The sequence below is a fragment of the Falco biarmicus genome, chromosome 2 (genome assembly GCF_023638135.1).
Source record: "Falco biarmicus isolate bFalBia1 chromosome 2, bFalBia1.pri, whole genome shotgun sequence".
NCBI classification, from domain to species: Eukaryota; Metazoa; Chordata; class Aves; order Falconiformes; family Falconidae; genus Falco; species Falco biarmicus.
Window position 1 is genome coordinate 31,110,731 of NC_079289.1, and position 62,010 is coordinate 31,172,740.

General features: G+C 39.0%; 1 protein-coding gene across 22 annotated transcripts; it reads left to right on the forward strand.

Annotated features, from left to right (window-relative positions):
* Positions 1 to 25,436: 25,436 nt before the first annotated feature.
* LOC130144957 (RCC1 and BTB domain-containing protein 2) lies at positions 25,437 to 59,927 on the forward strand. 22 transcript variants are annotated; one of them, XM_056329260.1, is made up of 15 exons: positions 25,437 to 25,580; positions 29,212 to 29,276; positions 30,910 to 31,003; positions 35,251 to 35,314; positions 38,081 to 38,239; positions 38,696 to 38,846; positions 41,023 to 41,189; positions 41,905 to 42,063; positions 43,608 to 43,715; positions 45,696 to 45,838; positions 47,584 to 47,774; positions 51,815 to 51,941; positions 54,997 to 55,133; positions 55,758 to 55,888; positions 59,458 to 59,927. In XM_056329260.1, exons 2-15 carry the CDS (start codon positions 29,258 to 29,260, stop codon positions 59,596 to 59,598), a joined length of 1,791 nt encoding a protein of 596 aa, XP_056185235.1. In that variant the 5' UTR covers positions 25,437 to 25,580; positions 29,212 to 29,257; the 3' UTR covers positions 59,599 to 59,927. The 22 variants fall into 22 exon arrangements, with proteins under 22 accessions (XP_056185235.1, XP_056185238.1, XP_056185243.1 ...); XM_056329268.1 differs by having other exon boundaries at positions 25,502 to 25,580; positions 29,212 to 29,327; positions 30,827 to 31,003; XM_056329265.1 differs by having other exon boundaries at positions 25,502 to 25,580; positions 29,212 to 29,327.
* The last annotated feature ends 2,083 nt before the right edge of the window (positions 59,928 to 62,010 follow it).

The window sequence follows — 62,010 nt, forward strand, 5'->3', positions numbered from 1 at the left end:
ACACATTTCAATGAAGAGTGCTCTCCACTTTTCCAAGCCTTGATGATACTAAAAATACTTAAAAGTGGTTTTATCCTGGTTTTATTCATATTTTTCATATGACCTAGTCCCTGAATGAGGTCCCCTGATGATCAGGACCGACTTAGGCAGCTGCTGCTCACCCTTTCCCTGTCTCTGGGAGGGCCACAGCAAGGCACTGAGGGTGACTGACAGAAGCGCCCTGAATTACAGTGGGGTGTGTGACTGTAGCTTGTTGCGGGGTATGCTTCGAGGAGGGAAAATGATGAGGGTTTTTTTCCTTTGCCACATGCAGTAGACATGTAGTGCACATGAGAAACCATTTCCAGATGGGAGAGCAAAAGTGGGAGACTGCATTGATCTGGCTGGCATGTTGAGAAGTAACTCTTCACAATACCTTTATTGTACTGTGGGGTTCATGAACATTTTGGACATTATGAAACCTTGTATTTTGACACAACAGTCACCACTCAGGTGTATATTGGACACTTGGAGTCTCTACCCGTCACTTAGGAGGGAGATGTTGCATGACATTAGTGCAACAAGGAGATACAACAGCTGCAGCTTGTCCTGTCTGCTAATAGAGTGATACAGGAGAAAGATCAGACCAGATGAGCCACAGCATAGCTCAAACTAGCCTGATCATTAGGAACCAGAGGATCAGCTATCTGGGATATCCCAGATATTAGCTGGGAATCCCCATCTGTAACTGCCATGGCTTGAAACTATCTACCTGAGCTGTGTTTCTATACACACATCTCTAATTCTGCAGTCCTCTCTTCTCCTTCAGGTGTTGTTTTGCTAAAGACTATAACTGACTGCTCTTCTCAGCTCCACCTTCAATACAGAAACCATCCTGTCTTTCCACTGTAAAGAACTACGTGAGGGCATGAGACTTCAGCAGATGCCCTCTCTCAGGAAAGGATCTCAATTAAGGTTAATCTCCATGTTATGTTCACTTGGGTTCAAATGACTCTTGGTTTGATTCTGTTTCTTTTGTGTGCTTGTGTCAATAAATATCATACCTTTGGTAGAAAGTCTTTAGTGTGTTTCCACGGAACTAGACAGGACATCATTTTTGAGCTCAAAATCTGCCTGCGCATCCATGCTGCTGTAAGAGTATTTGTTCCACCAAAATTAACTCAAAAATGGAAAAAGAAAACATAGGACGTTAAAGTTCTAAAATCTACAGTTCCAGTCCAGAACATCCAGACATGATGTCCTAAACAGGGAGTTTAAAATGCCTATTTAACTGAGGGCTTATGTGTGATTTGCACGCCTGATTCATTCATGGGGAGAGTGAGCAAATCCCAGGGCAGAAGCCTTGAACAAGGTCATATAGGGTCATATAGGTTCATTGAGTCAACTGGTAAAAACACCAGGGCTAGTTTTACTGGTGATATGGGTGAAGCTGAGTGAAAGTGTGAAAGACTCATCTGCCTCTGTGGTTGCCACATCACCAGCTTGATAAGGCTGTGTCAGTTGGTCATCACTGTGGCGCAGTGCTGCTTGAGAGGGCAAGGCGGCTGACAGCTTACTGCAGATGTTTCTAAGGGAAGTATTGATGAGCTACCTTTGGAACAGAAGAAGGCATCTTCCAGATAAAAGGCAAGAAAGTTTTGTGATGTAGTGATTTCTCGGTGTGGATGGATTTAGAGAGAGATCACAACGTTTGACACTGAGTGATACAGAAGCTGTGATAATGCATTTGAGAGTTGGGGTGGCTGCTGCACCGGCTGCTCTGATGAAATACGTGTAAGGTCACTGGGACCTTCCAAGATTTTGGTATAGCAATGCTATAATGACACAGATATAAATGAACTGATGCTTGACCAGTGGGACACGTAAACAAAATGTACTGTAAACTAGACTATTTGGGATTTAAAAGGCAAAGACAGAGGCATGCTTTTGGAAATGCACCCCAAGCTCATTGCCTCCACATCTATTCTTTCTCTTCTTCTGGCCAGAAAAGCAGGTTGTGAGCATGAAAAACATAATAAACTAATATGGAGTTGCTCTTTGTGGTATTATATATATATATGTATATTTCAGCAATTGTAAACATTAACTCTTCCTCTTGATTTCTGTCTAACTAAGCTTATGACTTCAGTGTTATCTTCTTAGGGTGAGTGATCCAAATCATTCCTAGCTAAAATAAAATAACAGTGTTTATTGGCACTATGTCCAAACTCAGTCTAATCAGATGGAAATCTGTGTGTTTGATTTCAAGAGCAGTGGGTTTAAATTAAAATCCAAAAGCATACTCCAAACTTTCTGACCTCTGAATTTTCAGAACATTCAGACTTGAGTCAAAATGTTGATATGGAGAACCTAGAATGTAGAAAAGCTGGCAGTCATATTTGATTCTACCTCTGAACTTTGAAGCCTGGAATATTTTTCTCCCTGTGGTAAGTGTAAGTAATAGCACTCATGGCATGACACAAAGACCATAGGGCCAATATTTTAATGAAGTCAGGCTTTTCTTTGGAGGGGAAACCTACAAGCAAAGCCAAAATGCTACAAGAAAACTACTGCAAGTGCAACGTGATTTATCTGAATCAGAGTCCCACCACGGTGCTGGAGCCGACCTATGTTTTGCTGGATGCGCTACCTTTCAGTTTAGCTTCAAACAGAAGCCAAGATGGTTACTCACTGCCAAGACACCTTCCTTAAGGAGATTCCTGTAAGGAGCTATTTTTGGGAGACCCTTCCACTGCACTGAGGTAGCTGAGCAAGGGAAGGTCCCTGATATGTCTCAGGGGAATGAAAGCCCAGGCTGAGGTAGCTGGGGAATTGAAGGGCATCAAGAGGAAGGGAGACATGGAACAGAAGCACCTGGACTAATAGAAAATGTGAGCCAGACTGATGAACGAGGCAAGAGAAGGAGAAGATGGCTGTGCAGTTCAGCTGACTGAATGCTGCTGAGAGAAGGAGACTGCACCCTTTCCAGGAGAGAGCATCCTGAGCGGTCCTGGCTGGTTGCCTGCACTGGACCACTCACAGGGGCTCATGAAGTGCACTTTTTCTGGGCTTGTCTGGAGTACTGCAAGCTGATCTGGAGATCATGTATCTACACAGAGCTACAGCCAATAGCAATGACAGTTCCCTCTTAATCCATGTATAATGCAAAGTACACCAAAATCAAAATTGGCAGATTTTTTTTTAATGTTACTCAGGGTCTCAGCTTTCAACAAACAAAATAGAGTTGTGTTATCCCCTCATTTCAGAGGATCTTGGAAAAAAGTTATGATTTTCAAAGCATTCAGACACTGAAGTAACATGCATCATGGCAAATCACATATGGAAATTACACATTGTTTTGAGAAGAGGAGCAGAACAAGGCTTATGGATCTGCTTTATTCCACCTAAATAAATACTCACTTAAAGTGCACGATATAGGCACTTATTCACCTTAGGCTCCCCACTGCAGCAAAAAGAGAGAAAGAAACACTTCCAGAACTGGAAAACCCTGAGGAATGCTAATGTCTCTCCACTGACCCCAGAGGGATCTTTGGACAGCTGTCCCCTAATTCCAGGGCCAGTAAACTAGGCCAAAGGCTGAAGGCTGAAGCAGGTTAAAACAAAACTTCTGAGGAGCAGCTCTTGAACAGCCATCACTCTTCCTTTTTGTGCAGATTAAAGGCAGAAATTCTTTGGAGCAAAAATAGCCAGGGAACAGATAGCTAAAGACTGTACATTAACGTGCCTGTACAAAGGGGAAAAATTAAGGTTGTCAGTGTAAATTTTTTCTGGCATTTCCTAGCTTTTGAGAGCTTGATTCTAAAACCTTCATGCTCTTTTAGCACAGCTTGGTGTGCAAGATGCGCAGATACCTCTCATTTATTCAGGGTATCTCCATTGCTAGACCTAAATACATCAGTCTTACCTTCTTGGCCAAAATGGTCATCAAAGACTGGTAATGGACTTTGCCTTTTTTCTTTTTGTTACTTTTCCATGTTCAGTTTGGGCTGGATACAGGATTTCCTTAAACTTCAGAAATGCTTAATGAACCTGTGAGTTAGGCTTTAGATCATGCAATCTCTTATTTAAAACGCAGTATGCTTTATACATATATATATATATATATTCCAGTTTTCCTTCAGGTTGTGTGAAAGGAAGGGACATGGCTTTGACAGCCCCTTCCCCCCTGTTCTGCACCGGTGTTAAAGGCAACCCAGACACTCCCTGTGTACAACTGAAAAAGAGGTCACACATGAGCCCCCTAATTCAAGTATAGGCTGTTTCCAGAAAGGATGTAAAGTACATCTCTAAAATGTGGTGTTGAGCACCTTCAAAGAGAGCTTTCCCAAGAATCACAGAAAGTTCAGTTTGCAGCAGCACCTCACAGCAAAATGCCTTTAGCCAGAGCCGTCGATGAGGTACCACTTCTCATCCTCCCCCTTTTCTGAAGCTCTGGGTGGAAAAGCCACATCACAGCGTATCTGGAACATACAGAATTCTATATGGAAGTATTATTTATAGAATATAATTATTCACTGTCTTTGGCATGGATTGCACACAGCATCATTCCTTCTATAGTCCTCTCTACTAAGGGATTAGCTGCTGCAATGATTTACACATGAGTATGAATATTTGAATTAAACCTTTGAGTTACTAATGTTATTTTAGGAAAACAGCCATGTTATACTAAGCTATTCTGGTCAAGTTTCACTGGAATAAAAGATACTTTACAAACGATGATTTTGTTCCCATTTCCAACATCTCCCATCATATATAAGTGAAGAGGGTTACAAGTTATGGCTATTGACACCTGACAACACCCAGAGATGGTAGAGCAAACCGGGCCATCTTTCACAAAGCAAACACGACATGCACGGTGTCATACAACCTGTCTTAGGCTCTGTCTTGTGCTCTTTCAGGAACACAATGTGAATTATCAGATTACATTCTCTGTCACCACTACTGTGCCTCTTCTGCAAACTATAGGTAATTAATTAAAGGCAATCTATAATACAATCTCAAATTAATTATACACTTGAAGCTTTGGTAAAATTAAGGCTGCCTCCTTCCTTTACTTTATTTTCCAAATCTACATCCATCCATGGTCTGTCAAAATTTGTCTCCACAGTCTAATTACTGGCTAGTTTGTGGCCAGAAGTCAAACTTTGAAACCATTTTGCTCCAACTCAGTAATTTCTTCCTTTGCAGTACCTCTAAGTGTGGGCACTGCTCTTTTGTTTTCAGTCATTTCAGAATGAATGTATTACATCCATGATTTGATTCCATTTATATAGCATTGGTTAGGGTCACAGGAAATGTTCAATGTGCCTTTTAATTCAAACTGGTAAGTCCCATCTAAACAGTACCTTGATGTGAATTCCAAGAAAACTGGAAGACACTATTATAGTAATATCAAAATTTATAATTTTGTAGTAAGGTGGCACTATTACTGAAATAGAATTCCTGCTAGTGCCAAATTGTATATAGCTTACAATCTGTGTCGTTTTACTTTATGATATACTTTATAGTAAAAGAAGGTAAGCAGGCATGCCTAAGGCTGCGTATCTGACTTTCTTCAGACATTAAAAAGGAATCATGCCCCAGCACCACTGTCCCTCTCTAGTGACTCTATGTCACAGCTAGCTCAGACATAGACATTGACTACCCAAAAGGTTTAGCATAAAGAGCCACTATATCAAAAGCTTATACCTAAATGACAATAAGGGCTTTGATTGTGCCTATATAACCTGCTGAGAGCACAGGTGGAGCGTGGGTCAAAGGGACAGGAATTGGTTGCTGTCAACAGGGCTGCTCCTGACTGCAGCGACACAATGAGCTCCCTCTTTTCTCCTAGGTGCCACAGCTGCTTAGATGTGTGAACCCATGAGATGTGCCTTTCCACCCCTTCCTGCCTGTTTGTTCACCAGCACAAACAGCTTTATCACTCACACATCATGGTATGAAATACAGAAAAGCCAGAAAGGCTATTACAGCCATGGTCTTATTTTTCTTTATGTTGGTTCATGGTCTTGCAGGAAGAAACCATTACGTCTCCTGGATTACCTGGAGGAGTTTAACACTAAAAAATTATCTTCGTGTTCTTATACCCTATATTGATAAATTCAAACCAGGTATTGATTTCAGAGCTTCTGAGAATCACCACCAGTTTAAAACCTTTTCTTCAAAGAGCAAGCATATCTGGTCTGATTTTTAGGGCCAATTAAAAATTGAAAGAGGAAAACTCTCAGCAGCAGCCAAAATAAATCTTTCCTCTGCGATCACTCTTGCCTGCAGCTAGTCAGTATTTGTTCTTAATCATATTTTCACACATTGCAGTATCTTGTCCTTTGGAGAAACATATGGAAACAATGTCCAGTAATACTTTCCAACAACCCATATTTTTCCTGCATTATGGCACATACAGCTTAATAGATGCATCTCTGGCAGGGAAAGGGTCTGTCAGTGAAATTGCTCACAGTAATCGCATGCCCTGCAAGTCTGGTTATAGCTGCTGCTGTTTGACTTGCGGGGGGCTTTGGAGCTGACCTGTGTTGATAAAGGAAGACAACAGAGGCAGAAGGTGGACAGCCACACGGCAGATTCCTAACACCGCATCTGCTTTTCGACCTTCAGTCATCCGATCAGAAATCAATCCTAATGGCACTGTTAAACTGGCTTAACGACTACTTTTTGTCCTTGGGATGGAAAAAAGCATAAAGAGTCCTGGGTGTTTTTAGCATATATCCTTTATATTTGAAGTGACTAAGCATCTTGGGCATAAATGCCATCTAAAACAACCTCTATAATTATTTTTCACTGGCAGGGGGCCTGTGAGACCAGAGATGATGAAATAGCTTGTATCTGATGTATTTTGCTATGAACAAATAAATTAATAAATGTGTGATTCTCTTGCTCACCAAACCTGACATCCCTAAGAGAACACAGGTTCACAACAAAATTGAAACAACTTCCTAATTCCTTGGTTCACTCTCAACACATCTAAAATTAGCCTGTAAACTGCTTTAATTTTCAGTAAGAAGCCAATGTCAGCTGTACATTGCAGGAGGGGGACACAATTCCGCCGCTCCCTGAAAATAAAACTGCCAGCACAAAGAGGTATTGAATTAGGAAGTTTTCTCCAAAATCTTTCCACAATTCTAAACAGACTAATCCACACTAACTCTTTCTTCTAATTTTGCCTTAGGCTCTCTTCTAACCCACAAGATGGAAGTTTTGAGGTCTGAAACCCATTCAGCAAGAGGAACACAGCAAATTGTCTGCCATGGTTCACTGCAGTTTGGGTTTCCATCAGTCCAAACACAACTATCTGCCTTACAATTTGTGGTTCAAAACATAAAAGACTGTGACGGCTGAAGTAATTATAATATACATGAAACTGTCTGAAAAAAATAGCTAAACTCCATTTATGGAAAAAACCCCATGTTTTTGTGTTTAAAAATATTGTACGTACATATAGAAAAGAACAATAGGGAAAAGGCAGTTAACCTTCAAAGTTCAGCAGCACTTTATTGAAAGATTGTGTTGATGCTACTCAGCAAATAATTCGGTCCACCCCAATACCAGAAAATGTAGACAGTGAGGAACTCCAACAACATAGGAACAGAGAGAAATAGCACTAGGATTATTATTAGCATGACCAGAAAAGAGAGAGTTAGTCAGTAACAAGAATCGATACTAATAATTAGACCTTCAGGTTTAAGGATTCAGAAAGCAATCTGCATTTTAAGTAACCCAGTACATAATGAAACTAATAATATCCAATGTCTTTTTTATTTTTGATGTCACTAAAGAGAAATCAAGATTATTTTACTTATGTTGTTTAATATCTTAATTGTAATTTTAATGTCCAGAAAAATTGTTGATTTACATTTAAATGTAAGTGCTCAAAGACTGTGTTCAGCTTTTCCAGATAGAGCCAGAGATCAGACATTTCTAATTCTTTGTACAAATCGGAGTAAAAAAAGAACTGAGTGTGAATGAAAGTCATTTGCTCTGATGAAAATCAGCTGAAAACATCACGTATCATGGGTAGTTCACAACAGTATTATGGTATTTCTACATACACCTCCAAATGGACAACCTCAAGTTATAATCATCAAAAAATTACCCAGTAGCTCAGTACATTTCAGCAGGTTATCCTGCTGTTGCTTTGTAAGCAGCCATGTGCCCATGAAGCCCAATAGTCAGCGATGGATTTGCTCCATCAAACAAGGATTTCTGTGCCAGTCACCATCCTAAATTCCTACCATAATCAACAGAGAGAAAGGGACATCACCAGGATTTGTTTCATCTTGTCCTACAGCAAAAATCTAAAATAAAATAAATCACTCCTCAAAACGATGATTATTCTCCACTGTTTATAAAGGATACATGGATGATTGTATATGTCTACCCTGTAGATACCTAAAGGTAGGAAAGATGCTCCCACCCATGATGCCTGCTTGTGTGGGGACTGGATCTGGCCTCACTGAGGAACACAGACGTTTCTCTCAGCTCACATCACTATAAGTTCCAGTCCCTTTTCACAGCATGAAAGACAGATTTTTTTAGATTCATTAAAAAGGGAAGATATCTGTATTTCTGTGAAGCCCCTTGCTTTTGGGAATCGAGCCAGACTCCTCTTGGTATCCCACATTATGAAAAGACTCACTTTTAGCCTGGCGCTCTTCGCATAGCTTTACTTCTACCCATATTTTTTTTGGCTTATGTAATTTTCACCTGTCTCTGAAACATTTTCCCCTAGAGTAGATGCAAAGCATGCATCTGCTGGGAAGATTAAAGTATGATTTGAACAGTACTTTTTCGTTCATAATTTTATTCTTAATTATCTTGCTTCATAGAACTCCATCCTATCAAGGTTCCTGTTACTCAAGAAGAGTAATGAGCAAACTGAGGCTTCAAATATAATTTAAAACTTCCTTAATTTAGACTGTGACTCTAAAAGTTCAGCTGCATCCTGGGTTTATTATCTCCAAGGGCAAACTAATATTAGTTTGGTTTTCTGCTTCACTGTAACTGATTTTTTCCAGTTAACTTACTGGTTTGATCAGTCATTTGGATACAAAGAACCAGGAGGAAGGAGGAAAACAATGTCAGAGTTTTCTTCTCAGAGGTTGGATAGAGTATAGAAGAGAACTGGGTTAGATAGGATTGTAACTATAGCTCCTCAGAAAGAAAGAAATTCACTGAGAAGGAGTAAAAGCCAAAGAAAGACCTTCTGAAGAACAATTCTCTACATATGAAGCCCCTGCAGGGGACAAAAATGCACAAAAGAAATACTTTTGGTAAACTGGAGCTGGGAGAAACTCCTCTAGAAATTTTGAATAGTTCCACCCCAGTGTTCACAATATGAAGCTTGCACCCAGAAGCCCAGATGGCTTCCAGATGAATAAATATCTATTTTGACCACACCCCATTTAGCCCTGTTTTGCTTGGTTTTCTGTTCACTGAACTGTGCTAATCTGTACCCTTATCCCCGCTGCATGCTCTGTCACTTGTCAGGCAATACGCTTAGAAGTCACAGGCCTTGCTTCAGTCCCCTGGCAGCAAGTCAACCAGTCAGCTGGCAAAGCTGGATAATTACTGCTTAGCCCTAAAGAGCTTAACATTTGTTTGCATAGACTTGAGTCCTGGCAACACCAAGGCACTGAACCAGAGGGCAAAGTTCCTTTTCCCTCAACACTTTCCATAAGGGAAAGGACACAAGGGACTTTAAGACAGATACAAAATGGTAGTTACCAAGAAGGATTACTGGGGACTGAGAGATGTGGACTATCCTCTATGGTTAACTTGCTGTCATTATAGTGTAGAAGAGGCAGATGGGCTTCATTATTCCTTCTTTTACACTTTTATGGAAAACTGTACATGTCTCCACTGGTCTAAAGGTTTTTTGGGGATAACCTTTGCAGAGGTGCTTAGAAGAAGACCTGAAAAGTAGACTGTGGTAGAGCTGAGAAAAAAAGCAGCAAGGAGACATCAGTTTACATGTTCCAAGTAAAGCTGAAGTTTTCTGTTTATTCAGTGCAACTTGCTTATGACAACTTCTGGCTTTTGAGTTTCTCCTGATTGTTATTGCTGATTTTCATGGCTGAAGCACCCTGGCTGGCTCTGTCTGGAAGGAATAACACTAGTCAGGGTGATAAGGAAGGTGCTTAAATAAGATTGAGCCACATTAAGCGCTGTTGCTCTACTGACCTGACTGCAGCCTTTCCATGACATCAGTGTTCAGTGTGTAGGATGCTAAACTGGAGCAAGGATGGCAGCTGCCGAACGGCCACCCTACATGTCACACTCATGCATGAAGTAAGGTGATCCTATGACCACAGAAGGGAAGTCTTGAAGGACTTCCTTGGTCACTAAATCTTGAAAATGCTGGCAATCAGGTTATACAATCCTGTTGGTGGTCTGAAAGTCGAAGTATCAAAAGAAGCTTCAGTATTCAACCTAAGTACCCTCATTCTTCAGTTATGTTGCTTGTACTCCCATTTAACTCCAGTAGCACATTTGCATTGCACCCTGGTAAGCACTGGGGTGATTTAAAGCTGCATTAAACATGATGGGTGCAGAAAGACAGAAGTAGCAGGACGTTTTAGAGCCCAGTGTGAGCATCATCAAAATAGCGAGGGGAGCTGCATCCTACCCCATTAGTCAGCACTGCTCTGCAAGAGCAAACATAAACCCAACTTGGAGCTGGATTTACTATCTGTTCATAATAACCTGTGAAAGTCTTCAGAGGCAGCCTAAATGGTCCAGGGAAAACCACACCTACCTTCTCACGGTGTTCTCAAGGTGTTTATCAGTCCTATGAACCAGCCCTGCTATGCCTGACCTCTCCAAACCATCTCAGTTAGATGTTTACTAAGCAAACATCACATGGCAGAGAGACAAACCAGTCCATGGTCCTTCCTGGAGGAACGCTGACTCTGCTGTCAGCCAGGGCAGATGGGAAGCATAAGCAGCCTTACACTGGGATGGGAGAAATGTGAATGTTCAGGGAGAGATTTCAGAAATGCTTTAAGCTTCAGGATTGCAGCAGAAACTTAAGAGATCTTTAGTGGGTTTTTTAAGGTTTTGAGAGACTGTGGTTTGGTGTGCACCTCTGAACCTTGAGACTCAGGTACCATAAATACATCTTTTATACAAACTTATTCTTCAAGTATATTCTACCTATGTCCCCTGAAATGTCAGTGGGGTCACAACTGTGAGGCGATCAGAACCTGCTATCTGGCAACTCAGCATCTCATAGGTTGGACTGATGACTTAGAGACACTTTGTACTTAGCATGTTTATATGACTGTAATGTGCACAATCCTTGTTCTGTGAAATTCCAGTGCAAGCTTTATTACAGTGACAATACCAATGGCTGCTTGCAACATTACTGTGTTTCTCCATTAACAGCATGCTCCTTTTTTCTGTTTCAGGTGGGGGCTTTTTTTAGAAAGGTGTGTGAGAGGCAGTTGTTGCATTTTTATGGATAAGCAGTACATAAATCAGTCTTCCAAAACATAACAAGACATCTTTTGAAAATGTGCTAAGGGTGGTTCTATTTTCTAATTACTGATGTGCTCCCTTAAATCTGTCTAGAAAAATAGATGACATCTTAATAATTTTTTTTTTGTTTACTAAGCAAAGCCTGCAACACTGGTATAATCCTGTTTTATTCTCTTGGCTACTTAAACTATAGCAGGAAGAAACATAAAACTATAGTGCTTCCATTAATGATGCATGGGAAAGAGTAACAAGCACTTAACTTTGAGAACCTCAGAGGACTAATGTACTGAAACCGGGGCCTGGGTGGAATGTAGGTTCCTGCTTCCCCATTGTTACGAAAACTGCCAGAAAGCCACTGCCCAGCCTCAGACATGAGCATCCTGAGGGAATGAGCTCAGCTGGATAACGCCCTGTTGAAAGGCCTGGGTTCTCATTAGTTTTTTCATCCTGACCAGCATTCATAGGGATACAGACAGACTGGTGTGCTCTGCACACTTGCAGATGGTCATTTTGGGGGTTCTTTGGGTTTGCTTGGTCCACCTCATCTCAAAAGGGAAGTAGCAATGGACACCAAAGATGGACAAAGTCTGGTGCTCTGACATTGGTCTCCAGCCTATGCTGCCCTATACTGCTCACAAGCAGACCATCTCTCAGGTGCTAGCACACAGTTAGCTAGCTGGGATCGGCTTTGCCCTAGGTGCCAGTGCACTGAGAGCCATTGGACCCACAGGCATACAGATCTGGAAATGGCATTTGGATACAGGTTGGGAAATGCAGTCAAGCCCTTGAGAAACTAGACCTTTGTGCACATTGAGAAGTTATTGAGATGCAAAAAACATCTTCCTACTTGCCTGGGGATAAGGAGGGAACTGCTGGGCTGGTCATGAGAGAGTTTCTCTAGCTGAATACGCAAAGAAGCCCCAGCAATTTCTGGCTACTGGCCACTGTCCAAGTGAGCCTTTCCATCTCCTACAAGGATGGAGGCCAGAAGAGCATGGTGGCTGTGACTAGAGCACAGCAGCTGGAGTGGGGCACAGCTCTATTGCTTATCCCCTTTCTTCCAAAGGAGAACTTTGCATTTCTTTTCCACTTGATCCTGCTGCAGCTCATCCACCCAGACCCTGGGACTTGGCAGGAAGGAGCAAATCAAGATGTGCTCCAGCTGCGCCCTGATGTTCCTGGAGGGACGGGGTTAAGTAACTTCAGGGCTAACACAATGCCATGGTGGTGCACCCCAGCTGCCTGGCAGCTGGAGTCCTACCATCTGGTTGCACATGCTAGCTTTTATATACATATTTTTAAGTTGTTCCATTCCCCGCGCTCCCCAGTCTGTCCCTCTTAAAATTATTTAATGACCTGTGGGCTAAAAGGTTGTTCTGTCATTAAAGTCCTCCTTCACATGAACAGAATACCTTTAGTGATGATACACCTGACTTGCAGGTAAGAAAGGTTTGGGCATGGAGCAGTGACACAAGTTTGCCCTTTAAAAACTGAGTCAGCGGAATGCACATCTATGAAGTGAACTTCTGAATCTCATAGACTCAGAATGTGGCGTATGAGGCACAGACTTTGCAAGGGTTGTGAAGCAAAGACATTTATTGTTAGTTAGTTACAGCTTGTATAAGATCATACGCTGTACGGCACTGCTAAAAGCTTTATTATTGGTCCAACTCTACTGCCCATGTGGCCAGCCACTGCTCACTATAGGCTACTCTCTGCTGTTCATGTTCAGCAGGTGAGCTCACATTCCTCCTTTGTTTCTGTCTCACCCGGGTTTCTTCTCCTACTCCCTCAAAGTTATTTACCTCTTTGCTGCAGGATCACAGCTGCACATCGTCAAAGCAAGGCCACAGCTGCGCATTATCAATGTCAAACAATCCACTGTCTCCGTTTCCTACACCAGAAGATCTTACGGATTTCTGTGCTAAGTTAATTGGATCCGTTACCCAAAACTATCCTACTTTGCTAGCCATCTTTACAAATTAATATGTAGAACCAACATCCACATAACCAAGCAGTGTGCTAGATGTTGATAACTCTCTTCCGAAGTTAGAAAAAGGGGAAGACTGAACAGTCTGTATTTAAGACACTGAACTCTTCCACAGGAGGCCTTTTTTTATTCTTGGTCATATCTCAAATCCTTTGTGATTTTGCCCAGTGCATTTGTAGTTTAGTCCCTGCATCAGTTTTGAAAAAGAAGGGAGAGGAAATATTTCTTAGTGAGGATGTCTAACATTGTAGGATCTAAATGTTTTAGATAACAAGAACTACTAATGCACTGATGGAGAATACTTAACTGTGTGTGATTAGACTTCTGCCAGAGGATCCCAATTCAGATACATTTCTTGAACAGTCAGGACCAGTTGGGACCCTTCTGCCTTTATCTCAAAACCATTAAAGAGAGACCACCACTAGCCATCAATAAAGCTGAGATGTACACAAAGCTGTGTGACCTCTGGTACTGAAAGAAGTGGAATTGACTGTCATTAGGAAGTGACCTGTATTCCCTAAACATTGGTTTTGGAGAGTTTCATGCCCCAGACTTTAAGTTTATACCGTACAGCATGCTTGTGCATGATGCTGAGACCAAGAGGAAGTAGCAAAGAGGAGCCACATCTGAAATAATAGTAACTGTGTCTTGGTGCTTAATTACAGGTCTGGGGTAGGCACTCTGCTGAAGAATGTGATTTACATATCAAAAGTGCTTCCTGGACTTCTTCATCTGTTCCTTTTAAGAAATAGGTTTTGTATTACAGCAGAAGGATTAGAGCCCTGCTTTGGGCACTTAACAACTAGACTGTAGGCAAGATTCGATTGAAGCAATTTCACCCCATCTGTGAGAATTTCAAGGAAGACACACAACACTTGAGAGGAAGGGGGCTGGGTGAAAGAGAAGGACAAAAATACTGTAGAACATGTGTATAAAATACGTAGCAGTAATGAAAGAGAAAAAAACATAACCCTGAAAGACAAACAAGTTAAAAGAAGACTTTTAAAAAATTGATGGAATTAACTTTTCATGCAAATCAAGAATTTCAGAGGAACTATTCTGTTCCGTTGCTGAATTCTAAGGCACAATTCATATCTACAACTTCAATAAATTAATTTTACTTAAAGGGTTTTGACTTTAGGACAAAATGAGCATTTTGGCAAAACTTCTTTATTCTTCCAGTTTCTCTCCCAATAGCAAATGCTCCCCTGAATGGCAGGGCTTCGCTCATGCTTTTTGGAGTAATTTTCATTTTTCCATTGGAAGAGAAACTGACAGGGTAATTGATGAACCATCGCACACCTTGACTTGCAGTTACAGAAACATGAAAATGCTGTGAAGTACAGTGTGAACTATTCCCCAGTGTATAAAAAAGAACATTGAAAACCTTGTGGTGGTCCAGACACCCTTGTCACTGGAAAAGATTGAGCGCTTCAGGAATATTCTAAATGAAGCTGAGAAAACAGATTGTCTGCGGCTGGTCTGAGGAACTCTGGTTTATAGTTCCAGCTTTTTCTCCCGAGCAACTTGTTTATTTTTTTTTCCCAGGTATTGTGAGAACTAATGGTTACACAACACTTTGGGGAAAACAACATGAGTTTAAAAGCAAATAATGAATTCTATTTCTATATCACATTTCCTCCAAGAAGTGCTAAATACTGTATAAAGATATGGACTCGACAGCCATCTGCTGACATTGAACTATTTGAATTAACTAAACGTTTTAAAGTATGCACAGAAGGTGCATAACAAGGCACATGGTTAAGGTATACAAAATTAGAAAGGTAATACAGCAGGCAAATTTTCTTCGCCTCTTCATGTGTTCTCAAAATGCAGGTTAATAAGGCTATGAAGAAGATGAATGAAAACAACTTTAAGGTTGATAATAAAGACAGATAATTTAGGGATGTTCACTTCCTCAAGTAGACCCAGACTTGTTGCTTAATTGATCTACCTTCATTTCAAATTCTTGTTTTACTTTTTGAAGTTGTTTAATAAAGATGACCATCTATTTCGCTCATGTATGGCACATCTTTAGAGCTGATATACCCTAAATCAGTGCAGCGTATTCAGTGTACAACTATATATGGTACACATACTCTATAATGTGTACATAGTATAATACTATAACATTTCTGATGGCAATATAATAATTTACATTTGTACAGACTATATGATATCCTTCATTTTTTTAAGCTATTCATTTCTATATGTTTCGTTACAGTATATATAAAACATGTTCAATGTTGGATTCAGTGTGGGTTTGGTATGTCTGGCTGCCCAGCTAGTCTTGCATCACATTTCCTATACTAGTCCAAAATCTTCAGTTCCTTTGACTTTAATATAGTCCTCACATCAACAAACAGCAACGTTTCCGTTAAAAACAAAACACAAAAAAACCCCAATCCCAGAAAGCATTGAGCATTTCCTCACAGGAAGTAAGAAGTGCATGTCAGTGTTATCTCAAAAGCTAGACGCATAATTAAACATCCTCTATATAAGGACACAGAATGGTAAAAGGGCCAGAAGGGGTCAGGCCAAAGTTTTACCAAATTCTCCTGAACACTAACAAAATCTGTTCCCTGGCAGAGAGTGTTAGAAAATAACAGGGTAAGTAAATATGAAACTTCCTTTAAATATTATCCTAGCCTTCAAACGTTCATAGCTCAGAGACTTCTGCAGCTGGAGACTCTTGAGCAATCTCAGTTGATCACTCTCCTTTGACTTGTTCATGCAAACTTTTAGCACTTACAGAATCTTGTAACGGGAAATTCTGTGGGTTGAACTGCAAGGGGAAAACCTCTTTTTATTTGAACTCTTAGGACTAATGCTGTGAATTAAATTAAAAAAAAACCCACAGTTTTATTTCTTCTGACAATTAGTTTTACATGTTCACATTTTGGTAGTGATTGTAAACAATATAACATTGCTCTTGGCTTCTGATAAAATGGGATGCTTCTATCATACATACCATTCTTTTTAACATGTATTTAAAAAGCAATTGCTTGGTTTTGTTTAGCTTTCCAACAGCCCACAGAGTGACTTGCAAATTACTGCCAGTGAAAAAAAATGCATACTGGTTTTAAGACATTTGTGTCAAGCAATATAAATCCCACAAAACCTGAGATATCAATGTCATTATCTAAGGTTGCTTTATATGTTCCTTGCCAGAAAGCTAAGACCAATGATAAAGCATTTGGCTAAAATTAGCACTTACTTTGTCTTTCAGTAACACAGTTACAGAACTAAAGGCGATTTAGTGAAAATTTTACACCTCATCACATATATGCCACCATAATTTTTACATTTTAAGTTTAGAAACTTAAAACTGCTTTATTCATTAGGGCAAAGGAAATGTCTCTGAGGTGTCTGCCCTATAGAAAGCAGATGATGATAATGGATATGATACACTATCCATAGATAGCTTTCATACTGCCTCTCTTATTATTTATTGATAATGTCCAATAACGGAAAATTGATCTATTTTATCCTTGCCATTACTAGATTCAGTGTAACCAATTTTGTTTTGTTTTGGAATTATAAATCAAGTATGCAAGTGGATTTTTCTTTTCCACAAACATTTTCACACACATCCTCAGTGAGTGACACAGATGATTACATCAATGTCACCTTCTTTCAGATGTCTGAATAGCTTGTATAGTCACCACTGGGTTGCATGACTTGGATCAACTTTTTGCAAGAATACTTTATTCACTCTCTTCCAGCCTAATTTAAAACAAAACAAAACCAAACAAAAAACTTTCACTCTGTTTCAGATTCTGTTTCCTTGGATATTTTTCTGAGGATATGACCAGGATGTGCATGCAAAATATACCTATGCACAATACACCAATAATCATTTTTTTTCCCTCAATTCATCCCTATGCATGTAGGTCTTTGCCTAAAGCCTTGACCTCCAGATTCTTCTTTCCTTGGACTGTTCCAACAAAAATAAAACTTAAGACAAAGCCTTAAACCCCACAAACTCATCATACCTGGACATACAGCCTGAACACTTGACCTCTGAACATCCAGACTGCCTGTTAGCTGACTTCCCAGCAGACTTGGCTTGTGGTAGCTAGGGCAGTTCAGGGATAGTGCACACCAAGCACTGTTTCCGTTAGGCTCTATGGACAACACTGCTCCAAGTCTGCTCCCTACAGACTCCCTCAGTGCTATCTCAGCAGGCTTTGCACCCTCAAATACTACACACTTTCAGCAACATGCCTTAATTTTACTTTTCTTGAAAAACTGCAGGGAAGAAGACTGTGGAGCTGAAACTTTTAAACAAAAGGTAATAAACAGTCACTTTCAAACACAATGAACTGAAAAAAACCCCACAGACATCAATAAGTATTACGTCTGAAGGCCAAAGGATGTTAAACAGCACAGATGAGCTCCAGGGTCAAGAGCTATGCAATGTCGTTGGCCAAGGTCTGACCTTATGGAAAACACAGCCCTACATAATCTGGAAATGAGTCAGGGTATGCCTCTAGGCTTCAGGGCCAGAGGCTGCATCCTGGCCACCTACTCTTTAGTAGAGGTATAGTCAAATATGTCCTCGATCTTTGTGTGAATGAGAATTAGAATCAGCTGTGCATAAGTTTTACTTACTGCCTGTCTCTTATCACCAAAGTAGGTAACTCCAAAAATGGCAAAAGTGGTTCTGTTGACTGAAAGCATGACATTTTGCTAGAGTAAAATTCTTGAATATAGTCTCATTTTAATATTACTTTGCAAGAACAATGCTTTGAAGCTCTTTAGAAATTGCCAAATTTCTTCTAGGTCAATTCAAGTCCAAGTTTGCATCGAACAATTAATTAGACCCACCATGAAGTCCCACCTTCTCATCTAAAGCTATTTTAGAACCTTATTGAAATCACTGAGACAACTGCAAATAGTGCTTTATTTGAAATATGGAGGAACTTGCACCTTTCTGGGAATTCCCAGTTCTCAGTGCTTCATGTGTATTGCTATTTCATTTATTGCTCCAGACGAAGTTTAAATGAAGGGAAATGGACAATATAAAATCTTGCATCACATTATAGCTAAATGTCTGACTCACTGAAACCTTTGTTTAACAGGATGAGCACACTTAGCCAGATCACATGTGCATGTTAATTATAGCAAGAAAGACAACAAAATGTCAATAGCTAAAACAAATCCTACCAACAGGAAATGGTTATCAAGCTATGATAAAATGTTTATCAGGAAATGTTGTTATGCTATCCAAAACATTTCCTGCCTGTAACATTTTTTGTGGGAAAAAGAATGTCTGTGGTGCTAGAAATAGCATCTTTGCAAGGAATAACAGCACTTATAGAAAATGGTCATAGTCACAGTTCTAGTTTCTGACCTGTTTTGTTCTTTGTACACAGTATGAATTAACTTAAAAAGAAAACTGCTTTCAGAAGTTACATGGGCATTCATTAAAGTTTGAACTTCAAAATGAACAAATAATTTAATGCAAAATTTTCATATGTATTGTCTAAGCAATGTAATAATTCAGGAAGTGAAGCCCTGCTCCTTCTCTCACTGAGATTGATAATGAAACATTATTTCTGTTAGTATATCTCGAAAAGATCAAAAAGGATTAGACTGATAAACAGTACTATTGAAGATGTCAAAAGAGCTTTACTGAAGGGGAAGAGGAGCCAGGGATTATCTATTGAAATGTTTACTCAAAACAAAAAACATGAAGAATTCTATTTCCATAACCATGACCTTTCAAAACCAGGAAAATCCTGATTTGTTGTAAGCATAATGGGTATTATCAGAAAATTGCAACAAAACTGACATTTTGATGTAAACAAAGATCTGACAGGATCAACCTATAAGACATTACTGAGTATGGAAGCAAAATACGCTTCTACACTTGTTGCTCTATCAGCTGTGTGAAGACTAACTTGTAGTCTGTCGTTACATTCTTAAAAAACTCCATTTAAAAAAAAAAAGTCAACTTCAATGGATTTTTAAAGGGAATTCAGCCACTAAAACTGTGTATTTTGAAAAATTAGGATATTGTGAAGTCAACTTTTTATTAATCAATAATACATGAAAGACACTTTGCTTTGATTAGAAACTGCTGTTTGTTCCTATTTTAACTACAGAGTGTAATGGAAATAATGATAGAATCCTAAAAGTGGAAAGGACCTCAACATGTCATCTAATCAACTTCCATGACCTGAATTAGGATCAACAAAATATGTATTTTATATTAAATATATATTTATATATATTAAAAATATGTATATGTATTACTGATATACAAACTCAGATTATGGAAACTACAACCTCACTGAGAAATCTATTCCCAACTTCCTTACTATTTCTGTGAGAGCAGTTTTCCTTATTGCCAAAGCTGAATCTCTTTTACTTCCATCTTTCTCCTGATCATGTACCTCTTTGCAATAGCATTTTTCATCCTCTGCAGTGTTCTTTCCCCTCAGTCCTTTCCTCTTCACTCTAAGGAGCCCTATTCCTTTAGTCCTTCCTCAGCTCTGTTTTGTTTATTAAGTTTTACTTTCCTTGAACTACTTACAACTTTCTTGAAACACAACTTTCCACAGCTGTTCCACAGCTCTCCGGGGCTCACATACCCGGGGGTAATATTTCTTTGAAATGTTCTCAAAACCAAGAAAAGGGCAATGTTTCTTTTCTATCTTAAGATACTCTTACTAAACATCCCGGTATGATGTTTATCACTTTTGCGATGACATGATGCTGCTGGGATAGCTAAAATTAGACTGCCTTCCAGTACACTGCCAGTCCTTCCCAGCTTCATATAATCAAAAAATGTAATGACTATCATCCAGGTCATTAATGCAAATACTGTAAAGGACTGGACCCATGACAGACTTTACAGTGTTTTATTAAATACATTCAAGTAGAGAACCATTGCTAACTACAGTGAAAAAAGTTACCACCACATATGGCAATGAATTTTTCCTTTCTGTTATTTGAGTAAGATCCACAGCTATGAGTGTCTATAATGAAAGACATTCTCGTGTGAAATGTCCTACATATTATCAGAAGCTATGGAAATACCTCCTCTCCTCTGTATTTGACTGGTGCAGCCATCAAATCACATACATCTGTCACTTAGAAGGTTAAAATCAAATATAACCAAAGAAAGGTTAGCACTACTAATTTTACACTACTAATGTTCTTGCTAATTTTATTTATGTTTCTGGTAGTGGGCTATTAATAAAGCATAGATTAACAAGGCAAGTAGCAAGGAACAAAGCAGGGCAGCACCAAGATAATGTAATTAGAATTTTAGGGATTGCTTGGATCTTGGTCAGCTGGAGAAGAAAAACATATTAAAAGGCAAAACTGTCAAGATAAAGCTACTTAACCACAGTAATCCGTTTTGTTACAGTGAAATGACTTGAGGTATTGATCCATAGCGACTATAAGGTACTTCATGCCCAAGTCTTCCGTTGATATGAGGCAGGGATGTGGTCAGAACACAAAACCAGACTTCACGAGTTTGAAAATTCATGAATCCACCAGTATAAGTGAGGGTCCTTAGCCTTTATCTGCTAAGATGCTTTCTACTAGCAGGAATGTACCAACCTCAAAGCACATCAAAATGTTTCATTGCTTTTTTGGACCTTTGTCCAACAGAAGATGACAACTCTTTTAAAGTATCTGCTTCTTGGCAACTTCCCACTCCTTTAACTTGCTGTGTCTGCTTCAGTTCTAACAACTTTGTATAAACCCAACCCTAAATCTCTTAAACTTCCTCCCATCTCACGTCTGTTGACAGAACTTATCAGCGTACAGTTGCCTTCCACTTAAATTATTTTGCTTCCACAAAGGTCACAATGGTCGTCTTGTGCTGTCTAATAACTCTGCAGACAACAGCAGTTTCCCCTGGTGTTCATAACTGAAATGTCATCACCCAAAATCACAACACAAGTAATGGAAACCCTGCTCCTGAGGTCAGAAGCTGGTTTTATTTTGACCTGAAAGGACTCCTAGCTTTCTCACTTTCTTCCTGCTGACAGACTCGCTAAGAAACAACACAACAAGAAGTTTACACAGCACCTTTATTTTATGACCAAATTTAGCAAAGTAAGTCTGTACCTCTGCCACCTCTATCCAGTACAGTAGTTGAGCTCAGGTACAGAAATTGTAATTACTGAATGAGAACTACAAAAGCCCATATTTTTGTAGCAAGCCCCGAAATGATATGCCAGTCCAAAGCTTTCTTGTCATCCAGGAAGTACAGACACCCTTCCCAATGCTTCAGATTCTGCAGGGAGATCTATGAATGAATGTGAGTTCAGTCTGTCTGTAACCACATTTGACAGAGCTGGATGGGTGCCAGGGGCAGCATTCAAGACAATATGCTTTGGCACGCTCCATCCAGAATTTTGAGCATCAAACTGCTATGAGTTCAACATGCTGGGGGCAGGTGACAACTCTAGATGGTACTGTGGGAAGACAGTCTGCATGTGGGAAGAGATGATACTTCCAAAAATACAGAGCTACCACTTAGATGTTGCAGATGATAATTTTCTTCAATGTTTTTGAACAAAAAATATTAGTACCTCCAAATATCTCCACTTTTACCAACTGAGTCTCTAAAAAAACCTGATCCGCTCTCTGCTTACTCTCTATGGCTTCCTTAGGTCCTTAGTAATAATCCCTCCATCCTTCTCCTTGTGGTATCATGATTATACCAAGGTGTAGCAGACTGACTACTATAAGCCAAGGGTTTGGAAGCAAAATCTCTCCCTGCGTGAACTACTTGGTCTAAGCCCTTCCTTTTCTTTGTAGTCCTGGAGAACATGGCCATGCTCTATGCTGCTTCTGGTTTTGTAGTCACAGAAGAGCATGATCTCCGAAAGCCCACATGGGAGTCTGCAGACCGCTGCACCATGGCACTCACGACAGCTCAGGCTGGCCTACAGACCTGCCCAGTGACTCCTGGTGGGCTTGGAGAATGCACATGCTGTGAAGGCAAGCAAAACTGCTTGGAGAACTTGCATCCTGAAACACCACTGGTGTTCTGAGCTGGTGCTTAGATATTAAAAAAATAAGCAACTTCATATGGAAGACACAGTACTGAAGAGAAGCAACTGAAACCTTGTGTGGAGTACCTTGGTGCTTGGACTGGTAAGCCAGTTCACTGATTTACAACCATTTGATTCCTGCTATATTCTTATTTATGTCTACTTATATTTTTGCAGTGTACAAAATAAACCTGCCAGATTAAAGCAAAATAAACATTAGCTAATCAGAAAAGAAAATTTGGTCAACTTCAATCAAGTTATTCTGAAGACCAAAGGGAACTGCAGAAATTCAAGCGAAAAGTAAATTAAGAGGAGATACGAAGCTCAAACTGCAGCGGCCAACAATACATTGCTAGTGGGAAAAAAGGAAAATACAATCCTGGTGTGTACTCACAAGAGTGTTTGTAAGATGAGAGAGGCACATATTCCCTTCCATTCAGTGTTGTTGAGTTACAAATCTGGCATTACATTTAGGAAAGAAGAAAAACAAACTGGAGACAGCTCAGATGAAAGAAATCAAATAAGACAGGTGTGGAACAGCTCATATGTAAGGAAAGGCAGAAATAACTAGGTCAGATTTTTACTTGAAGGCATAAAAAATAGAGACCATTTTCCATCTTAACTGTCAGAAATTTGAGCTCCATTTCTGATTTGAATTCCTGTGGCTTTAATTTCTCTATACTGCTTCTTGTTATGGCTTTTTCCTTTAAATTAAAATGCTGCTCAATACCTAATATTTACTCATTGTAAGGAACTTATAAACTGTAATCACCTTTAAGCTGTTTTTAATAAACTAAACAAATAATCTCTTTACCTATCACTTATTTTCAAACCATTCATCATCTTTATGCAGCCTTACCCCATTTTCAACTTCTCTATCAAAATGAATAGTAGCATTATATCCAGTGTCCCACTAGCTGGCTTAAAATACTTATTACTGGAGGCAAATTACCTGTAAACTACTGTTGAGTCCTCTCTTTGTACATTCAGGAATGACATTAGCTTTTTTCACTTCTACATCCTCTGGCATTACACTTTCAGTTGTTGTTCACTGATCTCAGTCCTTTATCTAAATGTTCCAGAACACAGTTTCTCTGCTTGTAGGTCTACATCCATCGCTTCTAGATTTAAGGACTTCATTGTATTGAACTGTACTTTGTTTCAGTGGGTCAAATACACCATCTGTTCCACTGACTCTAAGTGTGACCTTCAGTCTAACGCAGTACACGCACTTCCTTGAGTTAAACAGAGCATAACTTCTATAAAAACGTCCAATTCTGTTTTAAAATGTGCACTGAAGAATCAATAAACAGCTCACAGCCCAAGATGAAACTTTTTTTAGGGGACAATTACTCTTTGCTTTACTGCCAGTCTGAAAATGGACAGCTTCAGCTTTCACTGGGTCTTGTTACCACTATCTGCTTGACCGAAAATTTTGGGTGTATTATTAACATTTACACATGCATCTGAGATCCAGCAAGTTTTTTCCCCCTGTATTGTGTTCAAGAAAACAGAAAACTGAGAAAGAAACATGGAAACAGACAGTAAGTTGCTTTGTGTTATAAAGTGATCACTTTATTCTGCATAAAGAGAAAACAAAACTACTGGGCACCACATATAATCCTTACTGAGCCCAGTGCCCTAAAAAAAAATTCATCATCTTCTGTCCCACACTCTATACAAATCATTATGGATACCTCTTTTGAATGAAGAAACCACTCCTAGCAAAAAAATACTCTCCATTTTATCTTGGAAAGAACCAAAGTGACTGAGCCAACAAAAAAGAAAATGTACACCCTTTGCAGATTACAATGCATTCAGATGCATGCACCGGAAGTTGAATGCATTTTGAAGTGCAAAAAATACTGGACAAACTTAAAAGGAGATAGTGACTCCACCGACCACCACAGTCAGTGGCAGAGAACATGCATGCATCAGGGACATCAGGAAAGAGCATTGGTAGTTGGTATAGCGATACAGGCACTTCATGCATTAAAGAACAGGATGCAAGGCACATGTAGCCTATCGCATGACTGTCATATAACACAGCAAGTATGGAGACCATGTTGTCTATACTCCTTCGGTAACTTAAGGACAAGTTCTTGCTACTTTAGGTACTTACACAAGCCTCATTTTTGGACATTCAAAGTCTCATTTTTGGACATCCAAAGTTGTGTATCTAAGTATATCAATCTTTAAAATATCAAAGCATCCTTATGAGGCTGTCATTCCTACAAGAAAAACTGAGAGCTCCCCTAGGTGATAAAGGAATTCAATTTTCAATAGAAAGTTAGATCCCTAGCCCCAGAGCAAACTCTTTCTTTCTGCATACAGTTCCCACAGCAATAGCCTGTGTCACTGGGTACCAAAGCAAAGGTCACTGAACACACAGAGCAAGATTTCAGGGTATTATCACACCCGAGGTAAGAGCCATAACCGAGTGAAACAGCCAGGTTGTTGGTTTTAGGTAAACTTTTCAAGGCTATCCTCTTTGGCTTATCCACTTAGTTTTAAACATACATCTCAGCAGAAATAGAAAAATACCTATATCCTCTCACTTCCTTTGGGGGGTGGGAATATTGCACGTCGGAAGAGCAGAGCAATACTGACACTCCCCTGACAGCCGCCTGCGACCACGCGCCTCTCGCTGTGCTGCGGCCCCAGGTGCTGAGGCCCAGGCCGCAGCCGCGGCTCGGTGTAACGCGGCGGGGGCTCCCAGCGCTCCCCAGGGCAGCCCCAGGCCCAGGCGGGGAAGGCCCTGCCGGAGCAGGCACGCAGGGCTTCCCGTGGCCCCTGCGCCTCAGCTCAGCAGCAGGGAAGCGCTCTCCGGCAGACAGCAAGCGGCTGGCGCTCAGGGCCAGCCCTCGCGGGGCAGCCTGCCCAGCCGCCCTACCTACGCCGCGCCCGGCGGGCCGCTTCCCAAGCTGCCGCTGCAGTAGGTGGATCCCTGGGAGGCGCTAACCCCCTTCCCTCCTCCCTCCCTCCCTCCCTCCCTTCCCGCCCGAGGAGGCGCCTATGCGCGGCGACGCCTTCCCTTGTCTCACTGGGGGGAGGACGAGCCGCGGCCCGCGGGGAAGGTAAGCTGCCGAGGAAGGGGATCGCTGCTGCCGCCGCCCCCCGCCCTGCGCGCTGGCGGAGCCCTGCCCGCCGCCCCGCTGAGGAGAGCGGCGGCCGGACCGTCGCGCGGGGTCTGGCCCCCGTTCCCGCCCCGCGCCAGCCGCTGACGGGGAAGGGGCGGGGAGCGCGGGCGGTGCTTCCCAGCCGGCGCCCGGCAGCGTTGGCTGCGGCCCTGCGGCGGGGCGGGGCGGGCCGGGCCGCCGGCGGCCTGCCGGGTGTGCCGGGCCCGGGGCCTGCGGCAGCCTGCGCGGGGGGGGCCTGCGCTGTGGGGGCGAGGCCGAGGAGGCCGCCCGGCCTTAGGCTGCTCTTCGGTCACCCCGCCCGGGGCCATAGGCGGGGAAGGGCGCTGTCGCCTGCTCTGCTCGTGCTGCGTTCGCCTGGGGCGTCTTCCTCTGGCACCTGGTGTATAAATGGCTGATAACGCGGGGGTTGCAGCTTCTGGCGGCGAGTTAAATTTGCGTCGCATGGGAGAGCCCTGTCGGCAGGTGTGCGGGCCAGGCAGTGCCTTCGGTGTGCTCGGCCGGGTGGCCAGTTACGGCTTTAAGGATGAGAAAGAGTACTTGGGACACCAAGGGTTGTTCATGCGTGGGAGATGGGAAGGTTGCATTGTATTTCCTCATGGAGACGAAATTTCTAGCATTGGTGATGAAAAGAGAGGGCACAGTCAGCAAAGAGTTTACTGGAGATTATGAGTGGAGCAAGGTGTGCAGGCGGTGGTGGCCGTGCATCCTCAGCAGTGGTGGCTGTGCACCATCGGGAGCCGTGTGGGCTGCGCTTATGTTGAAGGATGTGAAAGTAGACGTGGTGTGAGGGAAACATGTAGAAATCATGACCCTGCTGGATGTGGGGTAGGAGAGCTAATACTGTCCAGGCATGAGAAATAAATGTGACAGAATGACACAGGATGTGAATGGTGTGATGGACTGTAAAGTAACAGGAAGAGATTGTGTGAATAAAAAACCCCTGAAGCATATCGTTGCTTAGAGAAAGCAAAATTTGAAGAGCTTTTGATGGTGTCTGCCGTAGACCACAAGAGTTGTATTTGGATAAGGATATTGCTTACTTAGAGGTACTCTCAGGGATTATGTCACAGGTGGATTTCTTTCTTAGATACAGGTAACAGCATCATTTGGGAAGGGCATAAAGAGATTGAGTTCTTACATGCAACTGCTGTAAGCTTGCCAAGTAAGCACTGAATTGCTTCAGACTTGTTTTCAGTCGATACTGTGAAAAATTCTGAGGAGAGCCGGTTTATTCGTCAGCTTGTGATCTTGGATCTCATTTTTAATTAGATTAAAGAAATAGGAATAAATTAGAGGACTAAACAGAGACAGGTTTGAAATTCCCAGTTTTAGAAGGGTTAACTTTGAAAAATCAAGAGGATTAATCAGCGATGTTAGTTGTACTGGAGTCCTGAGGGCCTTGGAAGCAGAGAAGGTATGACGCTGTTTTATGCCAAAGGTAGAATCTATTTGGAATTTATATCAAAAAAAATGAGAAAGGTCTTTTGAAAAGAACTTTTACCCATCTCAAAAAGGATTCTGGGAATAAAGACTAGGAAAAGGATGGGTAAGCAAAGAAAAATATGAGAGAAAATGCAGCTGTAAACCAAAAATTGACAAAAAACATTTCTGGGTTAGTTATAGGCAGCTGTTTTTTAAAGCTTCTTTAATCATGTAAGTGAAAACAAGAATAGTGGTAAGACCACTGAGTGGTAAAGCTGAGGTAAAATAACCGTGATGCATATGGTCTGTTGCAGTTTGGTGGAAGCTACTGCAGCAGGTAGATTTAATACTAGATGCTTAAACTTGCACCACAAAGAATAACATTTTGTCTCTTAATTAATTTTTAAGAATTGGGAAACCTCTATGTGTTATGTCTAATCCAATGGTCTTGCCACTTAACATTGGTCAGTTCCAGTATCGGAAGGCTGTTAAATACATACCCAAATGGGCAGTTGTGCAGTCATTTAGTCACAGAGGAAATGGGTGAACTTTTCTTTCATATACACATTCTATTTGCTGTTGTAGTTCTCTCTTCTGTATCTTTCTATGCAGACAGCTATAACTATAAAAATTTAAACTATCAGAATTCTCAGCTCCAGGTATGTAATACCTGTTATGTGTGTATATCTTCATATTAGGTATGTGTTTATGTATATGCATTTGATGTATATACGTAGGTGAATTCTGACTTTGTGTCAGGGAAAGATTGCACCATCCTCCACCTGCCCAGGTGCTGCATTTTGGGTTCATGGTAAGTGCTCTCGCATGTGCCCAGTGTTCTAGGGAAGCATAAACTACAGCCAGATTCATGCTGGAACCGTGCTAGACGTTGTCTTGAAAAAACTCTTCTCTTGGTGACCCAACGTGTAGCCCTTTTAGCTGTAGGCAGGAGCCCTTATCATGGACAAAGGCCCCAATGTGCAGAAAGACCATGCTAAATGGAAGCAGGCAAGGAATGTAGAAAAGAAAGCCATGTGGTTTAGTAATGTCTGAGGGGGTTATTAGGATTTAGAATGTTTTAGAGGTTACATTTTATAAATTAAAGCTTTTAGTCTAAATGAGGCTACAATGACCTTCCTTGGACATCTAAGACAGTGTTAGAAGTGTAGAACCTTGAATATTTCTTCTTTAACAGCTAGAGCAGATTGTGAGGTCAAAGATCCATCAGCTAGACAGCTCAGTGTTTGGCTGGATCGGGTAACTGCAGACTGCTAACAATTTAGGCTAGGTGAGATCTCTTGAGAGGGGGCTTAACAAAATGCGTGCATTCTCATGCTGTTTTTCTCTTAAATGCAATATAGTAACTATGATTACATGGTAACAGAAGGGGTCTTTCCAGACATGCTCTTCCTGTGGCATTGAACTGATGTCCAGTCAGGCTCCCAAATGCAGGTGCAATGACACCTAATATGCAAAGCTTGTACATGGTTTATCCTGAACAATTTCATGGCCTGTTAGTGTTTCTTAAATTCTTAAAGCTTTAATATTTTCTGTACTAAGATTCTTTAAGTTTATACAAATGTAATAGTTATTACTTTCACATATTTATTGCATTATTTTGAATTATTTTGCTCTGTTACATTAACACTTTTTAAAAGCTCTTCTAAAAGGAAATCTTTGGAATACTTTTATTTCCCTAAAGCTGATTCCTTGAACTCTCATGTCAGAAGGTCAAAATGAAGAACAAGTACAAGTTTCAATTCTGCCAAATCATTTATATGGTAAATTAAATTTTATGTAGCATTTAAAATAAAGAAGAGCTAACGATTGTTCCAGTTGTGGTTTAGTATGTTTATGTGTATATATGGATTACAGGAACTGAAGTGTGTTTAGAGTTTGGCTAACAATTCAGCAAAGAGACAGCTTTTCAAGGTAATTTTCTGAAAATCTTGGATCAGCCACATTAAAAAATGTGAACAAATGTTTTTTGTCAGCATCTCAGGTTAGATTTAGATCACATTAGGTTAGATGTAGATAGAAGAATGACATTCTGTTCCCAAGAGACTGTCTAACAAAATGTTTGATTATTTTAACACACTTAAAGGTCTGGTGATAATGCTCATTATATTTTTTTCTTTTACTGCAGAAGTAAACTACTAATTATGTGAAAATGACTCCAGCGGCCTCCTATAATGCTTTTCAGCATTGAAGGTAGTTCTTGCATTGTTGCCATGATCCGAAACACTTGATTGCCTTCAAAAGGTATTTTTGCACTTGTAGAAAGAGGTATAAATATTTTTAAGTGAAAATATTTTTTGATTGACACCTCTTTATCAGGCTTTTTTAGCTGTTGACCTTGACATTTCAGTAGGTCTATTAGAGGCATAATTTTAGTGTAAACTTCATTACTATTTTCTGGTCTTTGTATTTCTGGCTTTCATTAGTTGTTTGTTATGTAGTTTCTCTTCCTTATTAGTTGTTGGTCACATTATTCAAAATCTTTGTGTTTTTTCAGTCAAGTAGTTGGATAGCCAAAGCTTTGACATTATTTTTTCAGGGTGACTGAAGGGCTTGTAGAATGAGAAAAGAATTTGAGATCTTTTTTTTTCTGCTGCTTTGAACATTTTTCCTCTGGTGGGTGACGATGCATTTTTTTTTTCAGTCACTTCTATTCTTGTTGCTTGCTGGTGAACAATACGCCATTCTACATCAATGATGATGATAGACAGCAGTTCTAAGGGGGACAAAACTAATTGGGATAAGAATTGGAGAAATAAAGAAACTTAATATGAGTAGTGTGTTATACTCATAGGACTTTTAGAACATCAACTATGATTTTTTTAAAATCAAATTAGTCAAATTTGTCTTGCTAACCCAAAACCCCAAGGTTGGTTTTTCTGGAGGTGAGGGAAGGGTGTCCCAGAAATCTACATATGATTTTTTCAAAGCATTTTTATCACTTAGGGCAGAAATTTCGCACCAGACCCTAACACTTACCTTTAAACCGTTGGAGAGTTGAAAAATCATGCCCTCTGTTTTCTTTCCTGTCTTCTCACTTCTTCCAAAATGTTTTTCCCTGATTGTATTTGCTCTTTATTGCAGACATGTTGAATCTGTATTGAAGGATGGTGCTAAGCAAGGGTAACGACACAGTGTTCTCACTGTCTTCCTTGCTTTTCTTGTGCCCATGTTTTCTTTTGTGTGTTGTTTGCATCTTATCCTTCACTGCTTTCATTTTTGGCAGCCAATTTCCTTTTGAGGCTGATGATGTTACTGAAATAAAGGCCTTTGCGAATAGGTTTCAAGCATGCAGCTCAACTACAGCATCCTGCCTATAGATGAACCTCTGAAAACTTCAGCTGAGGTCCATCCCTGGAGCCAACAAATGAAACTGGATATCATGCAAAAGAGAGGTGGCATCTGACAGGATGTTTTCACTCAAGTTTTGTCTCTGGATATTGAGACAATAAAGCTGTTTTATCTCAGATAATTTCAATTAGAAATTTCTGTAGCAGTTACCTACCTTGCAAGGTCAAGGATTCACTCTTTCAGACTGTAAATACTCCAGCCTGTCAGAGTTTCTTGGATCTAGCCTCTAAACTGCATGTAGATTTGCTCTTGCAATTAGTAGGCAGCCAGTGGAACTTGCATCAGAAGAAAAGTCACAGTCTGGTGTGAGAAAGCAAGAAGGGAGGGAGAGGAGACTATGCTTTAGATGGAGTTTTAACAGTTTTTCAACCAACCATTTACTGTTTCTCGAGGTCTGCAATTTCTTGGTAATGGAAAATGCTGCATCAATGGAAGAATGAATGACAAGAGCTGAATTCTGTCAATTTATTTTCAGCACTGGATGGAATAGTGACATTTCACTGTACAAGAAGAAGGAAGATAATTATGAAAATAGTCTTCCTAGAAAGGGAGTGTGACCTGTTCAATAGGTATTAACTGTTAACAGTATTACTGGTCTGTCCTCTCCTGCTAGATCACTTGGACAAGTTGGCATCATTTCATTACTACTCTGCTAGGGAACTGCCGAGAAATCAAGAATATCGGAGAAGGTTAGGTTCCTTTTTTCCGTGATTTTTTTCCTCCTAACCTTTCCTAAGCCTGTGGTTAGACTCCTTGGGGAAGAAGCTCCAGACAGACCTTTGATTCAGCAGATGAGATTCATAAATGCTCAAATTAAGTGGGAGGAAATACCAAGTGGAGTTCTGGTTTTTGTTTGCTTGCCAAGTTCCTAGAGAGAGAGTGTCTAGGAGAATGTTTATATTTGAATGAGTCAGTGAACCTCTTTAAATATTTAGGATTAAATGGTTTTATACTGCTAATAGAACTTGGCTATTAAAACTAGTATTTGTGTTCCTTAATCTTATCTGTACGGCAGAAGCATACGTATATGCCTTACCCAGAGACATGTCATGGCTGGACTGAAACCAGGGTCAGAACTTTCAAATTCCAAGACCTAAACTCAGACTGCCAGAGTATGCTGTCCAGATTCTTAATTGTACTTGGATTTCAGACAAGAGATTTGTGAAGGTTTAATATAAATATTTTTGTATTAAAATGCTGTGCACTTCCTCAAGAAATGGATATTTACAACAATGAAGTTTTCTCCTTTTGATCTGTACTTTAGAATTTTTTTGGAAACACAGCTAGTGAAAATATATATGAAGTTTTAATACATTAGAAATATTTCATGCTTACCTTTTTTACTTTCTAAAGTAAGAATTACACTTTTTTAAGAAAAATGTGGCTAGCAATTCTTAGCAATTATACACATATTATAAAATTTAGTAGATGAACCTCAATAACTTGTCTGAAATAGCTAGGGTATGTTTTTCTTCTCTACCTGAAGTACTCAAATATACAGGGTTTTATCTTTTTAATTTTTGATTAAAATACTGTTTTTTCTTTGCTTTACTCTGTGTGTACAATTTTTATTTTTATGGAGGCAAAATTCCTATGAGTAGGCAGGTATGAACCATCACTAGTATTTTAAAGGTATACGGATAAGAATTATTTGTAGGCTTAATGATTTTATTTTTTGTGTGTCTGTCTGTATTTTCAGGATCCCAGGGTGAATATTTACTCTTAAATCAATTACAGGTTTTTAGAAAGAACACCTTTGCAGATGCAGATATGTGGCAATCAGTATGTACTTCTATTAGAATACGCGAGTTTGCATGGAAGAATAAATTGGTGTCATTTGAGCCATCCTATGTACTCCTACAGGGCTGCTTAGAAATAAGGTGTCTATGTTTGCATAACAGCCTGAAGAATGGAGTTGCAAGGTGATTTTCTGTAGGGGAATTGTAGAGGAGTTATAGAGAAATGAAGGCAGGTTAATTAACATTGATATTACACAGCTGTGGGCTGGCTTCAGGGGCGGTGGGTTGGCTGATGTGGATAAGGTGCAGCTGTCGCTGGTTCCTGCTAAGTAGTTAAATAGCAATAAGGGGTATGGAAGAAGACCTCTGGATGAAGAGAGACCTGGAGGAAGCAAAGAGAGTGCCCTGGATGTAGGAGAGGCAAGAAGCAGGGTGGGCTGGCCTGAAGAGGATGAAGAAACAACCTGGACAGTAGATGAACTGTTGAAACCCTGTGGGGGATTGGTGGCTGTGCCCGGGCGAGGTGTGGGAACTACTTATTGACGTTAACGTGGTATGTGGTGGTAAAAGCCTTGTTGCAGCTGGCTAGTTCTGGTAGTGCTGCAACAATTTTCTCTTAGTTATATATAAGATAAAACTTGTTATAACTTTCTGAATTGTGATGACGTATAAGTGATCTTTGGCCTTGAAAATTTAGGGCAGAACTGTCTGCATGTCTGTGGGACTCTGAAAAGTAGTGGGCTGGAGAACCTTTTGTTAGGTACCTGAGATGGTTAGATCATAATGTTATCTTTCTTTATGCTAACAAATAAACTGCTTTTTAAAGTCAAATTATGCTTTTGTCTAAACAGAAGCAATTGAATTGAAATATTGGAACTTGAAGAGTCATGGGTGTCAGTTATGTATCCAGTGGCTTGAGGAAGGAAATAACAGATTTCTACATTAATTTAATTTGGAAAATACACAGTTAGTAGTTATTCTCTTGGGGGCTGAGTGTAGGCTAAGGTTGGCCAAGAAGTGGGTAACACAGGGGTCCTCAAACTTTTTAACCAGGGGGCCGGTGCATGGATGAAGTGGCAGGCAGTCATCTGCGGCTGCTTGGTTCCCCCCCCCCCCCCCCCCGCCCCAACCCCTGGCTGGGGTGGGGGTGGGGGTGTGTGTGTAAATACCGGGGGCCGGTTTGAGGACCCTGGGGGCCATATCCGGCCCGTGAGCCATAGTTTTAGGACCCCTGGGGTAACATATCAGCATTGCTAGTGAGTGCTGGAAATTGATGCTGCAAAATACTGGATAGCCTTGATAATCAGTTTCACAGTAGGACTCCTCAGGTATTTGAAATTAAATGTTTTGGAACTTCAGTAATACAGTTCTGGACAGGCTGTGCTCATGCCACAGGCCTTAATTGGGTGAGTTTTTTCTAGTTTAAATAGAGATAGTGTACACAAAATCAACTGGTTGCATTCTTGTTGTTTGAAAAAGTATGTTGAAGAAAATAAGAAAATTACAAATTGCTTAACAGCAAGAGCTTAACTGTTACCCTATATCCATTAAGTTCTAAAGCATGGTAAATGGCTGTGTGCCTTGTTGTTCTTAGCTGCTGCTCCAGCATGGCATGGATACCCTATAGGTCGCGTATCATATCTGCCAGCACCATTTGGTGTTGGGGATCCCCAAGGTCATCTCAGATAGCAGGAGGTGCTAATGTGTGGGCAACTGAATCGGCCCGTTAGCCTTTCCTAGTTAAAAGGGAATATAACTTAGCTTCAATTTATTTCCGTTTGGAAAGCCTTAAGCTCAAAGTCAACATGGACAAGAGAGTAGCTGGACTTCCACACGTGAGCTGAATTTATCATGTAATGTCTCAGACTAAGTGTATAAAATACAATGTGTGTATGTAGATTTGTGGGTTTTGTTAAAACATAAGCTTAACAGTGTGCGTGTTCAGTATAGTTAAGCTGCAGCAATTGTTTGGATTTTATTTAAATAAATACATTTTTGTTTATTCAGTAAATTAAGTTATTTTTTAAAAATAATTAACATCTATAATATTTAAATCATATTAATTTCACATATTCTATATTCTTGGCCTAGGTCTTAAGACATGAAGTCTTACGTAAGAGGCATGTTTAGTAGTAAGTTAGTCTTATAAAGCTACATTTGATACTTCTTTTACTGTGGTATTCCTCTGAAAAGTAACTAAGTAAAATGGTACCTTCTTGTTTGTTGGATGTTATTCTGCCTGTAGTCAGAATTTTGCAGACATTTAATTTTACATGAAACATAAACAGATTTTTAACCTTGGCTGAACCAGTGTACCTTAAAGAAAATTATTATGTACAACTTTCTCACTTGTTGAGTAAAAGAAGCTTGCACAGCTTCAGAGCTGTTTACTCATTTTTGCAGTTTTACTGAAAATGGAGTTGCATGGCTTTATGTTAGGAACTAATTTAAGGATAGTAGAGTCGTGCATATTTTATTTGTGAAGAAACATCTGATCTGAAAATCTGTTTCTATTGATAATGCATGTCATAAAAATTATACAAGTCATTTGCAGGGTTGGCAATATTTTCTGAAGCAGAGTGATTATTTTAACAATTTTAAGTAAACCTGAAAAGACCCAAATGTTTTTCTAACATTGCTTCTCAGAATGGAACTGGAATAAGGGCATTTGAAGGCTTAAGCCAGAAATGGAAAGCTCTGACGCATGTGCTTTTCTTCACTGAAAGAAACGTCTTGAAAAATTATGTCAGCAAGGTTCTAAATTTATTCTTCCTGCAATAAAAAGACATTGGAGTATTGTGTTTAATGAAACTTCTTCCTTTCCAATCGCACTGATTAATTTTGTTACTTGTTTTAAAAAAAAAAGTTTTGTCCAAAATTTCTTATGTAAGTAAGAATACAGAAGAGCAGAGTCTAACTGATCACTGTACATTGAATATAAAACCAAAGTTAAGTGAGCTTTGTGTGTGTTGTTTTCTCCCTCATGGATGCAAATAGTTCTGGCTTAATATTGTGTATTGTTAGCGTTGTTGCAGCATTATGATATGGTTATTTTAACCAGCTCTCTTTCTCTGCAGGGGGACACAAGCACAAATCCATATGGAGGATGAATCTCCTCCTCCTCAAGGAGTCGGTGTTAAGGTCAGCGTGTGAATTTGTATTGAGAGTTCTGTACTGCTCTACTCAAAAGGAAGAAGTTTGGTTCCATTTTGCAGTACCTTAGTATTTGCTAGTAACTCTTAAGATAAACAGAAAACTAAAGCTATAGGTAGAAAAATGATACTGGCAAATGAAATGTTGCTTATATGAGTCACAGAATATTAGAAGAACATTATATTCATTTTAATTAAGTTGAATTGCTCATTTGGCTTAAAAAGCTAGTTTAATTTAGCATAAAGTTCCAAAGTTACATCTTCCAGCCTAATGTTTCAACAACATAAACTTGTTAGAATAACTTTTGTAGCATAATTTGTGGCAAAAACTTCCTCCCATTTTTCCTTTTTATTTTCTTTAAACACTCTGTGTATAAAACTTAATGAAACATCATTCAGATGTTGAGCTTAATGATGATGCCTTTTAAGGTGGTCTGTGTGACAAATAACTGAATAACAAGCTTCCAAATGATCAAATGAACTGTAGAAGTTTTAGATTCCTTAAGGCATAACTGATACACATTTGGGATAGGTAGATGGACCGTATGAAATCTCAGATTCTGGTCTATCTTTCATGACATTGTGCAATGCAATGAGAGAACTGATCACTTATGAGACATAAATATTGGCAGGCTGATAGTTCAATCTGTTTTTCATATTTTGGGGACAATATATAATGGAGAAAATCTTGAAAGGTGAGAGAATATCTCTTACATTGACTGTTGCTGGTAATTCCAGACAGGATTTAATGGATATTCTTTGGTGTGATAATGTTTATTTCTTTTGTTTAAAAAAAGTCAGTATCAGAAGTGTTTCCTTGGGTGCTTTTTATAATAGTAGTTTGGGTTTTTTCCTTCAGTGTATTATTTTAGTGTTAAGAAATGTTACAGTTTGGGGGGTTTTAGCCTGCTAATTATAGAAGTAGAATATGAGTGCTTTGTAGAAGGAAGTTACAGGAAAAACCTATTCTATTTAAGATGAATGGGTTCTGACCTACTGTACACTCAGAATTTAGAGCCCTTATATTAAAGAAACTAATATATTATTTCAGTAAGGGAATCTGTATAACTGAAGGACACACTGATTGTGGTTTTGAACCTCAGGCTTCGTCAGTCTTGAGCAAAAGCAGGATGCAGTTTTGTTGGTGCAATTGAAAGAGTGATCAGTGATGCTTTCAGCATTCATTGTTATATTTTTAAAATCCTCCATAGAATTAATGCTAACCTTCTGACATAAAACAAATTGTGCTGCAAACAGCAGGTGAATGAAGCCTGATTCCATGTGGATTCGTGTCCTTTGTCTCTTATAACCCTGTGGTGTCATGAAGGACAGCATTTGCTAGGATAGCTTGGACCTAATTGCTTACTGACTTATCAAATAACATACATGTCTGATTATCCAGCTGCCTACTGCCAAATAGGTGGTGTTAGCAGAATCTTACTTTCCTTCCACTTACAAATCTGGCAGAAATTGCTCAGTTACTTGGTGTGAGGAGGTGGGGAAAGAACTGGTGTGATCAAACCCACAACTTTAGTGAAGATGACCAACACTTCTTGCCCTTTCTCAGAAATACATTATGAAGGAATGTGTGATTAACAGATATTTGTTTAACGATTTTAGTTCAGGATTAATTCAGGGTTTACCACTGTAGTTTCAAATGTTATCTATGTTTCTGTGTACTTTTTTGTATTAAGTGATACTAATCAAAAAAGCAATACTCTTCTGACCAGCATAACATGCTTCAGACTCCAAATTAGAATTTATTTGCATCTTTGTTTCAGTCAGAGGTAGAAAAAATAAGGTTCTGTAACAGATCATTTTGCAAGTCTGGTACTTGCTAGAAGTAAACCAGGAACGTTACATGGTAGGCTACATAATGCCTGTGATAGGCAAAAGCTGTTCTTACTTACCTTCTGATCTGGCAAGTAATGCCGCTTTTCTTTCACATTCAGAGCCATTTTAATTTCAGTAAAAAAAATTTGATGCATGCTCTGTGCAAAATTTGCCATTAAATTTTGGTACTGCAACATTTTTCTGATTTGTGTATAATAAAGCGGTAGAAATGTTGCATAAGATCCAGACATTAGCTTGACTAGTTTTAATGTCTGGAGAGACTTATTATTCTTTCTCTTTAACTATAAACTTGTAATTTGTGCTTGGATAAGCTGGAAAATGTTCAATTATCTTTTTTTTTTAATTATATGGCTACTTACATAAAATGCAGATATTCTTAGGAAGTTCCCAAAGATTCAAGAATTGTTGAAACACAAGTAAATTTCAGAAGTAAAGGAGAAAGGAAAAAGTTTCTCAAGTTTTCTCAGGTTTCCATTTTCAATGTTAAAAAAAGAAAGTGTATATTTCTCAAAGATACGTGTATCCTTGGGCAGATTTTTTTATGGTTTCATCTTTTAACGGGAATTTTAGTATTGGAGAAAAAGACAAATTAATTTCAAGTTTTGAATGTATGCCTTACAGTTTATGTTAGAATCCTGTACATTGAATTCTGTAAACTAGCAGTTAAGTTGTATGAATGCAGTGAAAATACAACCTCACCATTTAATCTTATAAGGTACTTTTCTCCATGCATATAGATACTTTTTTTCTGGATCAGGATATAGTTTATTTTAATGGCTTCCCTTCTAGAATTAAAACACTGGTTTGTGGTTGAAAAAGTAGAATTTTTTTTCCTTTTTACTGTGCAAAGGTATACATTTCTTACTGTTTAGGTATTTTATATAATTTTTCATAATATCAGGTCTTGGAGGCAACATTATTGTCAGCCCTGAAGATGCTGGATGTTGGGAAATGGCCCATTTTTTCTCTCTGTTCCCAAGAAGAGCTCAAGTTAATTCGTCAAGCCTGTGTGTTTGGCAATGCTGGTAATGAAGTGTTGTATGCAACTGAAAATGATGAGGTAATTGTCCAAGAATGTGTACGAACATGACATATTTAGTCATTTATGTATCAAGTTATTCTGAAAGCCAGTACTATGATAGTATATCTAAAAAAAGTTGCATGCAAAAATGTCTGATTGTTTTGATTGCTACTAAAATATTTTCAATTCAAATAAATGGCTTCCTACCACAGTCAGAGCATAAAGAGAAGGTGGTGTTAGACATTTCTTCAAGGTGCATAGTGACAGGAGAAGAGGCTGAGTCAGCATTAGGGAAAAAAAAATTACTGTGAGTGGCTAAATCCTGGAGGGGTTGTGAGATCTTTTTCCTTGGAGGTATTCAAGACTCTACTGGACATAGCCTTGAGTCAACTAATCTCTTTAGACCTTTGTGGAGCTGGGGGTTGGTTTAGTTGACCTTTAGAGAAGGTCCTCTATTCCAATCTAAATTATGATTCTGTGGTTCTTTTATAACAGGTTTTTGTGCTTGGCATGAACTGCAGTGGGTGTTTGGGAACAGGTGACATGCAGAGCACTATTGAACCAAGGAGGTTAGATACTCTGTGTGGCAAAAAGATAGCCTGTCTGAGTTATGGAAGTGGCCCACATGTTGTTCTTGCTACAGAAGGTAAAGTATGATCTGAATATTGCTTTTCCAGATAATCCACTTTACTTAATCCAGCAGGTGTGAAAGGTCTGTGCTGGTAATATGAGAGAATTGGGATAGACGTTCTGGGCTATCAAGTCCAACATATTTTCATTGGTGAATGTGATGTGTCAGCTAGTTCTGTTATAGCTAGTTCTTTTCAAAAGTTTTTCAGGCTCTCCTTTAATCTTGTTGCCACTTTGGGAAGGTTTTAATTTTTACTTTGCAGTTTGGAACTTTTGATTGCTTTTGAAATGCATCAGTGGCTATGTTATCCCCCTATGTTCTTGTGCCGATGTTGTCCTTTTGCTAAAATGTATCTTTTCCCTCCTGTACCTCCTTTTGGATGTGCCTAAAAGACCAGTTATATCGCCTCTCAGCCTTTTGTTTTCACTTGTCTTATTGACACACCGTTATCCACATCATGCTAGTGGCCCTTCTGTTCATAATTAAGCACATTATTTTCGAAGACAAATGACTAATACTGTGTTCCCAGTGAGATTCTGTTAGTCTGATGATGTTAACATTTGTCTCTTTCTCCATTAATGAGAATAAATCTTTTTGAGTAGTCTAAATTAGATGATGAAGGGTAGGTGAGAGAAATCATAAATGTGTGACTGTTCTTTATATTCAATTACATTCCACTGTTTTCTCCAGTCTTCAGGGTGGGCCATTCTGAATGCTTTTTATATATCTATCTACATTCTTCTGAGCTTTGTTGCTGGCAGATCTCACTGACGCTCGTACTCCTTACCCAGATAATAAAGTACTGCGAAAGAACAGGTCCAGGACTAGTCCTTGAGGATTTTTACTTGTAACGCCATTCACATGAATAACTTCCATTCAGCACAGCCTTTTTTAACCCACCTTTCAGACAGGCATTATGTATTTCACAATTCTTGTGTTAATTACTATAATTTCCAGTTTATATTGTATATTTCTATGTGGCTGTTTCACTTGTTTACTGAAATTTATATTCTCACGTTGGGAAGGAAGGGAAGGTTGTTTGCTTTTGACAGGATAAAGTAATTAATCTAACCTGTTACTGTAGACCAGAAATACTGGCTTAATGTAGCATGTTTTGCTGTGAAACGTCAATTTCACTCAGCTCCATGCTCATGTACCTTCTGAGCATGCAGTTCCAGCTAGCCTTACCGTCTGTGGTCCCAACCCAGGAGCACTTTAATGCGGATAACCTCATCTAACCACAATTATAGATCTTGATACAGATGCACACTTTGTAGTTCTGAGGGAATCCTTCTTCAGGATAAGGAGATCCTGGTAATCTCCTTAGAAATTGGATGGATTTGTATGTCAAACCTAGCTCTCATACAATAATTGTATGATTTAGGTTTAGAAAATTAAGATAATGCTCATAATAGACAAGATGAGTTCAGGACAGCTATTCATCATCCTGCACAACTGTGACTAGAGGACACTTGATTTAAAACGGGTGAAAGTGAGTACGAAAAGGTGTTAGCTTCATGGATAACAACAGAACCAGAAGTACCTGGTAATATCTGTACTCTAGTGATTGTAAATGCTTGGGAACTACAAAAAGTGACCAGGCTTATGTTTCTCTTGAACAGCAGCTTTTTTCTATTGCCAGTTGGAGACAGAATTTTGCATTAGGAGGACCGTTGGTCTAACCCAGTCATACATTTCTCGCATTCCTAATTTTACTAGCATGTTTCTCACAATAAAGGACGTGAATAGTACATTTGAATAACAAGTAAATAATGTTATGTTTATTAATACGTAATAGGATTTTTTTCTCACAAGCATCCTCGTGCATATTGTCAAGGAGGGAAGCTTGTTATTTGAATTTTCCAAAGCGGGAAACAGTGCCAACATGTAGACAAGAAATTGTGATTGATCGTCAGTAACAAAGAAATTGAAATGGGGACACTTGACTGTCATTTCATCCTTTTCTCTTCTGTATTGCACTATCTCCTTTCTTTTAACTACATGATTTCCTTTACTAAGATTATGGTGATACTATCCTTTGGGATTTGTGGTCCATGCTATGCAAAGGTAGCATTAGCAAGTCAATGCACTTGAGCATCAAAGGGCGCGCATATATATATACACACATACACGCTTAAATATGTATATTGTTATTGAATTTGACTTTTCAATTGGGAAAATTTTATTTTAGAAGGAGAAGTGTATACGTGGGGTCATAATGCTTATAGTCAGCTGGGCAATGGCACAACAAATCATGGTTTCATCCCCTGTCAAGTCTCTACTAACCTGGTGAACAAGAAAGTCATTGAAGTTGCCTGTGGCTCTCATCATTCTATGGTGTTAACATCTGATGGAGAGGTGAGAATAGCTGGAATTAATCTTTTTTCTTTTTTTTTTTTCCTCCTTCTCTTCATGAAATTCATGTGTGTGAGAAACAGGAAACTATTGTGTACCTAGAACATTAGACCTTGCTTCTTGCTAGCCCTGCAGTGCTGATGCAACACAAATGTTTGATAAAAATGGAAAACCTGTTAAGGTCTAGCTGCTTTGAAGTGCATGCAGAACATTGATTTTTGTAACACATCTGCTTGGAATAATCAATTATAATTTCTTTACAGAGGGCAGGTAGTTCCTTCCTATGCTATACTATACTGTAGATGCTTTAATGGCATTAAAGCTGACAATAATATAAATCACATTCATCTAAGGAGTTCTGCCCACCAAAGTAAAAAGTTTTCTGTCATTTACTTCAAAGTGCCATTTGTGTCCAGTTAGCTATTCGGGTTCTAGAAAACTAGCAATGGACTCTTCCAGCATAAACGTAGCTGTCATGTTGCCTCATACCTTTAATTGGAGGAACAGAAAAGAATGGTATAGTTATATAAAATTGAGTTGCATATTTTTGAAAGAAACAATTAAACTGTAAACCTGCATTTCTTCCTAGATCTTCAAAAGGATAAATCCGCTTGAACTCAAAATGTTTTTTTATGCATATAACTTTTTTCCTCTCTTACATATGTATTTTGAACTGTATATTATGTAGCATTCTTTTATGACAATTCTCTTACACCAGGTATACACATGGGGTTATAATAACTCAGGGCAAGTTGGATCTGGTTCAACAGCTAATCAACCAATTCCTCGAAGAGTTACCAACTGTCTACAAAATAAAATAGTAGTTAATATAGCTTGTGGACAGATGTGCTCTATGGCTGTGGTGGAAAATGGAGAGGTAAGAAATTTTAAGTGTATTTTCTGACTTAATTTTATTTGATGTAGATTATTTCAGATCTGTCAGTAATGAGCTACTACTCAAAAAGGAAGTGTACCATTTCAGACTCCCTCAAATCTACCTGCTTATACTGCTTGTAAAACCCCTTGTCATGAATAGTCCTGCACATTCTGACATATTTAAGCACATCTTCCTATCCATGCTGATTATGGTTTCTCCTTTAGAAAGGAGGTAGAGTGAAACAGGGAAAATTATTCACTAAAATTTGGTTTAGGGCTTTTTGGTTTATGAGATTACTCATAAAATTCAGCAGCTGTTTCTATTTATCAGCTATTGAAGTTGGCTTTGAGTTGAAGGAATTCAAGTATCAAATTTCAGGTTTACTTGAAAATACAATTCTGAGGTAAAAATAGCATTGTGAAGGTCAGGAGAGTTTTATAAATTTGGGGATTAAATCACATCAAATCTATATATGTATACTTTCCATTTCATGCTAGCTTCATGTTCTCATATGTAAAAATAGTTACATTTGTATCAGAAACTTACTGATTTTTAGAGCTGGTATTATATTCTAGCAAAAATGAAAGTGCCGATTAATAAGTCATCCTACTGCTGTCTTTAGCATTCATAGAAACATAAAATACATAGGTAGCGAAGTGAATATTCAAACAGAAACTAGAATATTAAGTGTCAAGAGTGTGAGCATAATCTGAATGCTATTTTAATTTTCAGTGCTCATATGCACACTTTGTCAAGAGAAAGCAGAAAATAAAAGTACATTGCATATATTTGTTCTGTTGCAGTACCCTTTGAATCCCTCTAGTACTTTATCGTTGCAAAGATACAAAGAGGTTGTTGTGTTCTTGGTTTAGTTCATGTAAACTGAAGATTTTGGGCAGCCTACATCCTCTCTAGCTCCATTACTCCAAGCATTTCAGTTTAGACCTAAGTAGCTATTGACTACAGTAGAACATATGTCACTTAAGAAAGGGAAGTACTGAAGCCTGATAATTTATGTTCAGCGTAAAGCTATCAACAGCCTGCTCAATCAAACTGTTGTTCATAGCTTCCAGTTTATATTTGGTTTAGTGTGTTTTCTTTTCTGTTAGAGGATTTTTGAATGAGAAATTAGCTCTTTGAAAAAGAGTATTCATGCTGAATTTGCTCTGTGCTGGGAAACAGCCACATGAATCACTTATTTTATACTCTTCTTATTAAAATGTTGTAGTCTTACATAATCTAACTCTTAAAAAGCAACACGAATATGAAAGTTTAGAATTTTAGATGAGCATGCAGTTGGTATTTTAAACAGAAACAGCATTCACAATTTGCAGTACAGAACAACATGCACATATGTATGTGTATATATATAGGTATGTTTGTATATATGGTTTTTTGTGTATCTACGTATGTAGTACAGATCCTAGAGGTGTGGGGATGGAAAGTATTAAGGAAAATTATCATTGTAACTCTGAAATAGTTACATTGCTTTCAAAAGGAGTAGATAGTAGCAAGCAGTTAAACTCCTTGTTTCTGTTTTTCAGGTCTATGTCTGGGGTTACAATGGCAATGGCCAGCTTGGGCTGGGCAGCAGTGGCAATCAGCCAACACCATGCCGAATAGCAGCTTTGCAAGGCATTCGTGTACAGCGGGTATGTGTGTGATGCTCCATGTCAAACCTTTTATGAGAAAATATGCTAAGGCATATTCTAAAGTTAAAGGAAACAGGTCTTTATTTAAAGGGCCATTAATCAGAATAAAAACATGTATCTTAAAATGGACCTCTTGTCAGTAGGGGAGGAGCTGTGGCCCTGTGGAGTTCAGTGGGAATTTTGCCATTGGCTTCAATGAGGTCAGGATTTTACTGAAAGAGGATGAGGCCATTAGAAATGTTAGGTCTTTTTTTTTCTCCTGTGAAACTTAACAGGGGTTTTGTTTGTTTGGGTTTTTTTTTTTTTATTTATTTTAGTTAATAAGAAAGCCTTTGTTAACCCCATTCTTCATTTAACCCCCGTTGTCTTTTCTGGGAAAATGCTGCAGTTGAGCATTTTGTCTTTCTGGCAGACTGAGTATCACTTTTAGAATTGCAGTCCAGCCACAGTGACTAAGTTGTATTTGGAGTCTGAAGAAATTGTCTCCAACTGCTTTTGGTCAACAGTTGGTATGATTCTATGGTTAGTCTTGATCTTGGGTGGTTATTACACTTTACCAAATAGCCTGCCTACAGTGTAACTAGCGAACTGATAACCTGTTTTGACTGATAAGAAATATTTAAAGTAACTGTAGAACTTTTCAGTTCAGTTTTTAATTGATTTATCCAAAATAGAGGATACTGTCAGGAAAATGACACATTCTGCTAGAAAACATAGGGTTTGTAACCAGGTGAAAATTTACAGGACTAATTTGAACTTTGGATTTATAGACTTTGGATTTAGGGGAAGTCTTGGATTTTATAAATCTTTTAAAATAAACTCATTTAATGATAGTTTTACATTCAGTTCATACAAACAGTAGCTTTGCTGGTAACAGTCGGTGTTGGAGAGTAACATAATAAAGGGAATATTATTTTTCCCCTGTATTTATTGTCCTGTTTAGAGAGTGAGTGCACCGGTAGGTTTGACTTGGATCCTATTTCTATCCACTTCATTTGCTTGATACTGATTAATACCAAGTTGTATACCTCCAATCAGTGAATAACTTCAGGATTTATCTCATCTAAGCACATCATATGCTTCATGGATGTCAGTGGACTACATGTACTTACAGTATATCTGCTTTACAGATTGTTCAAAACTAGCACACATCTTCATATAATGTGAATTGATAGCCATCTAGCTATAATGTTATATTAATTCATGCAGAGCAAGAGTGTTGCTGGTAATTTTGCCATTGTGTTATCTGTATGTGCAGCATGTGCTGCATATATAGGTCGTAAAGTGAATATTCAAGCAACCTTGTGTGGGGTGCCTGAGGAGGCAGCTCAGCAGGACCGAGTGGGTTTCCACAAGAAGGTATGAGCTGACAGTTGTGTACTGCCATCAAGATGAAGAGTTTCATTTCTTCCCTCTTTCATGACTGGCTGCTCCTGTTGATCACCTTGTGTGGGCACTGGTGGTCCTCAGGCTCAGCTGTGGAGAGTTTTCTTCCAATGATGTAACTCATCTCAGCAGAGGGTCCACTGGAGCTGGCACAGGGAGCGGACAGTTCTGGGTGGCTGGCAGTCAGGGAGTAGAGGAGCAGACAGGGAGACCTCACCTGTTTTTACAGGCCTGTAAGCTATTCATGTGGAGCAGTTGCCCATAGAGCAAGGTCAATACAAGACTGTCTGCCTCTTTCTGCATGCTGTTCATATTTGTCATATAGTTTTCTTTCTTCCTCGATTTCTAGCTATTCCTTTGCTGTACTCTTGAGATGATCTGGCAGGGTTCCTCACTGGTACCTTTTTTCCTCAAAGTCACCTCATCTGCTTTGCTTCCCTTTTTAATGAATGTTTCTCTATTTGTAATTATTTTTAATTTTTACACTGATATAGAATCAATAACATTAATGTATAGCATAACATGTAACTATCTGTTATGTATTAACTTACTGTTACATAAAAATGAGATTGTTCTTTTTATTATTCCTTATAGGTTGCCTGTGGCTATGCACATACATTAGTGCTAACAGATGAAGGTCAGATATATGCCTGGGGAGCCAATTCATATGGCCAGTTAGGTACTGGGAATAAAAGTAACCAGTCTTATCCTACAACAGTTATGGTGGATAAGGACAGGTAATGCTTACAGTCTTGCAGTCAGACATTAGTTGTCATACTCTCAGAAGAGCTACAGAAAAATTATGGCATTTTTAATCTGTTTTTTGGAAGAAATGGCCTATAATTTTTTGTAGTAGTTCTTCTGCTAAATGTGAATGGAATTTTCAGTGAAAGTGCTTGAATCTGCCCCATATAACCACCCTTGTGAAAGAGAAACTGAATGTTCTGAGCCTGAATGTGCTATTTTCTGCTTCGTCTCACACCGTACTTTATAGGCCTTAATTGCAGTTTCTCTTCAGTGGTGTAGTTTCATTGTTTGAAGTCAACGATAAAAGCTTTATTGTTTCTGAATATAAATTGACTTTTAGTATGCTACTTTCCACAAGAAGTACACACAGAAAAAGTAAAATTGGACACCTGGAATTTGTGTTATTTCTGCTGTTAAGTCCAGCTCATAACCCAGGAGAAAAAGAGAGTTCTTGGTATTGTTGCCTGAAAATTAAGCTTAGATTTTTCAGAAGTTAAATATTTTCCAGTAAGGCCTTGATGGTTAGTGGGTGGTTATTTCTATTGCTAATGTAAAGCTGTGTATATATGTGGCCAGAAATTTGAATCTGTTCCTTACTACTAAGGTCTTGATTTTGGCTTTCTGTTGTGAATGATAAGAAAAGTGAGATATTCCTCTTAAACTTATCTCTGTATACAGTACTGTAAGAGGTAACTCACTCCGGTGATGAGACATGACCTGTTTTTAAGGTTTTGATTTCTTTGTGTGTTTGTGCTTTTGCTTAAAATGTAGCTGATTTTTTTTTTTTCCAGAATTTTGGCTGCAGTTAAAATGTTACCATATTTTAATACAGGTTTTAATGTTGTTGTGACTTTCCCTTTTGTTGGCCAGAATATGTATTCCTGGTGTCGGTGAGAATATTACACTCACTACAGCCTGCAAGATTTGTACGTACAGCTTTAAGCAAGTTGCTTCCCAGCCGTTTTCCCCAGACAGCTGGGGAAACAAGTAAACAAGCAGTAGTTCATGCTGTAAAACAGTGGATTGTGTAATGTTGTACACGGTGTAAGTTTTGAAATCCTAAATGAACTTTTGGATTAGCAAGATAGCCTAACGTAGCTGAAATACACTTAGAAACAGCTTTTAGTGCTGTTTGGTTCTGATTTTTTATTTTCAAAATGAAAGTCTGTTAAACATCAGTAATAGTAATTGTGTGAATAATTACATTCTTTTAATTAAAAGTATGTTTAAATTGTTGGTTTATAACTGTTACCGATAAGCAAGCAGGAAAAAGTTTTTCATTAACTTTCAATTATAAGCCAAAATGCAAATTCCCTTTTTTTTTTTTTAAATGTCTCCTCATTTCCTCTTCCATCTTCTCCAAGTTCCTGTTCTCTACAGCTTAATGCAGCCACTCACCTCACTGCTTAGCACCACCAAGGACGTTCAGAGTCTTGAAACTCAGCTGTGTTTGAGGGAGCTAAGGGGCTCATTAGAGCATGTGCTGCAGCAGATACAGTGCTCTGCTGCAACAGTGTCTTACCACTCCCAAGATGCTTTTTCATTGAGAAACGTTGAGCACGTGCCACTTGAAGGAACATTGATAGCCCTTTTAATTTTGCTACGTATGATAAGAAAACATTCTTGCAATTGGAAATGCATGCTTACAACTGTTTTGCAACAGAGGAAGACAGGAGGTAGTGAGCTTCACTTCTGAGAGTGACTTGCCTTTTTCTTTGTTTGCTTGTAAATTCAGAGTTACAGAGATTGCGGCCTGCCACTCTGCTCACACGTCAGCTGCCAAGACCCAGAGCGGCCAGGTGTACATGTGGGGCCAATGCCGTGGGCAGTCAGTGATCCTTCCCCACCTCACTCACTTTGCCTGCACTGATGATGTGTTTGCTTGCTTTGCTACTCCTGCAGTTATGTGGCGTCTGCTGTCAGTAGGTGAGCTTAAAAGTATTTTTTTTTGTTCTGACATCTTCTAAATAGAATCATTAGTACATAAAACAGTTGCGTGTATTGGAAGTCTAATCTTAATTTCTTGCAAAAATATACACTGGGAAGCATAATCATAATCATATGTTACATATGTGTAATTGGCAATATGGAATTGTAAAAATTGCGAAGGCCTGATGGCAGTGCTAAACAATTGTTTTATTGATGTAGTTCATTTCTGTGGGGAAATGCCTTGGGTTTGGGGAGGTTTCTTTTTTTGTATAACCACTGAATGTTGCTGTGAAGTGGCCATGGGTGGAGAAACTGAGTTTAAATTGGGAGACTTGAGGGAGCCATGCAGAACATTTAGGAACCCTGCAGCTTTCCTTGATGCCCTTTAGTAGACAACTGAGAAATGAGGGAGCCAAATTCCCGTGTTCAGAACTGGCCACAGGCACTTAGTCTCATCACAAGTGATCATGACCTGCACTTCTGAAGAGACAGGTTGCTGGATCTCGGATATTTGGTTAACATTAAGGTTTGTCTTGCTGGTCTTGACTAAAAAGTGTTAAGTATATAGCACTAATGGAGAGCTCATTCCTCAGCCTCAAATTCAATTCTGTATGGGTTGCTACTTAAGTTACTGGCTTTGCTGACCTAATCAAAGGTGAGATTCTTGGGGTTGTTTGTAGGTATCATCTGGGAGCCTATGCTAAATGCTGGAATGAAGCAACTTGTAATTTGTAGTTTGAGCTGTACTGAGTCCATCATGCTTCTATTCCACTTCTGTACTGCCTTTGCAATAGCTTTTGTGTTGCTGTATGCTTTTGTCTGACCATTGTAGAACACTTGTTTCCTCGGTGTTTTCTGGATACCAAGGTAAGGAAATTCTGTTAATAGTATTTGTATTTCATCTTTGAGAGACTAGACAATTAAATGGAGAATCCTGTTGTCAGGAAACTGCTTCACCAGAATTCATGTTTTAGGGCACAGTCTGAAGACCCACATAGGTTGAGGCACTTGTGCTTTCTAGGGTGTCTTGTTCAGAACTGTAAGATATATGTTTGATAACTGTGGAAATTCTTAATATTCCTAATATTTGCCTACTACTAGATCAGATGTAAATTGTGTTACTGCATTAAAATCTCAGGCAATGAGGTTGTTCATTCCATGTAAATATGTGTGTGTTGTTGTCAGTTCCACATAAGAGTATCTGTAGTATATTATTCAGAATTTTCTTCCATAAGAACTGGGTATTTTTATGAAGGAAATGGGACATTATTAGTATATGTAGCTTAATAACAAATTCAGTTACATGTATCCTACATACATTAGCAGGGTTCTGGGGTTATTCAGCTTCCATTTCTTCTTGCCCTGTTAAAATAGTACTTCATACTATAAGAATTTCCTTTCTACTTTTTCTCTTGCCTCTTGTTCTCAGTTTAGTGCAGAGTATTAAGGAATTTTTCAAAGGAGAGTGGAGGAAGACGGGAAGCAAAAACCACATCATTCCTTATTTCGTTCCTCACAGAGGAGATAACTGCTTAAGTGTGACAGACTGTGTTACAGTTTTTCAGTACTCCTTTCTGCAAATTCACCTTTTCTTATCTTCTACAAATGCTATTTTAGGTCAGAAATGCTAGGTTAGCTAAGAATCCTGAGTGTTATTATATATGCTCATTCATGTAATTACCACCTTTGTGCTGAAGATTCCAGGTAAACCATTTATTATAATAAGCATATTGCTCATTAATACTCATAGATATTCACTCAGTTCAACACCACATGGTTAAGACTACATTTATGACTCTTTCCCAGCCCATCTTTTATCCTCACCTTCATTGTCACTGTGAATAATGCACTCTGCCTCCCTGCACTGCTTCACATCTTGGGACTTGTTTTTGACTGTAGTGGCTCCTTTTGTTTTTGTTTTTTTTGACCTTGACTTCTTGGTCCCTTTGGAAATAATGTTGCAACACTGTAGCAACATTGTACCAAAGCACAAGGTGAATCCTTACAGGAGGAAAACGTTATTTTATTTTTAAACAAAACTCATTTCAGATGCACTTTCATACCCACGTTCTGATATGTGCCAAGTGGTTTGTCCAGCATCCTGGCACTGAAAAATGTGTTCAGGTGGTCTGAGCAGAGTTCCTTGTGATGACACAGGACAAAGGATGCTGGCTGTCAGGCCCTCATCATGTCTTCTGGATTCATTTTAGTTAGGTGACTCTCTGCTGGTTTCAGATGTGCCTTTTTGCACGCTCTAGGGGCTGAGAGTGACTAGTCTCTTCATCCTGTCCCACCTTGGCAAGGCGTCAAGACTGACTCACTGATGTTTGTCTCCTGATCTACATGTGGTTAGAATCATCAGGCAGCTGCATCCTGGGATCTTAACATCTGGTGAACTAGGTGCTGTGGACATCTGTCACTTACAGCCCTTCTGTCTGTCTGGCACTTCCCCATCTATGCATTCACATTCGTTCTGTTTGTGGCAGTTCTAACATTTCTATTACAATTCTTAGTACCGGGTGCTAAGGATTTTTCTTGGCTTTGTGCCTTGTCAGTGTAAACTGCCTCTTCGTTTCCTTCCTCTGGTCCCTTCTTCACTGCTGTAACAAATAAAAACAGCTATCATTCTCTCTTGAGAATTTCATAACTGAACCCCACTATATCCAGTTTAACTCTGCTGGCTGTAGAAGTCATCTGGAAACGTGTATTGGTGGACATCTGAATTGCCAGTTAACTTTGAAGAAGAGCTTCAGCTTTGCATTGGTGGCTAAAATTATAACTTACTTGGATAGCAGAGGTCTGAGTAAATAAACCGCACTGTACAAAATAAGAACAGTCAGTCTTTTACAGTGTCATTGTTTCAGAAGGATTTTTTATCATTACATTGGGTTTCTCCACCCCCCAACTCCTTTCAACATCAAGATACTTTGATGATTATTGCCCTAATTGTGTATACCTGAACATAATTGACAACATCTAAATGAAATGAAAAATACCATGCTAAACAAAGTGTAACAATATCAAACTGTGTTTGTTGAGGTTTTTTGTAGAGCTTGTGGTGAAGGTTTTTCCATTTCCAGCAGAATACTACTCTTATTTCTAGCTTGGTAGGTTACAGGACCTAGCATTTATGTAATTTGCTGTAGAGGAAGTCTTATTACTGACCCACAAAATTTGTATAAACCACTGATGTGTATTTATATGGTCAGAAGACAAAATGTTTTCTCGGTTCAGAATGAGGTTTGGGCGGTTTAACTTTAGTAATATTAAAGAAGGTAGTTCTCTGAGGTTACCAAATATGATGGGAGATTTGGAAACAGTTCAGGATTTAAAAAACTTTTATGCAGACGACGGATGACTTTTCAAGGCTGTCTAGTAACTTTATAATGGCAAGTGTCAAGTGCAACATAGGATATACATACATATGACAAACATGAATATGCAGACATTCACATAGTGCTTCTAACACCATAAGTCTATGGAAAACGCTTTTTGAATAGACATGTAACTGTTGATATTTACTTTTAGGGTTATTGTGCTGGGCAGTTTCACTGCAACCAATATGTTGGTTATGTAATAGCTTTATTTATGCTGTAAGATACTGTCTTCTCATGGGAGTATTTTAGAAAATCGTATTGTGGTTTTTTTTTTTAATTGACTTTTTGGGTATCTTATAATTAACACTTTGCATTTAGATTAATTTACCCAGTAATGACTGATGGCATTTGCTATCAGGTGCAGCATTAAACTTCTGAGACTGTTCATTTTTTTCCTGGCCTTATATAGATCAGAGGAATGGGACTTACTTTTTTTTTAGTAGCAGTATTTGTTTGGAGTAGGAAACTAGTAAGGACTGAAGAAAGCTGCCATTTATTTGCTTTTCTGGGGTTTCATACTGAACACATTGTCTGCTGAGTTGTTTTTTTACTAGTCTTTATTAAAGAGATGTCGTATTTATTAAGAGTGTTAATTGCTGACAGATACCCAGGATGTTATCATGAGAGATACCTGTATGACTATTAATTCCCCTTTTCTAGAGCCTGATGACCATCTAACAGTAGCCCAGTCATTAAAGAAGGAATTTGACAACCCTGAAACTGCAGACCTGAAGGTTCTAGTGGATGGAAAATACATTCATGTTCATAAAGTTCTTCTCAAAATTAGGTAAGAAACAAACTGTAGAGTTAAATATAAACTAAACTGTACAGTGTACTCCACTGTCCTGAGTCATTACTGCTCAAAATTTTTGACTTATTCTTACAAACTTCCTTCTCCCTCAGCCAAGGGGTTTACCTGCTACCTGCTGTTCTTCGTTGTTACTCTTTTCTTCTTCATTTCCTTGCTGCTTGGACTTACCAAACATGCTGGCTACTACCAGCCTTTTCATCACTTTGCTCCATCTGACATGTATCTTCCTTCATGCCACCTGAACAGTCTTGACCCTGATTTCTAAAAACCTTTTCCTGCTGAGGAAAAGGCTCATTTCTTTCTGCTGCCTTCCCAGTTGAATCAGTTTTTCCTCCTTTACATGTTTGGGTTCCTCCACTAGGATGATTTGAAGGGTTTGTGTTCATTTTTGCCTTTCTTTCCTTTCACAGGACCCTTCAGTTGTTTCAGCAATTTCTACAGATGCTCTTCAGATTGTATTTGTTTTTCCTTTTTTGTCGCCTACTTGGTTTAAACCTTCTTAACAATGACTTTGAATTTTAAGCTGGCTTCTCATTTTGACTTTACAGCTTTTTGCAGTTTAACACTTTACAGTGAGATTTGACATACGCAGTTCTACAGAGTAATCGCATTGTTATTAACATGCAGAGATTAGTTTGTTATTGCTGGCACAGTTTCTACTAGGATATTCTAGAGACACTGCTTTAGATCTCTTCTGACTTGCTAACTGCTTCTGTTCCACCCTCCTCATTGTTAGAATAACTTTTGCTATTTTCTTTCACAGAATACTTGGCTATCTCATCCTGCTCATCATCACTTTTGTCTTCCTACTTTTGTTCCTGAGTTCCATTGGTGATTTCTTGTATATTACCGCATAAAATTAACATTTCTTTTTAATTCTTGCCTCCCTTTTTTTGGTCTTTTCTGCTCTTTTCTTACTACTCTAGTTACCTGTATTACTATTTTCTTCTCTGGTTTCATTGCTTGTATATTACACTCTAGCTTATAGTCTACCTCTTTGTTTGGAACACCACGTGTCCTTCATCAGATACCACTTCAAATCTTGTGTATCCCCAAAATGTTTCTGAAGTTCTTTTTCCTGATAATCAAACTATTTGTACCTTTTCCTTATTTCTTTTTTCTTGTTCTGCTTTTCTCAGGTTATATGGCATTCTGGGAAGCAAATGTGTCTAATTCTGAAATGGATTTAAATGTATGGCATTATCAAAATAACATGCAGGGATAATAAAGCATCGGGCACAATCTGTAAAATTAATATTTCCTTTAAGCCTTATAGTCTCATGACGCAACTATCAGCGGATAATGTTTTTAAAATGGTATTTTGCAGCATTCAGCCTGTTCCAGAGCGTTGTCATCCATGCAGTGCTGGTAAAAGTTCCTTTTCATTACAGAGTCATTACTTTACGAAGACTTTTTTTCCATCTTGTTCTATGCCTACTGTTTAACTAGATCATATTGTTGGTAGTATTTGCTTGTGATGGTGGTGAAATGGCAGGGCAACACCCAGCTCAGTAAGAGGCTGCCCCAGCAACATACTGCCTGCAGAAGCAGATATGTAAGAGTATGTCCATGGGATTTGTCTGCTCTGCATTTAGCCAGCCAGATTTAGGTGTCTGCTCTGTCTCTGCTCAGAAATAGAAGGGAGAGAGGCACTCCAAAGGATAAGTCACTCCAAGGTACTTTGCAAACTGAAGGATGAGTACCAGCTGATTTTTAGTTATTTACTTACTTTTAAGGGAGCAATGTTTACCACCTTCTCTCTGACTTTTTGCTTTTGTGTGGCGGCACTGGTGCAACAGATTGTTCCCAAGGTCTGTTCCACAGCTGGATGGATAGCACAGTCACCACTATTTAACATGAGGCTCTGGGAAACAAAGCAATGGGTTTAGTCTCCCTCTTCCAAATCCAGAATGTGGTAAAAGATGTGGTGGAAGCTAGATAATAACTTTTAAATTCTTTATTCATTTGACTTGAAATTTATTTATTTTAATAACAAAATAAAATACTAAGAAAAAATCTTTAACCAGTAAAAGCAAATGTGAAGAAGTTTAATAAAACAAATAATTGTTTTTCACTTGTATTTAAGTTATGCTGTCTTTATGGCATAGACTTGTCCCAGAGACATTAAAAGGAAAGCAACCTACCTTTTACATAAAAGTTTTAGTAAAAGAAAAGCGAATTCTGACGTGGTGGGAGAGTTAGAAAGTAAGTAGTGCAGTATAAAAGAGTCCAATTACATTGTAGCTGTTGTAGGAAAAGTTATCTGAGATGACGATGTTCATTTACATCAGCAAAAAATTTGAAAAAAATGCAAATATTACAGTGGGGTTTTTTAGGGAGCAGTAAGTTACAATGACTTGTAAGTTAATGTGAACTGTAAGTTGCAGAGTACAGCTATCAAAGGCAGTGCTTTTTTCTTGTCTGTACCTTGTCTGTCACAAAAGTATTCAGACTTACAAGAAAAAGCTGATAAAAGATCTGGGTGAGAGTGTCTTTGCTTTAAATATTTTAATCCTCGAGTATAATGATTAAATCTAATGCTAAATTGTGTATGGACTCTGGCACTGGAATAAATGCTACCTAAAATAATAATAATTTCTTTCCTCACTAGATCATGTTGGGGAAAGCATGTTGAAATGTGAGAATTGTCTAGATTAACTGTGAACTTTATCTGTTGGGAGCCAGGTAATAGAATTCATAGTTAAAGTAGAATATATTTAAGAAAATTACATCAAAAACACATGGACCATCCTTTAAAAATACTGTAAGGAGAAATGGAGCCTAACATAAAACATCAGTAACAGAAATAAAGGTAAAATCTGAATTTTATATATATGTATAAGGCTTAAAAGCCTTATAAGGCTTAAGGAAATGAACGTGTTCAAACCAAGAAATCGGGTAACTAGAGTTTATGGGTTTGTATTTGGCCTGTTATGACTGACTGATGATTATTCTTTTACCAAATTCTTGGTGCAACTCATCTTTCAAGCTTAACTCTTTACAGTATACAGTCTTTGTTCTTGTTTTGTAGGTGTGAACGTTTTCGTTCCATATTGAATAATGATGATGAAATTATAGAAATGAGTGAATTTTCTTATCCTGTTTACCGAGCCTTCCTGGAATACCTGTATACAGACAACATTAGGCTGCCTCCTGAAGATGCAATAGGTATTTGCTATAAATGGAAATAACTCCAGGTTACTGTTTCTGAAAAGTTCAATTTGTGTATTGTAACAGAATGAGGAAAGCACGGCTTGTTAATTTTCATTTTATTAGCACTTAAATCTTGAGTTTAGCAGTGACAGGAAGAAGGAATGCAGTAGCAGGAAACATGCCCAAGCAGAATGAGTTGTGGCGATGCAGTAAAGTCAAAGATGAAAAGTGTTCAAAAAACTCCCTGTTTCTCATATTAAGGACTATTTTTTTTTTTTTCCTTAAAAAGGCAATAATGCCATCCTAAAACTTTTCTGTTTGAGTTGCTATGGTGATTTGATCATGATTGAAAAGGGAGCTGTTCCCCGCATGAATTTAAGAGGATGTTAGTCACTAACTGACACCTAGAATGAGATCCTATACAGTGAACAAGATGACGGAACACCTGCATGGTAATAAAAGGGTCCCTTACTGATATGTCTTTTGAGGACCTTTAAAAATGTACACATCATCTAGAGAGAAAAAAAATAGAACAGGTCTTTGATTAATTCAGCCTAAAACAATAAGGTAATTGATCAATTTGAAAAGAAATTGGTATGTTTTGCGCCAGGATAGTTAAAGCTGTGTGAATTTTCACAGGACTGCTGGATTTGGCAACACTGTATAGAGAAAACAGGTTGAAAAAGCTTTGCCAGCAAACGATCAAACAAGGCATTTGTGAAGAGAATGCCATTGCTCTTCTTTCCGCCGCTGTCAAGTATGAAGCTCAGGTAAGGAGGACTTCTCTTCAGACAAACAGTTGTTTTCTGAGAAATTAAACTGTTTAATATAAACATAACTGCATTTGACTGATGAGGCATGATTACCGCAATTTCCTGTTCTGGCTTCTCAGATGTTTGTTTTCCCCTCTTTAAGCTATAAAAAATTGCAGCTACTAGTGTTTTCTTCCTGACCCTTTTGGCTTGCACCTGTGAGTCGGGACTCTTAATCTGCTTCCTGCCTTGTCATCTGGCACAGTTCAGCATGGCATGCAAATTTATCATCGCCGTTTAGTTCTCCACCTTTGGATTTTGCGTTGCCCGTTCATTTCCGGAGTTCTCCACCTGATCATTTTGTCTGGTACAGTCATTCTGGTACCCCCCTTTACACAGGCAGTGGGAGAATTGCCCTGTAAAGTCCCTTCCTATTTAGGCTTGTGCTTATATTAAAAAAAAAAAAAAAAAAAAAATCCACTTATCCCATGTTGTTTACAATGAATCATACTGACATACAACAAATTACCTATTGTTATTCCTCTCCCTATATCCTGTCATCTGGTATGCCCTTGGGTCTGGAAAATTTCACTAGCACTCTACCTGTTACCAGTAGTACTGCAAGTGGTTTTTTTGTAAACAGACAAATACCTTAAAGTTTGCTTTTTTCAACTTCTTAGTGCTATACTGATTGTGGAAATAATGATGTGGTGGGTTTTATTATTCAAGAAATCTGCATATGTATTTGAAACTTAGTAGCTGTTGTTATAACTGAGCATCTTACTTGAGAAATCCTCATCTTTCTGTTCAAGATTTCTTCTGCTTTACAAGAATAAAACTAACATAGCCAAACAGAAGATTACCTATTAGAAAAGCCAAAATATGTAGTTGGTAACAATGTTTTTTAAAAATACTTGGTTTTTTCTTTTGCCTGGCCATGAAACGTAGGATGAAGTTTTAAAGGAGGAGAGGCTAGAAGTGTAATACAATGGATTGATAAACGGTTCCAGGTACAGGATGAAAGTGGAAAGAAGGGACTGAAACAAAACTGAGTTAAAGTTGCAGTAGTCTGTGCTGTGTGGAGGCCGTGTACTTAATGAGATGAATTTGTGTAGGAACTGCAGAGAGGAGGACAGAAGTCAGTGACTTTTGTGAACTGAAAGAGAAGGTATCGTTACATCAGTAGATGAGATTATCAGCTGCCAGTTTTAAGGCAGTTGTAACCACGGTATCAGTAATGGAAGGCATGAACAGTTGAGGCAAAGAGGAATAGTACTTTCAATGTGTTGTAGTGGTAGAAGCCGAGCGTATCAGGGAAGACCCAATGATTTTATTCTCCTAACAGCAGAAATTTTCATTAGAAGTTTACTCTGGAGTTTCTCCTCTTACAAGCTTTTCAACAGTTTTGAACATCTTCAAAGCAGAAGTACCTTTAGTTGCCCTGTGTCAGGTGAAGTAATTAAAGAGCAGTTAAAGATACATTTAGGTGTATTGTGAAATAGTAAAACTAGCCTGGACAAAGTACTAGAGTTTATATGGCTGAAATACCATTAAAGGGTTTGGCTAGATGACTAAACATACGTTACCCTCCTCTTCCTTCTATGATTCAGTGTTTACTCTGTATACCTAGTATTATTTCAAAACATGCAACATTTTAACACTGTCATCAGATGATGGATTGGTTCAACTGTCCCAGGCACAGCGTGTGCCAAACTCAGGGCTGCATTGTTGCCCTCCTCCCTTCACCCACAGCTCGGGAAGGGGTATCGTAGAACTGCTTCAGAGAAAACGCAGCACAGTCTCTGTCTAAGGAATTGTGAAGTAAGCCTGGATCTTTTAGCATACTACATTAATACAGCAGAAATCTGTTTGAGAACCACGTGCAGTATATCAGCACTTTGGTAGAAAACTGTTCAAAGAAAGATTATGAAAGAGGCCTAGTATTCTGGAAGTTTGAAAAGACAGAATTGGGTTGTTTTTTTTGTCATTAAATGTGAAAACTGGAAATGAAAGATTATAGTGCTGTGTCATCTGCCATTAACATATCAAATAAACTGAAGACTGACTTAGCTGCTATATGCATGTTAGGACTAAAAATTCTTGAAAATATTTTGTCCTATCCTCAGAAAATACAAAGAGTTGCTGCTACAAGTCATTTGCTGTAGTGTGTATCACAAATATGCTTTAAAATTTTAGATTGATCATCTTCCATGTAACAGAATTAAAAGCCAGTATTTCTTGAAACTGCAAAATTAGTGACCAGGATTTTATGGTATCTATGGTTCTCTTCATAGATCAGTACCAGAAAAGGCAGCTGCTATTCATTTTTAGTGTAAAAATTTACACATTGACTGTAAAACAACCCAGGTTCTGGCAGTAGCATTTCAGAGGTCTGCTGAAACTTAAGCTGTCACTGTCTTTGATAGTCTACAATTTTTATTTCTTCTTCTATTCTCATTCCTTTTCTTGCTTTTCCAGTATTTTGATGAGAGATACAATGTACTTCTATGCATTGTTGCTATCTTATTTCTTTTTAAAGGATATTTTATGCTGCTTGGCCTCTCTTAAAGCTTTAGCTGCATCTTGACAGGGGCAATAGACTTGAAACATTCAATCTAAGGAAAAGGTTTCAAAGGGAAATGTAAAGCTATTCTGCTAAATTGCTTTCTATTATTAATCCCTGGCTGCAATGTTTACGTAGTTAACATAGAATGAAACTGGTGTGGAATGAGAGACCTCTTTCTACTGTAACCCTTGAAGAGTTTATATATCATGCATCATACTGCCAATTGAGATTTGTCTTGCTGCTGGCTCCAGCTCTGCTTGCTGCAGAAAGTAATTAATTTTCCTTTAACAGCAAGCTGTTGCATAAGAACCGGCTACAGGGGATTGACCCAGTGCATGGAGAGAAGGATTGCTGCTGTTGTGAGGAATGCGAGTGGGCAGAATTGGCTGTGTGAAGTCATGGTTGTGCGGCTTAACGGCTTGTACCTATCCTATGCTGAACATGTGAACATCCTGTTATAGCAAGACTGGGACAAGACAGAATCATTTTTGCTATTTTGGATTCCCAGTTCCTAGACAGGGGGACACAATTCCTAGGTTTGCCACGGAAGACACACGTATCCCCACATCCAGTTTGTGTTCAGCAAGCGTCACGCAATATTACATCATGTTTTGCTTTTATTTTCAGCAATACTAGGATATCTGCTGTTTTTTACAAGACCACTACTGAATTCAGTGCAGGAAGGAAAAGGAAAGAGTTACTGATGCGCTAGTGGTTGTATGTTGGGAAAGTTGATGGGTTCACTTATACTAATAATTTTTCTAACGAGCTCAGTAAATGTGATGGAGTCATATAGTTGATTTAGATGGCTGCTACTCTTCCCCCCCCCCCCCCCCGAGGTGGTTTATTGAATAGTTTGTACTAACAAATTTCGTCATTATTTGTGATCTGAAGGGGATTGGTAATGTGAACAATCTGGTATACTCTCTGCTAATTAAATGACAGATGTGAAACAGAAAAGTAAAAATAGTAAGTTTCCTACCAGTCATTCATATTACAAGTTAACTCCATTTGTTCCTAGGACTTGGAAGAATTCTGCTTCAGATTTTGTATAAACCATTTAACTGTTGTCACACAAACTCAAGGCTTTGCAGAAATGGACCATGACCTCCTGAAAAACTTCATTAGCAAAGCAAGCAGAGTGGGAGCATTCAGAAACTGAAGTCTGACTACCACCAAGCTGCAGAGCATGTCCTCTTCCGTCCTAGAAATACTTGTCCTTTGGAGAGCTTATCCATGGTCAGAATGTGCAAAGGTTTGGAAAGACAGACTGTGTCCATCAGCTTAGGAAATGCGTAAAAGTCCACTAACATATAGGTTCTGTAAGGATGGCTACAGCATAGGTGTACGGTGGGAGTTCATTGCCAACAGTCAGAATTTAACAGCAGGAGTCTAATGCAGTAACAAGACTTTTGCACTTGGTCAAGTAATCTAAGCTATCATTATCTTCTCTGTCTGTTTTGAAGCTTTTGGGTTTTTTCTTTTTTTTTTTTTTTTTTTTAAACAATCTGCATTTGGATTTTATGGGAGAGTGACCTGTGTGCTGCTGAAACTTCCTTAGTATACTTCTATCACCAAACTAAGTTAATATGCCAGTGGGCTTCTTTTTGCCTGGTTTATCATCCAATGAAGATACAAACTTGGTTTTCTGAACATATGATAAAGTAATATAAATTCTTTAGGATGAGAGGCTTTCTGATTAGTAAGAGAACATGTCTTGGTGTTTATTTGGAGAGTAAATACATCAGCCATTAAGTGTTTCAACTGGATATTACGTTTTTGCATTCCTGGTGCTTATGTCCATTGTTCTAGACAGAATGAAAAGATTCTTACTTTCCATTACATGAAGCATGTTCCCTGGCACCCCAGTGGGCCAGGAAGCATTCACAGTATTTTTTCTGGACTTGAATTATTGTGCTATGTGTTTTGGTACTGAGAGAACCATCTGGTCGCTTGTTACCAACAAAATGAAGCCCAAAGAAAATCTCAAGGGAAGGGAAGTTCCACTTGAAGTTTGTTAATTCCTGTCTTACTATCGATCCTCGGATAGATCATCTTAAGATAAATGGAGAAAAAGATAGTTCTGAAGTGGTAAAATGGGTCTTACAATTAAATCCAAGAGTGACACTCAGTCTTTTTCACAAGGCAATAAGGACACCTTGTCCAAATGCATTGTTTCAAGTTCTTCGGTCAGTGCCATGAGGCAGGCCTGTTTGAGGTGAGAGGAGTTGCCGTCCAGACACGTCGCTCTCATCACTGATCATTGAGGGCACCAGATGGCTGAGGTAGAGTAGACTAATTTCTGACCGACTCTGTTATGGTGAAGCCACACCTAGCGTGGCACAGAGGGAGGTTTGCCCCATTGCAGAATATGCTGAGCTCATGAAGCACTTACTTGAATTTTCTAATAGGCGTTGAATTAACCCTGAGAAATTACTACTTTTTTAAAAATTTTGACTGGGTGAAGTGGCTTTAAGTGCCCTTTGTAGTATTTTACAATGGAGGTGGCAAGAAGCTGGATGACCAGGCTCAGTACACTAATATAGTTAGTCATGCGACCTTCCTTCAGATCCTTGCCACGCTACAGAATTCTTCGATACTTTTTCTTTTAATCCTCAAAATGTCTTTTCGAATTCCCGTAAATGACTGCGGCCTCATTTCTAAAGTAGAAATAACTGTCCTTTTTTATACTGGAGGATCATTTCTCAAACAATCCTGTTCCTTAAGGAGAAGGAAGAGAAGCACATTCTCAGAGAACAAGGTGAGAATTAGTAGGTAGTGCCTCTCTTCACATCAGTCCCTGCAGTGTGAGTGGAAGGGTGAGGCATGCAGGGAGCAGAATTTGCTTAGGAAGAGGGCCATAAGCAAATTATTTTGGAAACGCTGTGGTTAAAAAATTACTTCTCTTTGAGATGTGCCGCAGACTCTCACTAGAAATAAACTGGATCATCTACTTCTAACAAGTGTGTCCTGCCACCCCCTCGGTGATTAGTACCACTTCCTCCAGCAGCACAAGTCCATACTTCAGCAGCTGTGTCAGTATTTTGTATTCAAACAGAACTGGTCAAAAACTTTCCAGTACATAATGCAGTTTCATCAAAACCACAGCTTCGCTGGGGCCTGAGATCGGTTTTGATACGTTTGTGTTGAAAAGCACGACTCTGGCACACAGAGAGGTTAATGTAGACAGTAACGCAGTATCAGGGTAGGGCATGACTTGCCTGCAAACCCTGTATGATACAGCCCAGCAGTAATCACACTGAAAGCACAGACACCCGTACTTCTATGTAAGCCAAGGCTGGGTAATTCCAGATGCTTTGGTTAAGCCAGGGATGACTGGAGTGAACTCTGCTTCTTTCGGCTCTGGGCACAAAAGCTACCAGGTTCACCTGCCAGCATTTTCTTAGCCCCAGCAGCGCACTTAGAGGGTGTACTGCCAAAGCCCAGCCTCTGGGTAGCGGCTCGTACTGGATCCTGCCCCACGTGCACGGCGCTGCGCTGGCACGCAGCCAGCCTTGCTAGGAAATGGAGCCAGCTGGGCACCCGTGCCATGCGTAACAGCCTTGCGGTCACG

What these genes read in the sequence shown, in the direction of transcription:
- LOC130144957 (XM_056329260.1), top strand. An exon ending in GTGGCGTCTGCTGTCAGTAG is followed by an intron (nt 47,775 to 51,814) that starts GTGAGCTTAAAA and finishes CCCCTTTTCTAG; the next exon opens with AGCCTGATGACCATCTAACA. An exon ending in CTGTCAAGTATGAAGCTCAG is followed by an intron (nt 55,889 to 59,457) that starts GTAAGGAGGACT and finishes ATTTGTTCCTAG; the next exon opens with GACTTGGAAGAATTCTGCTT.